The following is a 72,089-nucleotide window of genomic DNA, read 5'->3' on the forward strand; positions in this document are numbered from 1 at the left end:
TTATCAGAATAATAATTATTAACAGAAGCAAAGTTTAAACCAGTTAATATAACGAAATATTTCCTTTTTTCAACTATTAATAATATATCATCTTCAAAATAACTTTTATATATATTCATGCCTTAAATCGATGTAAAATATCACCTATCATTTTGAAACCGCATAATATTGCTTTATATTTACGGCAAGAAAATAGAATCCATAATCTTAATCTGGCAATTCATGTTGTTCATCTGTACAACCTTTAGGGATTTACTTAAATAAGTAGTTTAATAAAATGTCAAAGGCATATACAGCATATGTGTGACATTTTTCAATGAAAATAAATATTTTACTAAAAAAAAAAGATACACAGCAGAATAATAATATAAATACATATGTATGAAAAAGTAAAATATTCGTCGCACTGCTTTCTACTATTAAATTCCTTTAAGCCGTGTCTTAAGATCCTCAACCTTTATTAATTACTAATATAAAATTTTTGGATAAACGACATTTTTTTTATCTCAATGTTTGTTACATTTTAAAAAAAAGGTTGTTTGGAATTTCCATTCTAAAATGTGGCAATACGAATGGTGGTCGGAAAAAATAACTTTTTAAGTTCATAATGGTTTTTTTTAAAGAGTATAAATTTTAAGAAAAGGAAAACTAAGAGGCATTTTAGCCTCAGATATTTAGTAGATTCGTGATTTAATAAATAATGTAACATCTTAACATGAATTGCAACTATAAACAGAATTGCACTGATCACGAAATTCAGTTAAGGCTCAAGTAGATGATTTTCATGGAAAAAAAAATACAGCGAATTCCAAACGCGCATGCAAATAAACATGTATATATTTAGAAATATTTTTAGTTGTGTTTACTTTATAATATTTTTGGTTAAGTTAAATCTTAAGGTCTGTATTTATATTCATTACATTTTAAAATTTTAACAGTCATATTACAATTATTTATTCAAATATTCAAAACCTAATATTAGGATTCTGAACTTGGATAGTAATAGTTAAGAGAGGGGAAAATATCTGATTTTCAGGTATTTCGAAGTTTAAAAAAAATAAAAGAATTTGTGGTTAGCAAATGTAAAGCCGAAAGGAAATGTGTGATTAGTAAGAGGAAAGCTGAAAGGTCCGTTGACACATTTCAAAAAGTGTGACTTTGAAGTCAGAGTGATAAATTATGTATAATAATGCAATAAAACTCAATGTCATCAACTTAACTAATACGAATACAAGCTGATTAAGTTATATTATATGCAATGTAGCTATATAGCTCTTTTAAAAATATAAAAGCGCTAAAATACGAGACAAAATTAGGTAAGACAATTACAAAAAAATTTTTACCGTCCCATATAGCAAATTTAAAAGAGTGATTACTGTATATGCATATTAAAAGCAGTTTAGTCTACATAATAAAAGCAAAAGTGAAACTGTCTGAAAAGAGTAACATTTAACACTGGGCAGAATGTTGCGAGTAATAGATGTGATTTAATAGAGAAATACGTTTAACATTTTGATAAAATCAGCAATGATTGATCTTTTCGAAACTTTGCCTAGAAAAACTGCCTGGTGAAATTATCATCAGCCCTCGGTCAGGTATATTTGTGAACCTTGGCAAAGCCGTGGAGCACTCAGTTTGGTTTGGTTTGGTTATATTAACGTCCCGTTTGAAGCAACACTAGGACTATTTTTGGAGCACTCAGATTTTCATTTTCAAGCTTATATGTGAAGCTTGTTGTGCTTCATAAAATATTTATAAAAAACCCCAAATATTTTTTTTGTATGCAACTTTTTTTAAGATTTCTCACAAAGGGCAACAATTTTAGTAACAAAATATAGTAAGATTTTCATTTATTAAAATTGTTGTGGGTTTTTTTTAGTTATTGCGCCTAATTTCATGTAAATGCATAGGCTGTCAACTCTTTAACAGATTTAATTAAAAATTCGATATGTATCTATTCTTTAGATGCTAAAACTGTGAATAGAATTTCATTTATCAGGATCGTTACTGTACCGTTTATATGCAAACGAAAGCACATACCGACAGATCTGCCAATTCCTGGACGGATTTGATACCAAATTTGGTATGGATCAATATTTTAGATGCAAAAAAATGTATACAAAATTTTATCTATATAGCTCTTCAGATTTTATAACTTTCATGTTCACTAAGCACAGACAGTCGGACAGACAGACCTCTTGTGAATGGAATTGGATCGAAATTTGGCAGGAATCTATAAATTTGATCTAAAGACGCCTATTAAATTTTTTTGTCCAACTGAAAACCTTTTTGTGTCTTCATTATCACAAACAGACGGACAGAGCGACAGAAAAAGAGGCAGAATTCCAAAAATATGTTTTTCGAAATGAGAGAGGTATGAAATGTAAATGTCTTTCTAAATCTCAGATTCGAATTTTTTGGCGATTATAATACGCTTTTTCTTTACAGATTTCACATATGAAAAAGTAAAATAAATTATTATGGTTAAAATAAAATATAAATTATTATAATATAAATTATTATTGTTCAAAATTCGGAGAAATAATTTTATGGAAATGGATCTAATATTGGTACTGAAAAAACTAATATCTTGTTTGAGTTTTAATAGTGCATAAAAATAGATTTTTTGTGGTGATCGTTTGAATTATTATAGATTTGGAAATAAAAAGTAAACTTTTCAGCTTAATCATATTTTTTATTCATATTCCTAGCATTTATGCGGAAAATTTTATCTTATCTGCGATATATGATTATTAACCAAAATGACATGTTACTTTTGAAAAGGCCAAGAAAAAAGGTTTGTTAGATTTTACGCAGTTACATCCTAGTTTTTTCTAGAAACATTCGAAACCGGAGCTTTTTACCAGAAAACAACAGATTCACCGGCTGTTTTTTTTAGGTTTATAAAGCCAATGATATACGACAGAACATTGTGAAACAATTAAAGTTACGACAATTATACTTTGTGAGATGTGGGGAAAAACCTTAAGTCCGAATTAAAAAGTACTTTTATCTTTGATTTTAAATGTGAGAAAAATTATTTTAAAAGCGCGGATAAATTGAAGCCATAAAAAATATTTTAAAAATACTGCAGAACATATTCTTAAGAAATATTCATTAAGTAAAATTATATATAAAAAAATGTTTACACTTGTGTAACATTGTTAATGCTTCGTATTCATATCTAAGTCTGACTTGTCGATCTGAATGATGCATCATTTTCAAATATTTGCTAACCGACGACTGTTGCGATTATTATAAAATCATTATTATTTACAGCATTATTATATCTTATTAGCTAACTATTATATATAACATAAAAGCACACACTTTCAAATTAATTTCGTAAAATTAAAACAAATCAATGATTATGTATTTAAACACTTAAATGAATCATTTCACATGTATATAGTTTCGCATCTTATTTTTTCCAATGCTAATTGTTAACAAACCATTGTTAACCATCTGATTTATAAGAGTTTTTTTTTTTTTTTTTTTTGTATCTGTTTAATCGCGCTACTTTTCCGAAATCGCGCATTTTAAAGAAATGCAACAAAGATAAAACTTCCCATTTTATTACGTTGTTTTTGGAACAAAATAGTTCCAGCTGTTAAACCGCGAGAAAAATATTACATCTTTATTAAAAGATTTTCTTTTCTGATAAGCCTGGTGTTAACACTTGAAATTTTTATCTCCCAGTTGCCTTGGTGTTGATCTACATTTAGTAGGAAAAAATTCGTTCCTTTGCTGTAGACAAGGGAATTAAGTCGAATAGTAAGGCACGTGCCGTTCGGAGATTGTTTACATTTCGGTTACGTCACTCGGGAAACGCAGAAATGGCTCGTTATGCAAGATCCTTTGACGCAGACAGCGCTTTGTCCTTGCTGGCGAAAACAACATGCACCTTTTTTCCATGGCTTTGTGGTCATTAGGTTCTACGAATCCCATTTGCATAAAAGGTGGGCTTGATGATATTTTGTTTTCGGTGGGTCCATTAATTACTTTAATATCACCAGTTTCCTTTAACAGATAAAAAAAAAGTATATAACTTAATTTCCGAGTTCATAAAAGCATATTAATCGACAGTTAAGCTTTTGGGTTTGAAGTCTGCTGTTTTATAAAAACTACATTAGGTTACGTACTGAAACTTGCTGGTTATTTTTTGTAAAATTTAGGTGGAAAATGGGTTAGAAATATTTTATTCTAAAAATAGTAAATATAGCTTAAATTTTTCCAAACCAATTAATTCGAAATGTATTTTTTAACAATGGAAAAATAAGAAATTATATTTCTTATATTTGGACACTTTTTGCTACTTTACCGTAGTCAGTAAAATAGGAACCCACTACACTAACAATTACAGACTTTTCTGATATAAAAATGAATAGTTTTCTTCTGCTCAATATTCAATTTTATTAAGGGCTAAGGCTGTTTTTCATGAATTAAATTCATTCTCTCCGCTTGAGATTTCATTTTTAAGAAATTATATCCATGCAGTAATGAAAGGCAGAAGATGTTTCGAAGAAAATATTTCTCTCTAATAAAAGCCATGTAATTTAAACAATATCAATGCATCTACTGTTTTTTAAAATAATTCCCAAATCATAATTTTCAAAAACAGTTGTTATAAATATTAATGACAAATTCCTCTCCGCATGCTATAATGCAAAGGTAGATTTCTTATCTAAGTTAACATTTAAAAATATTTTCAATCCTTAGGCAAAAACAGTGGAATTGAAAGTGAGATATTGGAGAGACCATAGATAATGATTTTACTTATATTGAATAATTTATTATTCATTTCAAAATAAATATTTAACATGATTAATATTGCCATAATTAAATAAATAAATATAATTAAACATATTCAAAAGAACTAAAACACTTGCAAATTCTGAAAATTTTTTTAAGCTGGCGTTCTTACGTAAACTTGACAATTGATTTGTTTTCTTGAAATTATTAAATTTTATTTCAAATGTATACAACCAATTCCAAATTAAGGAAAGAAAGTAAATGTAAGTGCAGTGTTTTTTTACACACTTAAATGTGACAATATAAATCATGTTAAAAACATTCGAAGTTAGGGGTTAAAGGCTTTCAGTTATCAGAAAACATTTAATACAAAAGTTGTTAGACTTAATAAGACGTTAATTCGTCTTATCTGATTTTTTTTCAGTTTTAAAGAAGTTACGAGGAAACTTTTAAATGATAATAAAATAATGCTTTTATGTAAAACTACTGGTAGTCATCCCGTAACTTTCCCGGATATTCTCTGATAAAGATATTAACCACCTCTCTCGCTCATACATTTATGGGCTTTGGGCAGGATTGATCTACATGAAGCTTCTGATTTTTATTTTCACATAAAAGTTCTATGACTTTTAAGTAAAGGTTTCGAATTTGATATGGATCTACGTTTTATATGCAAAACCTATGTATTTTTTTTATCTATCTAGTTTAAAACGTTTTTTTTAATTGTCGTGTTCACTTATATTCCGACAGCAGCTGAAATTTCAGCTCGACCGATTTTATCTAAATGGATTTTGTTCAAAATTTGATATAAAGTTAATATATAAAATTCCATACTTCTAGTTCAAAATGATTTTGAATTCTCATGCTCACAGACAGACAGATATATATATATATATTTTAAATATACTTTTCGAATTCAGGAAGGCCCAAAACAAGGAGATTTGTCAGAATCTCGAGTTTTTTTCTTTTTGACGATTCCAATGCTTTCTTCTTTGTATACTTCATATACTAGAAAGTAAAAAAAAAACGTGAAGGTAAAAGAAGGAAAAAATTGAAATATTTTATTCAAAATCCGGATAAATAAAGAATAATAAATTAAAAACAGAGAATGACCGGATGAACACAAAATCTGCTCGCTTTAATCTTCCTGGAATACAAAGGAAACAGAAAATAAGAGATTCTAAATTGCGGCTGAAAAAATAACAACTGAGAATTAATTTGAAAAATACCAAAAATAAATTCTCTTAAAAAACACATGCTTTTTCCAATGTACTAAACAGTAGAAAATAATTATGTCAAACAAAAATAGCAAAATCATAAGGTGCAGATAAGAATGCTGTTAGAAAACTGAAACTGTAGTTCATGTTCGTTATAAATTTTAGTTTTTCAAATATGAATGCTAAAATGTTCCTTTCTTAGTACATTTATTGTAGTTTACTTTCCTACTTAAATTGTTTTTCAACGTCTCCAGAATTTTGATTAAAATTATTTTCTACTTTCTAGTGCACTGAGGAAAGTTTGTTTTGCTACATCTATTATTTTTTAGAATCTGGTCTTTATAGTAGAATTATCTTTAGTTATTATCTTATTTTTATAGTAGAATTATCTTAGAATTATCTTAGTGGTCTTTATAGTATAATTAAGTTAGAATTATCATGTGATCTTTTAAGGGATTTTTCTTTGAAGAATGAACATCTTAATTTATTCTTAAATAAATATAAAACATTCTATTTTGTAATCGAAATATTCTTAATCAGAACAAATATTTTATATCCTTCGTTCTTATCTTACATATAATAAATTATAATATTAATAAAAACACAAGCTGTTCTGCAGCAAATAAAAAGATGCTATTTCAGGAATGTTTTTTTTATTTATTTTTACATTGTTTTTCTTATAATATAATAGCTTGTAACAGCTTTTGAAACAACGGCGTTTGGACAGCTAATTTATTCTTATTTAATCTCAGCACATCAAGAAATGAAAGAAAAATCTATTACAAAATTCGTCTTTACAAATATGAACGATGATGAGTTGAGCGAAACCAAGCAATATTTTTTATTCACTTTTTTTAATACCTCAAGAATGACTAAAGCAAAGTTCAATAACGAAACGATTCAAAGAATTTTATACTTCTTTAATTCAGCGGAAATTAAAGGAGCAGAACCTTGAGCGCATGGCTTTTATGCTTAAACAAATAACAATTACACTATATTATTCTTGAGGTTCTTTTTTCCCGTGCAACTCCGTCAACCGTCTGTAAAATAGCATTTTAATGTATAATGATATTATTTTCTGTTAGTTTAAACAATGCCTCTCAATTTCCAGAAGAAAAAGGAAGTAGAATTCAATGGACTGAAATTTCATAGCTTTTTGCTGATTGATCTTTTCTGTGCGCGTAAACTGTCATTGACCGATCGTAAATTTCAGTAGTAACGTTTTTATGTCGAAAAGAAAAAGTATGTTGCCTTTTCGGAGAAATAAACATCAATAAAAGGCTGAAACCAACAAAATTTCATGAATTGAAAATTCTTTCTCTGAATTCGTCATGCTTTTTTAAAGGGAATTTTTACGTAATTTTTCCATTCATTCCAAAGGCAAAAAGAATTTCCTGGGGCAAATTTTGAATGAAATCACCGTGGAATTTGTAGATGGCATATCAAAATATGCTTATCATGTGAATGTGACGTCACACTGAGTCCATAAAAATGAATTGGATATACAAATCTTGATAATTTTTTTATGTATTAAATTCTTTTTAACGGTCATTTTTTTAAAAAAAATTAATCAGAAGACAAAACACGGAAAAAGCACATTGCTGTCAAGCGAATTAAGCATTTAGATCTTCTGTACTATTCTCTATACATCTTGTCTATTTCTTAACAGATATTTTCAATAAATTTTTAAACACAAAGCGAAAAAATTACTTATATTATTAACGGCTTACTCAAAATTTAGATGCTTTCAACATCATTTTTATAAATATTTTTCCTTGCACCCATTCATTTTTTACCAGATATTTTGAACAGAATTCTAATCAAAAGTTTTATTTACTGAAGTAAAGGCGGAATTAAATATATATATTTTTTTTGCATTCTTCTTTAGTATATGCGCCCATTACCATTCGTAAAACGTAAACTAAATTGATGAAAAAAAATTTACCAAATTCTTAAACACAATTTTTGAAATACGAAATAAAAAAAAAATATATAAAATTAAACACAAAACGCAATTTAAAATCATTCGATCAAAAAATAAATTCCTAATTCCAAATCATTCCAATGCATTGAACTCAAATCATTCCTATGGATTGAAAAATTGTGAAGCATTTAATTTATTCTTCTTAGAGATCAATTTCGTTTTCATTCTTGTGCTTTGCAGACGATTACACTCTCTGATTCCGATGATGTAATATCCGTTTTGGCAAGAGTCAAGTCTAATTTATTTTCAGTGGCTCGCATTTGTTTTTAGATAATTGTGCTTTTGAAACTTTCTTTTAAAAAAACATCAACTAAGTATTAAAGGATTTACATCAAAATTTTTTGGTATAAATTTTCTTTTTATCTACAATAAAACCTACGTATTATAATGAAAATAAATTCGTTGCATCTTTTTGAAATAATTCATTTATTCAAATTAAATTTTCAAAAGTATGCAAATCGAGAAAGTGTCAAAAACAACCTCACGTAATAACTTTGAATATTTAACAAATATAAACTCAAGTATGCAATATGTTAATACTTTGTTGAGCATCCTTTAGCTGAAATGGCACTTTAAATACGTTTCGGTATGCATTAAACGTGTGTGTGTGTGTGTGTGTGTGTGTGTGTGTGTGCGTGTGCGTGTGTGTGTGTGCGTGTGTGCGTGTGCGTGTGCGTGTGCGCGTGCGTGTGCGCGTGCGCGTGCGTGCGTGCGTGCGTGCGCGCGCGCGCGCGAAAGTTCAATTTTGTTCTATTCATAATGCTTTAATTTGTTTTTTCTAAGAAATATGCTTTCGTGTTCTTCTCCATAATTCATGCCATCAGAATGGATTTAAATCTGGAGAATGGGTTGAAGTCTTAGAACAGTTGTACAGAAGTCATAAACGAACATTTAGGGTTACGTATTTAAATCATCCATATGATCTCATAATTCATCTCACAGCTTAATTATTTAATTTTATTACAAACCTTTCTTTTAATTTTGTTTAAGTTCCATTGCAGTAAGTCTTAGAATTTTTTTTCTACATGAAAACTTTCGAGCCTTGCGAATTAGCTTGTCATGAACTGGTTTAATTTTCAATAGTTCCACATAGTTTCCACTGCTTTATGATGGCAAACACAGATGAATAATTTATTTCAACAAATTTTCCAATACTTCTGATGTTTTTACCGCCTTTATAAAGTTGTATGATTAAATTTCTAATAGAATTTGTTGTAATTTTGCAGCAGTCGATCATATTCATTTAAAATATAGAAATGTAAACATATTTGCTTGAACTAATTGTAATTTCAATGTGAAAATAATATTTGACAAACAGTGGTTTAATCAATTGAGAGTACACTTTACTTTTACTTGACAAATCCGACTTTCAATATAAATAACACATTACCGAGAAGTGCAAACATCTTTTTATTTTTACACATAACAAATAATTTAATTTAAAGTAAAAACAAAGAACAATCAACGAAAAATTTCTAAATTGAAAAGTTTCAGAAGCATTTTAAATAAACATATGCAAATATTTGTCTCAAAAAATTGAGAATACACCAATGAATTTTTTGTAATGTCTCGCATAGAAAAAAAGTGTCAGTATTTAATTGCATGCCTTCTATTTTTTTTTATAATGGCCTTTAAACATCGTGGTACCGATTCGATAAACTTTTGGTCGTATCCTAAGATATTTTACTCCGTTCTTGTTGCAACACTTGTTTTAAATGGGTTTTGTTCCTAATTTTGTTTTTTAGGACCTCTGTTTCAAGTGTGGCCCATAGATATTCATTGGCATTGATATCAGCGGACTGTGGTAGTGTGTGTGTAACTGCTGTTTACAATGAAAAGACATTACATCTTGACGTTACTTGCATTCTGTGTGGGGTCGCTGTCCTGCTCGAAAATGAAATTTCCATTTAATCCCAAATTTTAAGCATTTTTCTTTAGATTGTTGCGAAGTATATCCAAGTAAATCATATGGTTTATAATGTCATCTATAAGAATTAAATTTCCTACACCGGATGAAGCCACACAACCTCATATCATGACGGAGTCACTACTATGTTTAACTGTAAGACATAACTTTTTTGGATCCAAAGCAGTATTAGACTTTCTCCATATGGTGAGACGCCTGCCACTCCAAAAATGTTGAATGTTCTTTCATCACTATATATAACTTGCTTTCAAAAGATATTGGTCTTCAATTGATGAGCGCTTCAAACGCTTTTCCTGAATTTTCTAACTGATGAACGGTTTCTCTTTAACCATTCGACTTTTATACCCAGCTTGTCGAATTACATTTCGCGCAGTTTCAGTCCATGCACTTCTGCTTATGATTTGAGAAATTTCTGCAGCAACCCAAACGGTAGCAGCAATCTAAAGGAAAGTGACAAAAATTTGGTTTTAGATGGAAATTCCATTTTCCTGCTGGACAACAACCCCAAATACACTGCACATAACATCAAAATGTGGCGTTTTTTCATTGTAAACAGCAGTCACACCCACCAATACAGTACTCCAAGATCAATGCCATTGAATAACTGTGGGCCACACTCGAAATAGTGGTTCAAACACATAAGATTAGAAACAAAACCCATTTAAAACAAGCTTTACCAGAAGAATGGGTAAAATATCTTTAGATACCACAAAAAATTGGTCAAATAATTACCACGACGTTTAAAGGCTATTATAAAAGTCAAAAGACATGTAACTAAATTTTGGCACTTTTTTCCATGCGATATATTACAAAATTTCATTGGTGTATTCTCAATTTTTTGAGACGAATATCTGCGTATATTTATTTAAAATACTTCAGAAACATTCAAAAACATTTCAGTTTAAAATTTTTTAGTTGATTGTTCTTTATTTTTACTTTAAATTAAACCATTTGTTATGTCTAGAAATAAAAGCATGTTTGCAATTCTCGGTAATTTGTTATTTATATTGAAAGTTGGATTTATGAAGTAAAAGTAAGGTGTACTCTCAATTGTTTGAGCCACTGTATATTTCCGATTATAATAAAAATAATAAATATCGTTTGTCAGACAATTTAGTAAATTCTTTCGAGTATCCATTAACTTATGCGAGAGTGTTTATAACAGTTTCATGGTAAATAAATTTTTTTTTCTTTTCAAAAAAAGTTATTGAATTTATCCTCATTACAATATATAGGTTTTTGAACATTGTTTCCATTAACAAACTGGATTAAAAATTTAAAATAAATCTAAAATTCAAGATATGCTGCGGCAGCACGTGAATTTTTTTTCTAGCACATTGTGTATTTAAGATATCATCTACACTACACTACACATAGACACGTACACACAAAACAAATCCACAGTCTATCAGAAGATAGACCTAAAAGGTAATTGGAGCCATATCTTCTTGATTCTGTCCAAGAAGAGCTTAATTCAACATACTTACCGGTTTGGCGACCAGCATTTTTGGCAGGATTATTATATGCGAATAATTTCAATGAAATGTTTTACACTTAAGCTTTGCTTAATAGTTCTAACAGGAAAGTGATTTAAATGTCAATTTATGATAATAACTAGAACTATCCTAATGTCTTGCGCCTCTTCTGTTTCTTTTGTTAAACACCTGCCTATTTCTCTTTCTTATTTAAAATCTGACTTTTAATTTGAAAGAAGGAATAATAAAATGTCAGATACTCAGCTTACGGCTGAATCAAAAGATGTAAATGGCAATAATTTATAATCAGAATTTTTTTTCACATAATGCTGAAAATATTTCAGTCTCTATTTTTGTAAGATCTTAAAGAATATTAATTTATGATCCAATAAAACATTTTGTACTGCGCAATATGAAAAATAAAATTCCAAACTGAAATAATCGTAATACACCATCTGACCAAAAGTATCCGGGCACTCAGTGGTATGGACTTAGAGCTTATTGAGGTGCATATTAATATGATGTTGGTCCTCCTTTTACATCGATGACTGGAAAGACTGTACACCAGTTTTTGATAGGTGGCTATAGGAATCGACTTCCATGCTTCCATTAGAACTGAAGTGAGTGCTTGCAGTGAGAATGGTCGGATGGTGAGGATGACTACGTAATCTGTGCTCTAATTCGTCCCAAAGGTGTTCTATGGGATTTAGATCCGGGCTCTGAGAAGGCAAGTCCAGTTTTTAAATATTCATTTCGTCAAACAGCGTCTGTGCAAGCCTCGATGTGTGAAGGGAGCAGTTATTCTGCTGGAAGAGAAATGGGCCTGCCCCAAAATATTGCCATAGAGTTGGGAGTGCAGCATTGTCCAGAATGTCCACATACATCTCAGAGTTCATGTTTCCTACCACAGGAACTAACGGACCCAGGTCAAAACACGAGAAACACCCCCACACCAGTATGCTCCCACCACCAAACTTAACAGTTGGCAAAATGCAGTCACTAAAGAAACGTTCGCCAGGCATCCGCTAGACTCAGATGCGTCCATCGGACTGCCAGACTTGAAGCGAGAGTCACAACTCCAAAGAACAGTTTTCCACATGTCCACAGTCCAAAGACGGTGAGCACTGCAACTTTGCAATCGATGCTTCGCATTCTGTGAAGTGATGTTCGGCTTGTGCGCGGCTGCACGACCATGGAATCCCAAGTTTTTTAACTCTCGACAAACAGTCCTGCTGCTAACACTAACGCCTGATGAGCTTTGGAACTCCTGAGAAATTTTCACCAACGAGGACTTGCGATTTTGTTTCACTACCCTTTTTAGAGTTCTGCGGCTGTGTTCACCAAGTTTTATCGGCCTACCAGTTCGTTTTTCTGCAGTTTCACTGCACCGACGTTTCCACTTCACAATTACATCATTCACAGTAGATTTAGGCTTCTGTAGGATATCAAAAATCTCACGAACTAATTTCCCACAAAAGTGGCATCCCACTATACTGCCACGATCAAACTCACTAAGCTCCTTTAACTTACTTATTGCCTCACAAACGCATAAGTACAACCTGACAAACCACTACTAACGCTTTTATAGCTTTCGATTAATCATCAAATTGCGTCACCCGCCAGAACCATTTTTTTAAGGGGTGTCCGGATACTTTTGGCTAGATAGGGTATATTTTTATGCATTAAATACATGAAAAGAATATAGCATTTATAAATGCTGACACTATAAAAAATTTTCATCATTGCCTACTTTTAAAGTAAACTATAACTGTAATTACTACAAATCATTTTTTTTTAACTACGCCTTAAGATGAAACCTATCCAAGATGATAAAAGTATTTTTATCTTGCTTGGCAAAATGGAAAAAAAATCCAAAATAAAATATTCATAAAAAATATAAAGAAATAGAAGTAGTAAACGTACTTAAAATATTTTTTTAATTTATTAAAATTAGATGATGCAATTAAATCGACGTCATAGAAAAGATTTTTTAAATTTTTAGGAAGTGTAAAATCTTTTTTTTTTTTTTTCGTGCTAATATTTTCGAAAGGCATGAAGGGGAAAAAAATAACAAAATTTCATATTTAAAGTAGAAAATTAAATATATATTTTGATATAAAAGGGATAATAGTGCCTAGTTTCTTCCAGATATCTTAGAAATATGACCTTGAAATTAATGTTTATTTTATACAATATTTCAGGCCTAAATAGCACATGATAAGGCGTTCTTGCAGTTCATATTTGTTTTTGACATTCTATTCATTACCAAATTTTTGGAAATTCTGGATAAATAATTTGGTTCGAGTCGAGCCTGAAATTGTTCGATGTTTTGAATTCGCTACTACAATTCCAAATTTCAATTGTTTGTTTCGATTTAAATCAAATTAACAGCTCATGTTAAAATATTGAAAGTTAATTTTTAATTAATTTTAAAGTTAATAATTAAATAGTTAACTTTAAATTAAAGTAATAATGTAAGCTCTTGATCAAAATTTGTTTTATATACATTATGAGACCAGACAGCCTGCACTGGATTAGACGTTTATAAGAGAAACAGCTTCTTATTTAAAAATATGTTAGACAATTAAATTAAATTTCCTACACTGTGTAATTTTGCACTTATTTTTACATAACTCATATTCAGTTAAAAAAATTATCTAGATTTTCTTTATTAGTCTTTATTAACCTAAATTTCTTTATTTTCTTAGCCAGAGTCTTAAAAAAACGCGTTGGAGTTTTCAAAAATCTAAGGATTTCATTTGGAAAATCTGGAAGTCTATTTTGGAAAATCTAATTAAATCCTACTGAATCTATTTTCAGAATGTATCCAAACCACCTGCTGTTCTGAAGCCGCATGAGGTGATTCGCTGTGCAGATGAACCGGGAAACGTCGACTTCCGCCGTTCTGTGAATGGTTCGTATGTGTCCCTCATAATCATTTGGTAATCTGTTCAGAATGTCTTACCTCTCAAGGGTAAGCATGTGACGGAAGTTTTATCGCCGCCTCAAAACGTGTGCCACCGAAGACACCCGCGTGACTTGGCTTCGGACAAAGGCGCGTGTTGGCAATATGCCCAGACACGCATTCATGTCAACAATGCTTCCCTCATTCCTCAATTGAACTGCTGATTTATAAAATGTACAAAGTTCTGTAACATTGTTACAGTTTTCAATCAAAGCGTGAGGCTTCATGAGCTTGATTTGTTGGATCCATCGTCGATTAACATGTAAAATAACAATTATAAAAGATTTCGAAGAAAATTAATTGATATTTTTATAATTAGTTAATTATTCATAATCTATGCATTAATTTCCATTTCAGTTTTTGCTTGCTTTGTAAAAATTTAATAGCAAAGTTGTACCAGTTGTAAAGTTATCTTGCAGGGTCGTGAAACAAATTTTGAGTAGCAAAATAATAATTTATTACATTTTATTATTTATTACGCTGCACAAATCAACATCATAAAAATTTAACGAATATCTGAAAATGATAAATAATTGTTATGAAAGTAACTTTGATTCATGCAAATAATCGCAAATGAAATAAATGCAACATGCGCTTATAAAATGCTATTTGATATATGATCCAATAGAATTAGGTTACATTTTGTAATTTCTTCTGCATTTTCTTGTATGTTTTATTACAAACTCGTTATTAATTTTTCGCTAATTTGAACACGATAGATAAAATATTTAAGGAATTAAATCGGTCTTACCTAAACCTAGATTTCAAGCAACTTTTTTTTCCCACTCTTGGGAGATATTTTTTTGCAGCAGCGATGGTAATTGGTAAGGCCAAAATAATTTTCAGATCAACAACAACAGAAATAGATGCCTAATTTAAAATAATTTATTTGAATGATATCTTAATATTTGCAATTTTGTGATACAAGAATACAAAACTCAACAACAAATTTTGGTGACATTAAATACATCAAATAAATCTACTATATCTCGCAATATTATTCGAATTATATAAAAAAACAAGCATACGTTGAATCATATACTGATGATAAATTTCAAATCTTTTTTTCCAAAAGAAATAATTCTTTCAATTATGACCGCAAACATTAAGACACAAAATTCTCAAACTTATGTTGGATGAGTGAAAGTATACATCACGAAATAATTTTCAGATGCGTGTATATTTAGTAATTATACATTCTTCTGCAAAATATTTGCTTATGCACTTGCACCGTTTCTATCTGCCCTCCTGATGGCTCCTATTAACATATGACCATGTTCCCAAGGTCAGATCATTAAAAAAAAATCACAATTTCACATTGCATCAGTTGCAAAAAGGTTTGACTCTTTTTGATGAAATTATCACCAAGCTCGTATATTGAGCCAGTGGCTAATGTAGGCATTTTGCACCAATAGTAAGAAAAGGAATATTAAGAGATTTTCCATTTATTAAATGAATCAATTTAGTTTCACTAATTATTTAATTCTTGAATTCACATTCCATACATTTTAAACTTTATCAACATATTAATGAAATATTTTAATTTATTTTTAAATTTTAGTAACTTTATTAATTATGATTTAGTGGCTTTATTTTTTTAACCATGCCTCTGGACTGCGTGGCATCATTTGAACACAATGTTATCTAAGCAGATACTCGATATTTTTTAATGCAGTGATAAATAAGTGAATATAAGAAATATATAAAATGGTAATCACATTTCGAAATCGGAGATTAGTAATGATATCAGTTTATTTGAGAATGCAGACTTCTCAAAAAATGAAGAAATGCTATTTTGATCCAATTTATGTTATCATTTCTATGATATACATTAAAAAATGTTTAAAGATGTCAGAGCTGTTTGTCATTGACATTTTGTCTTCATTATACAAAAAAATAAATAAATAAAAATTATAAGATGTCATCTTAAAATATAAATAAAATATTTTTATTTGTTATTTTAAATTTTAAAGTATTTTATATAAATAATACAAAGCAAAAAAAAATCCCTCTAAAATATTCCGAAATGCAGCAAGTTTACAAATTATTAATCTACTAACCGCCTTTGGCGACTAACAAATTTGCTGGGAATACTGACTATGTTTAATTTTAATTAAATATACAGGGTGTTCATTAATTATTGTCGGGGTTTCCGTACCTCATAACTTTCGAATAAAAAATATTACGCAAAAACCGATTACGTATTCGTAAATTACAACTCAAAGAATTTTATTAATGATATTAAAGTGTAAAGCTTGCACAATTTGCACTTAGTAGGTATTCAGCTGAAGGCGATTCTTTGAGTTGTACTTTACGAATACATAATTCTTCCTGTAGTAATTTACGTATTCATAATTCTTTCTGTAGTAATTTACGTATTCATAATTCTTTGAGTTGTAATTTAAGTATTCATAATTCTTTGAGTTGCAATTTACGTATTCATAATTCTTTGAGTTGCAATTTACGTATTCATAATTCTTTGAGTTGCAATTTACGTATTCATAATTCTTTGAGTTGCAATTTACGTATTCATAATCGCTTTCAACTGAATGCCTACAAAGTGCAAATTGTGCAAGCTTTACACTTTAATATCATTAATAATGTTCTTTGAGTTGTAATTTACGAATACGTAATCGGTTTTTGCGTAATATTTTTTATTCGAAAGTTATGAGGTACGGAAACCTCGACAATAATTAATGAACACCCTGTATATACATACATACATAGCTTGCACACCAATGCATTGAGCTCATGCGTATTCATGGGTCTGTGCACAAAGTATTTTAAGCATCAAAATCATCCTGTTCTGCTAATTATATTCATATACTTTTTAAAGAGTTAAATCTCATAATGTCAGACCGTCATTAAAAGCCTAACAATCCTGATTATCTATGTATAATCTGACTTATTCAGTATTGTTGTTACTTTTCTAATCCTTGTGCATACTGAGAAGAAAATAGGAAGAATCTTTTTTTTTTTTAGTTGGTTTAAAAAAACTAAAGAAAATCTTAAGATTAAATATCAGATAGAACAATGAACACGTTTTAAATTTCACTGCAACAGTAAAAATTCAAATTTTAAATTATCCAAGAAAATATTCTTAAAATTTAAAGACAAACGACATGACAATTAAAATAGTATTATCAAAAATGATTATTTTCGAATTTTAAGATTATCTGAAAACTATTTTTTTGCAATAATAGGTTCAACGGAAAAAAACATCAAAATCTTGCTTAATTTCCAACTAAAAAATCTTTCTAAGGTGCACACTCCACATTCCAATGTATATGTTCTATATTTGGTGGCATTGTATCAAACAGTATGATCTGTAGAGCGCCAACACGCTCAAAATCTTTTCTATTATTAGTAGAGATTAGCTATTAGATCATTTGACTTTCATTAGACTACGAAGCCATATCGAGATAGTGAAAAAAAATTTTTTTGCAGTCTGTTGTCGCAACAAGAGCAGCTGTTTTAAAATATGTTTCTAGATTATTTCCATAAATCTATAGCAAACAAAGTTTAACTAAGTATCATGGAAAAAGTGGTTACGTTTTTAGCTTTTTCTGAAAATTATAAATAAGACCTTTTTCAGTGCAATTAAACTGCAAACGCAGTAAAAAGAAAATTTAAAATTAGCAACAACAAATTAGCTGCAATTTTGAAATTAATAACAACCAAGGTTTGAATATTCTATAAAAGTAGGTATAGAGTAACGATTTTAGAATGACTTTAAAGAAAAATTTTAGATAATAGTAAAAGTGCTTGCTAAAATAACTATTTAGCAAGCACATACGTTTAAGTAACATACAAAATCGCAATTTTTTAATTACAGCATTGAAGAAGATCTGAAATTTTGAATGAATTAGACGAAAAAGTTTAAAATGCAATAAATCGTTCTGAAAAAAAAAAACTGCTACTATAGAGAATTTATTGTGTAAAATATTTAAACACGATTTTAGTTAGCTTGATTTGATTCATAATTTTAACGATGTAATTTTGTAATAGATTTTACATTTAGATCTTGTTATACTAGAATTCTGAGATTTTATACAGTCATGAAATTTCCAATTTAGAATTTCATATTTTAATATTTTTAGAACTTATTAAAATAGTTAATTTTAATAAGTTCTGAAATAGTTAATAGTTATTAAAATAGTTAATTTTAATATTTCAGAATTTATTTTCAGAATTAATGTCTAATAAAAATTAAATTTAATTAAACTAAGATTCATAAAACTGTTGACATGTGATCGTCAGTATGAAAAAGAATTTATTTTAAGATTCCATAATATTTATAATAATGATTTATGAAATACAAGACTAAAAAGTAAAATAAATAAATAGAAATATGTCTTATTAGTAAAGTAAAAGAAATAATTTTTTTTTCTATAAAAATGTGGACAACAAAATAAAATCGTAATACGATGAGCCAACCAAAAGCTTTCAGAAATTAAACCGTGCTCAACATATTTATTACATGTTTATTTCTTACTTTTATTCTTACATAAAAAAGAATTGTTTTCTATTTTCTAGCGTAGTAATAAAAACATGTTTTTTAAAAACTTAATTTTTTTTCTTTCATTTTTAACAAGTATGTTTACATAAGATAATTTCTTATTATAAAATTATATAATTCAATGAACTTTTAAATTGTAGAAAAGTCCTAATCTCAAAAGGTTTTGCATAAAACTATATTCTATGAATTTCTTCAACATTAGCAAGCAAAAGCTGTTAAGAAAATCGTCTTGATTGAAAAGATTTTATTAAAATATGCTAATTAATATTCAAAATTTTCACTTAGCATTGATTATGCTTCAGTTTAATTTTTGGTCTACGATTAAAAAAAAAAATTGAAAAGTTGGCTGCGAGTGGAAAAAGTTGAAACCTTAAATTAAAAGACTAAAACAAATCTAGCTAGAATTGTTTAACTAAAAAGGTTTTTAAATCCTATAAATTAATACTAGAGATCTTTATTAAGTAATGATTTCAACTTATGAAAGTTGCATTTACTTATGAAAGTTAAAATTACTCTCGAAATAATGCTCGGAAATTTTGCGATTACAAAGGATCTACAGCTGTGTTAACACAACCAAATAATAGCGCTTATATGTTTTTTCTTCTTTTATAGCAATACATCGGATTAAAGACCATTTTTAATTTATTGTTTCAAATACGATAGAATCACGTCCAGTGCGAGAGTTCCTTAATTCTTAAAAGAAAAGTGCATTATGTATGACATGCATTATCGGAAGAATTTATGCGTCGTTCTGCGAATTATGCATTTATATCTTATTTATATCTTCACATATATAAGTAGATAGATGTTACTTTTGTAATATTAAGAGCTTTATCTTTCATATATAAACAACAGGTAAGTTCCTTTTTTTATCTTCCAAACAGCAACAAAATAAATCCAAAACCACGGAATTGCTCCTTGCACTTTATGAGTACTAGCAGCACTTTTTTGTTTTTTTGGATTTTGATTTTAAGAAGGCACTGTAAATTCAACAGATATATCTTATTAGGGAATTTATTAAATTCTGTCTTTTAGCAAAGGTTTCTGTTTAGTGAAATTTTCTGTGGAACCATAATTTTGCAAGACATTTGGGTGTTAGTTAATCAATAAAATATGAAATCTAATTTCAAGAAAATAAAGTTCTGTTGATTTTTTTTCAAATATTCCGCATTTTCTCGATTTTCGAATGTTTTCTAAATAAGTTAATCAAATCATCTTCCATGGAAAATAGTAGCAGCCGGACGACATTGAAACTGTTGAAGAAAAAAAAAGGAGCTGTCTAAATTTTTCCCCCAAATTGATTAAGACATTGTGATTGTCTAATATTCGATTAAACTATCAAATGCAATAAAGACACCATAATGTGGGCTGAAAATAATAATGAGGATTTTATTAAAGCAAATAAAATGTGATACAATAAGATTTGACTGAAAATATAAGCAATTTCGTAAAGTTCATAAGTTGAAATCTTTACAAAAGTGTATTCTTTATGATAAACCTGTACATAGCATTTATTTTTTACTATTTGGGCAAGTGTGCTTAAGTCAGTAAAATAGATAGGTATGATTCAAATGACATTTTGTAATTGATTTTTTTATTCAATTCGCGATATGTTAAAATTTTCAAAATTTTTTACACTTGCTTAATCTATAAACTAAGTCAGAAAGCCTCTACACTGTTTTAATATTTTCAAAATTAAATTATCAATTGAACGGTAATTATAGTTAAACTATTATTCCATACTCATAGAGCCAGCTAGAAATGAATCTGCGAAAACTTGATTTCAGAATACCACAATATTTTTCATAATGAATTATGAATTGAAGATCATAAAGTATAAAATAAATAAAATAAAAATTATACTTTTAGTACATTAAATAAAAGAGTGTTTTTAAAACTTATAAAGAGTGTTAATTATTTTTATAAAATTTATTCTTTTATGAAAGAACAGTATATAATTATTAAAATCTCTCAACAATTATTTCCTCTTTATTGATCACTTCTTAAGTTTTCTCTTTGTTTTCGCAACAACAAAAATTAAAACAAATCTTTCATGTGATGTTTTGTCTAGCTACAAAGTCATAAAGGCACATGCTGATTCTCCATCAACTATTAGAACTGTCATATGTTCTTTTTTCATTTTTTTCTTCATTATTAGAATTATTTCCTTTTATGTTACTGAAATAAATTCAATCTTTCCTTTACTAAGATATTTTCCAGCACGAGTGATAACAGCCTCGGAATCATCGCATGTGATGTACAACGAGCCAAGCAACTTTTTGATGCAAATCAGAGTATTTGTGTTTTTTAATCACCATGCACCTAGAGATGTCACCAGAAAGACTTATCTTCAACTGACATATAGATACAGTACCCTATCCATCCTCACGCCACTGTGTAAGGTTCCTTTTTTCTTTTTTTCCCCTTTCCCTCCCGACCTAGATATGCATTATCTTATTCATGATGGTTGCATCACTGGGGAAGATTGCATAATTTGAATACTATTTCCGTTGAGAAGTGGAAAAAATAATGGAAAGGGAAAGAGTTGGCTGTGTGGAAAGGGTGATTTATGACTCACTTGAAATTTAAGCACGGAGCGAGATAGATAGAGAAAGGGTTCTTTCGTGAGCGATGCTGTATGCAGAGGTTGGATATTTAGGGTGAATCGCCCAGAACAATATAAGTTTCTTGCATAACTTGAGGTAGAAGGTGAGAAATATGTGTTTAATAAGCAAAATTCAAAGCGAATTCATGAGACATAATTCTAATTTCTAACCTTTATACGACAGGGAGGTCATCTGCTAACACTAATTTTCAGGTTCTCGGTCTGTAGAGAATTTCTGTTCATAAAATTGAGAATATTAAATGAATTTAAATTTTATAGCAGAAGAATTTAAGTACAAATGAAGTATCAAAACCTATGCGGAGGATAACTAAAAATGGGGTTTAACTTCAATTTTCATATCAATATTTTAATACATAAAATATAAACTCCTATCTCTTATTTAAGTAAGGATTTTCATGAGCAATGTTGTATGCAGAGGTTAGATATTTTGAGTGAATATCCCAGAATAAAAAATAAGTTTATTGTATAAATTGAAATAGAGCATGAGAAAAATGTTTATTAATGAACATTTAAAATGGAATCATGAAACATTTTTAATTTCTAGCTTTTAAAAGATATGAAGGTCATCTGTGAATTATAATTTCGGGTTTTCGGTCTTTGGAAAAATTTAGTTTATACAATTGTAAAGAATGCTAAGTGAATCCAAAGAGAAATTTTGTAATAGAGAAATCAAAGTGTCAAAAACAGTGTCAAACAGACTCTGATTGTACTTCAATTTCCTTATCAGTATTTCAGCATATAAAGGAAAATATTAATTTCTCTTATTTAGAGAAAGGACTCTTTCGTGAGCAATGATGCATGCAGAGAATATATATTCGCTCAGAACAGTATAACTTCCGTTGATAATTTGAGAAGGAAGGTGAGATGTACGAGTATGAAATAATCTATCCTAAGCGAAATCCCGAGGCTTACTAACTATAATTTCTAACATTTAAAAGACAGGAAGACTCTAAATAACAAATTTTCAAGTTCTCTGTTTTTAAATAGCTTATACAATTGTTGAGAATGCGAAGAAGAAGAAAAATTGTCATAGAAAAATTAAAATACCTGAAGCTACAAACATGTGCGACATGGAAAAGTTGCGTTTAATATGGCACATAAATGTACTTAAACTTACTTAGAAAGAAAAGCTAAGAAAATTTCATTATTTAACCAAAATATATCATAAATTACATCGTTTTCATGTAAATCGAAAAATTATCAAAAATTATTTCGATGATGATGGTTCACGAAATCTAACTAACTATCTCGTCTGATAAATCAGATACTTTATTCTTTTTCCTCACCAAAAATTCATGCATAGTAGATTACTATTTTTATTTTCTTGTAAGTGGAAGTATATAATTTTATTTTGATCACGTTTACGAAATTATTTTCATCCAACATAAATTCAAACTTAAAAACGTTTTAACTTCCCATTTGTGCGGTTTTCCCACGTCTATCAAGATACGATAAGTGGTCTGACAAGTCAGTAATTCTTTAACTGCTGCTTTGGGTTTAATCTCTCCCGAAAACTGGAAACCCCTTACTGAGTTGTTAAAAGCCCCGAACTTGCTTCTTGCATATTCTTTTTACTTTCTCGTATACGTGTTATAGAGAAAATATGCTAATCGTTAAAAATTTCGTACTCAAGATTTTGACGAAACTCCATGTTTTAGAAAACTCCCGGAGTTCGACAAACACATTTTTGGAAACTTTCCGTCTGTCTGTCTGTGGCAAAGACAACTGACGGATGAAGTTTCATATACGATCTTTACACCAAATTTGTAGATTTCAATCTTATTTCGAACAAATTTTTAAGAAGTCCATCTGCCCGGCTGTTAGAGTGTAAATTAACACAATAATTACAAAACGGAGAGAGCTAGATAGATAAAATTCTGTACTCAGATTTAACACCTATAGTGTAGACATCTGTAAAATTTTGAGCCAAATATAACAATGGATGTCGGTCTATACATTCAGAAACTTGTAAATATAAGTTAAAAACTTTTAACTCAAATGACAATGAGTATGTAAATTTGATTTTATGACTACAAATGCTGTTTTGGGCCAAATCTTTGTTTTAAAGTGTGGAAAAACATGTCTAAAACACAAATTCGATTTTCAGATAGTATTGACCTCATACCAAGGATTAATTATAAATTAACTCGACAAAGATGACACGATAGTTTCAGTAAAAATGCTAAATTCAAACCAAAAGCTAACATTTCTTAACTATTGTACGCCAAAGCCATGTAAGGCTTTCTCTAGCATGACAAATTTATTAAAAAGAATGCGAGCAAGTTTTTGGGAGACCAGTCCTACGATTGCTTCATATTCTTAACGGCGGAGTAACGCCGCATTTCTCTCCAACGGTCATAACTCGAACTTGAAATATTAAGAAAAACCGCATTCATGTTTCCTCTTAATCAGATTATCAATACTGGCTAGTTTTAAAAGGGCTGAGAATTCTTTTAATAATCTATAGTACAAATTAATAAAAATTCGTTTATCTAAATTATTCTATATAAGTTCTGAAATCATTAAAATTTAAACCTTGAAAATTTGATGAATCTTCAAGTTTTAAAACATTCCCGGGTTTGAAAACCACATATTTGGAATTATGTGTCTATTTATGAACTCAGAAGTACTTTGAGCTAGGATGAAAATATAGTCTTAACCAGATTTATAGATTTCTATCTTGTACGAAATTCTGTGCCATGAAATTTGTTGTCTTTTTCGGGGGGGGGGGCAAATGAAAACGATAGATAATTAAATGTAAAGATACAAGTTAAATGTAAAGATTAAATGTTTGATACACAATTTTAGCATCTTAGGCGTAAATCTGTATACAACTTTTAATTAAATCCAACAAAGATTTTACATTCGTTTTGTATATTCGCATGCATGTAGGCACTATAACACAAAAACGCAACATTTTAATTAAATGATTTTTTGAATTTAATCTTAAATTAATGAAAATTATAGTTTTGTGTGAAAATTTGGTTTTAATGGGTAAAATTTGGTTTTAATGGGTAAAAAAAGCGCTTGCTTCTTTTTATCCCCGCTGAATTATGAAGCTCATGCAAAACGTAATATTGTGAGACTGGCCACTCGTATCGTCCACGACCTTGCCCAAAGTCTACATTTTTTTGTGCGGGGAGGGTAGGGGTAGGTGGAGGAATAACATCTTTATTAGGGAATATAAGAGAAAGTTTTCGGACCACTCCCGCCGTTTTTTTTTTTTTTATTATTATTTTTATCTTTTCATTCTTCTTCCTTTCTAGTTAAAACTGGTTCCTGTTTAGAATCTATTCTCTCCATAATTTGTAATCCTTTTTTTTAACCGGCCTTCAGTAAAGATTGCTTTTTTTTCCCTGGTGATCTAGATTTTAGTGTCGATTTCTACAATAGCAATCTGCTCACGCAATTTTGTAAATACATCGATTGATAACTGTTTGCTCTGGGAATCCATATTTACATCGTTAGTATCATCTGCCAATACACAAAATTGGCAATTTCTTTTGTTATAAAAGCAAAATGATCGATTTATGGTGTTGTTTTCCGCATTTCATTTTTTGAGAAAGAATTGAACGAATTTTCTCGTTATTTCTGAAATTTGCTTTTCTATCATATTCTAAGTCAGAAAATATTTGAAGACAAACAAAACTGTTGACCGATTTCGAGTTCGCTAAAATTGGTGTAGGGTATGTCAGGTTTTTAATGGTAACTGCAAAGTATCGAATAATCATATCAAATAGTCGACTTTTATTTTTAATCCTTGTTTCAATATATAAAATATAAAGGGTTAATTCTTCTCATTCACATGTCGGATAAAATACATATTCGTTTAGAAAAATACAAATTTATAAAATTATTCATACAGAATCAATATTAAATTCCCTTCTACAACAGAATAATTTTAGAATGTTTCTGAAATGAAAAAAGGACTTTGAAATGAAAGGAAAGGAAAAAAGTTTTTCTAATATGGAAAAAGTTGTTTTGATGCAATTAGCAATACGACGAGTTCTTTTTTATTTAGATTTGAAGTTTAATGAAGAGAAACCGAGTAGCCATTAAAAATTTTTTTGCTTTGGCGGATTGAATCTAAAATTTAATATCTATCTACAATTTGGCGCCAACACCACTTTACAAATTTCAATTGCTTTGTTTGACTCTTTGAGCTATCGTTTTCGCGGACAAACGAATTGACATTCTATTTATTCATCGGTATCTTTCATGATCTTTAAAATGACTAGAAAAGGGGAAAACCCTTTCCTGCTTTTGCATTAAAATCTTTATCTTAAATTAACATCTGAGATTTCTAAAGGCTAAGTGCATTTTTATCCGTTTTATAAAATATCATGGCTTTAAGACTAGACATTGCATGTTCGCAATGTCTATGGAATGTCTCTTCTATGGAATACCGAGCATGATCACGTGATGTGGTGTTCAATATATCTGTTGAGAAACTAATATCCTCTCGTTGGCGTGAAGTGAAATTTTGGACAGAAGCGGGCCATTTCAAGTTCGTCATCTTATCACAGTTAAATACTACGAGGTATGTACCAAAACATACCTCTTTAAGCTGGAAGAGAGGCGTTAGTTTAAACTAAACATAAAAATAGACTAAACTTTCAGCAAATTTCAAACCACATCAAAAATTGTGATATTTTTCGTCCTTGTGTTATGGAAATTTACTAAGAACTAGCCACCCGTACAGTTGGATTAAAAATTTTCATATGATTTTTTTAACAAAAGAAAATAATATCCAAATATTTGTTTTCAAGTTACGCTTCCATGATATATATTTTACTGAATACTGAATCGCAATTACATAATTTGACACGAAGGACAGTAGGAATTGCTAAAACCAATTATTTTTAAAAATTTTTTATTGAAATTAATTAAAAATTATTAATTGCCTGTTTACATTTCCATTTTAAAACTCGCTTGAATTAAGTTTAAATTCTGTCATTTTAGTAATTAAATTCAAATTAATTATGTGAAAAAATTCCAAAGCTATTACTGCACAAAGAAATATAAACTACAGATTCCTCAGAACTGCAACACACGATTTGCTATAAAAATAGAACTGATTGATAGTGCACATATTCTTTTATTTATTTGCTATTTCGATGAGTTAAAATAGGTTCAAATCTAATTAATTAATTCAATGATTTATTTTTGGTATTAAATTACTTTCTTAAAATGAATTCAAAAGTATAAACAAAGCATAGGTATAATGAATAATGGATTATTCTTTGTCTAGTTCGAGTAGCTTTAATTGCGGCTTGGAATTTTAATTAGAGTTTGTATAGAAGTGTAATTGGGCTGTGAAAATTTTCGTTCTTTTCTCTGACTTTCAATATGAGAAAACATAAAATCAATCATCCTAAAATTACAAATTTCATCAAATTCATTAATTAAAAATTAAAAATTTTAATTTCCTATCAATTTTTATCTTTGTTTTTTGATTTCTATATTTTTATTTTCTCGTATACACAGAGTAAGTATAGTAGTCATCGAAAAATTCGAATTTGAGATTGTGTTGAATCTCCACATTTTAGACCCTCCTGGATTCGAAAAACACTTTATAAAATGTCCGTCTGTCTATGACAAGGTTAACTATCAAAAAATGATTTCATCTAGACGGCTGAAATTTGATATGCAGTCTTTACGCCAAATCTGCAGATTTCTGTCAAGTTTTGAGTAAAATCTGTTCAGAAGAACTCCTTCTGCCCGACTGTTCGAATATAATTTAACACGATAATTATAAAACATGGAGAGCTAGACGAAAAGAATTCGGTATACAAATTTAACATCTATAGTGCAGACACATGTCAAATTTGGAGGCAATTACACCAATCAGTTAACTGTCTGTCGGTCTGTACTTTCAAAATATGTAAACCCTATAATTCAAAAACTCAAAAATGTGAATATATCAAATTTGGTATGGTATTTTACGACTACAAATGCAGTTTTGTATCAAATTTTTGTTTCAATCGGTTGTAAAAAGCGCCTAAAACACAAATTTGACTTTTGAATACCATTAATACATGCCAGGGACTAATCGCCAAGGATGACATGTTAGCTTCAGTAAAAATGTCACGCCAAAAAATATTTCGGAGCTATTGTACGTCAATGCCATGCAAGATGTTCTCTTGCATGACAAATTTATTAGAAAGTATGCGAAAAGTTTGGGCAGAAAGTGTTAAGTGTTTTTGTAACCACTATATATATGTAATGATATTTTAAACTTTTAATTTCAATTTAATTAATTTCCAAGATTTTATCTTAATTCAGCCCATAATAACTTCATTCTAAAAATATTCTCTTATTTCGTGATCCAATTCCACTTTCTCTACTTAATTAATTCAAGATAAGCTTTATAAAACTGCTGAATCGGCTAAACGACGTTACTTTCACACGCTCGGCGTGAAGGGGTAAAAAAATATCCAGTGCACATTCTTTCTTAAAAGATCCCTGTGTTTTCCTTACATGTGATTGACATGCGTCAGAAATCCCTATCAGAATCTTATTAATACATTAGCACTATGAAGAAATATTTTCCCTATCAAAATCTAAGGTTATATAAGACGAGAGAAAAATTATTTCGTCCCTTCTTCCCCATTTCCGCTTTGTACTGCGCTGTGGCGGACGCGCAATGTCCGCGTCTTTGCTTGTAAATAATTATGCTTTCCCGATGGATATTAAAAGAATTTAAAAGATAAAAAGTCTCTTCATTGTCTTCAAACTGCATTCTGCTTCACATAAAATAATGTTACATATATATATATATATATATAATTTTCCACTTAGGAAAAGAGCAATGGCAAGAATCCTTGGTCTTTTCTGGGCAAATATAAAAAAAATCATACTAATATTCATTTTTAAAGTTTAATGTTTGAACTTTTTTCTTCTTGTATAGGAAGATATAGCGTTCGTGAAAGTATAGTATAGAAACAAAGATATAGTGTTGTCAAAAAATTCTACCTCAAGATTTTAACGAAATTCCACATCTGCCTGTCCATGAATACAATAACTGAAATGAGTTGAATTAGGCAAATTAAATTTGGTTGGTTGTCTTTATACCAAATTTCAATATTTATGAAATTTTCAATGAAATCTACTCAAAGTTTATCTGCTTGTCCGAATACAAGTGTACACAATAATTAAAGCTTAAACACACTTAAAACTTTTCACCCATGGAAATATTATATGACGTAAAATTAAAGAAACAATTTATTCTAGCCACAAGAATAAGCACAAAAAATAAATCTCACGATTATGCACACCTTACGTCACAACAAATATCATCTTACTAATTATAAAGAAATAATTTGTTTATATTCATTAATTTTTTTTTCAAAATTCTAGTAACTATTTTGTCGAACGGCAACTAATAAAAGTCTTAATACTACGCCTTATTTTTTAGTTCATTTTCCATGTAGTAAATGAGAAATTCTATCTCATAGAAAGTAATAAAAGAAAAGCTTCCGGTTAAGTAAAATAAATATGACCTTTTAAGCTTATCCCTATCATGTCTGGCGCCTTGTTTTCTTTTATCTTTTGTCTCATACTCTAAATTATTTTTTTTCATTCATAGTATTAAATAATATTAATTATTTAATGCTATGAAAAGTATTATTATTTAATACTATGTAGTTAAAATTTCGTATTTAAAGATTTATTTATTTTATTTCCGGAAGCTGGTAATGTTAGTTTTTTTTTTTTTTTCCTAGTTATAGCGATGATCGGAAGTTAAAAATCATCGAGTTCTGTAACTCATTTCACACACCACGTGTTAGTCAAAATTTAAAAGAAAAAAAAAATCCGAAATCTAGTATTGTTATTTAAATTTGCTATAATTCATTTATTTTGTAAAGAAATATATACATAACCGATTTATAATTATTTTCCACTTTCAGTTCGATGTTTCAATATTTTATTTGCACCACTTTCTGTCTTTTTAAATTTAATTTCTGATAGGGCAGTTGATGAAAGTTTTCTTGAAATCCAAATTTGTTAGTTTTCGCGAATTTCCTAAAGATTATGAGTTTCGAAAAAGTTTGATTCCGATTTATACTGTTTAATATTTCAAAAATTAGAATATACTCTAAGCACTTAATTCCACGAGGGGAACACCTATTAATTGAGGATGAGAAGCTTCTGGCATGGTGGTTGGTTCTTCCACTTGTGGGGATCTGGCTCCTCCCATCTTTGACGGGACATACTTCCTTAAGGATGGGTTGTACCGTGGCCGGTGATGGCCCTTAGGGCTCAACCACAGTTCCCGCCAGTGTTGCTGTAGCAGCGGTCCGGTCATTCAAGTGTTTCCGTGTGCCTTCCGGAGGGTCGGAGTAGACAGTTTGTGATACTCTAAGTGCTTAATTCAGAATTTTTATTATCGGGATTTGAATGTGAAGTTTTTTTATTTTTTTTAGTAAAAATATTCCTTAAATTAAAAACTGTACTATTTTTATATTCGTCATAGAATGCAGAAATACCAAACGAAATTCCTCTAGGACATAATATCTCATAAAGCAGCAACGAAGTCAGCTGGAAAGAAACAAATAACTGAAATATGATGCATTTATCCTGCATTTAAATTTGTTTCCTAAAATCGAAACTTCCTTATTTGTTTTCAATTTTCTTAAAGTAGAATTTACATTCAGCCAGCTACAGTTCATTCAGTAAGACCACGCATGCACAGAAACTGTACAGTAGCAAGTACTTGTCCCATTGAGACAAGAACTTGCTGTTGTCCACATTTTCAGCGCATGCGCAGTTTTTCTTGAACGCATGCATGAATTTACTGGAACCTTATAACTGGTCGAGTAACCTAATTTTAGATTGGTGTGGAATTTGATTGACAAAACAATCAGTTCAAAAATTATAATAAAAATACGAGAATTCCGACATTTTTTCTTGCCTACAGAAATAAAATATTTTGAAAATGCTTACTATTATTTCATCCAATCGTATGTATTGGTTATACAAAGAAGAAGTAAAAACTGGAGAAAAGAATTTTTTAAAAAGATAAACGACTTAAAAAAAATTGAATCTCTTTAATACTTTATACCAATTATTCATTAGTAGGTGTTACAGAAAATCTAAGAACATTTCATTCATATTCAAGATTTAATCAAGTACAATTTTTCTTGGATATACAGAGAGTAAAATGTCTGATGACTTTAAAAGCATAAAAGAATACGAAACACGGATTTGCATTTGTATATTTTTTTTATTTATAATTAATTATTAAACTAAGTTTTTAAAAATCAAAAGTAAATGTTTAGTAAAATGAATTAATCTATTTGTAAAATCCAGGATAATCTACTTATTTCATCGAATTCGTATAAAAGTATCCACTTTTAATTAAAAGTTACTTCATAAACTTGGATAAAATAATTATCAACTACATAATTATAATCTACTACAAAACAAATTTTAAATCTAACTTAGCATTTCCCTTATTAATTTCCAGACTGCATTTTGCAAATAAATCAATGTTGACATTTGATTTGTCTATTTTTTACCCTAGAAAGTAATTTAGTTATAAACATTAATATCCTTTTAATTGATTAATTTTACAATGTTAAAAACGATTATTTATCCCGCAATTTCTAGTAATGTAGTTTTGTTTTGCTCTTACACTAACATTTGACCAATTAAATATAACCTTCGCGGCACTGAATTATCTAAAGTTATCTTAAGTTAAAAAACAAACTAAATCTCGATCATAGGGATAGTAACATTTAAAAACAGAGAATGAAATTTTAATCGCTTCATTTTATTTGTTTATTAACGGTCATTATCCTGATTATGTTGCCAATGACATAGTGAAAATGAAATCTAAATAACAACAACAACAACAAAAAAATATTGATTTTACAGGATTAGTTTTTCTTCATGACGATAATTATGTGCCCTGGACAGCATATAATAAAAATCAAAAGAATAACTAAACATTAAATATAAAACTAAACATTAAGACAATTTTATAAAGTTGGAGGTAAATGAAGTGAAAAAATTTGCTGCAAATGGTGCCCTTAGAATTTAAATTGTGCGAAAAGAGATTTTTTTTTTTTTTTTAGCCTTATTGGGAAAGTAATAAAAGTATTTCCCAATTCGCGAAATAGGGAAGACATTTAGGATTCTTAAGTCAATAATAGTCCAGTAAAGGAAAAATAATTCCCTTGTTTTTTTGTTACGTATTTATGAAAAAAAATGGAATTTATTCGAAAAAAATTCATTATCAATCTGAAAAAAGGTATTTCCATTTTTTCTTGTTTTTAATTAGGATGAAATTTAGAAAATATAGCAAAATTTGAATGTCAACTTGGTTTTAAGTGCTAGAATTTCTTTGAGAAAAAATGCTAGAATTCTTTCGGTTCGTATTTCTTATAAAAGTTATTAACATTCAATAGATTATAGTACATCCACAATTCAATTTTAACTAAAATAATTATTTTTTCTTATCCTATAATGCATATAATTTTTTTTTTCTAGGATCATTAGAAACGATATTTCTGGTAAATACTAGGAAAAAAATCATTTAAAACAACAACAGAAAGTATTAAAAATTTTTCATGTTGAATTTTGAAAATTCGGTTTTGAAATATGTTATTACATTCGAACTAATTGCAAACTTCATGGTTTACGTGTGATAGATTTAACTAGGAATCTCGATATCATTCAAAAAGAATTCCTTATAAAAATTTGTAATTTTAATTAATAATATAATGTAAGCGCCCCAAAATCCTCAATTTGCAAATAGTTGCTTATATATTCTTTAGCAAGGTTATAACTTAACTGTTTATAAATTAAAGAAAATATTTTTTGCTTAAAAAAGTTGTTGTTACTAATAGGTACCATTTGGCGAAATGTTTTTATTTTTTCAAAACAGTCTCAGCACTCGAAGTACTGAAACTTTATTTGTATGTTTATAAGTTGAGAATTGTTTAACAAAAGGTATCTGATAAAGTGTTCTCTTTTTTCCTTTTCTACTGAGAAGTTTTTAGTAAAACTTTTAACTTGGAAAAATGAAAATAAATTTTCTCCTTCGTGTTCAAATATTAGATATAGTAATAGTCTGACTCAACATCACCCCATCGGTTATTTAATAACCAAAACATTCTTTTTTCATTACGAACCAGCTTAAAATAAACAAGGGAGCAGCTGGCAATCAGTGGAGAATTCTAGATTACATCACACGAATATCCGATACAGGTGAAATCCCCAAACGCGTAATCAGATTACAGTAATGTTATATAACTCTCCCATCCCTTGCCAAAATTTGCATATGAATAATCGTTGCGTAATAGCAATACTAATAACCATACGAATCTCACCACAAACAAAAATAAGTAACAAAGCTTGCTATGTGTGACGTCAAAAGTGTCCTTTTATCTGATAGCTTGATCGCCAAGGAACCACGCCAAGCTTGTGCCGTCGCCAAACGGAAAAAGTCTCAGAGGAACTGTTGACGTCTGAGGAGCGGACTGACCTTCACATGACCTACTTTATGCAGGATGCGGGAACATCCCACGGCACGTGTCGGACTTGTTATGCAATAGATGAGCTGTTCTTCGCGGCGATTGCTTGAGATTAGCAGATCTATTTTCAGACGATAGTCGCATTCTTTTTTTCTTTTCTTTTTTAACTTCTCAACTCTTCTCATCGCTCTCGCTTTCGCACCTTGATTGTTTATGAAACTCGTTGTTACTCCGAGTGCATTTCGAGTACAAACGTTCGATATATCTTCCTGAATTTTAACTCTGCGAATCTACAATTGAGAATCCATCGAATAATTAATTATGTAGTATGTAAAATAAAGACAATTAAACTATTATAACCTTTCGGGGAGATAAGAAAAATTAAATTCGAGAGATAGAATACATTTTTTAGGTAGGTATGGGTTATCAGACAGATTTACAAGCTTTACTCAACAACAAATAGGAAACATATAATTAACGATTTCTACGATAAAGATTGGGACTTCCTGACGAATCAAAAACTTGTCTTTTTATTATTACGTTGATGATAATTTGAACTTCTCACGGATTTTAACGACATTCAAAAGAATAATGATAAGCAACCAAGATTATTTGCCAAAATGAAGTGATCTTAGTTCATATTAAAAACTGGATCAGAAATTAAAATTTTGTAATTAAATCAAATAATCCTTTTTTAAAAATAGTTGAGTACGATCTATTTAACTAACATTTAAAAAAATGGTGAAATGCGAGTTTTTAGTTTTTAATAAGAGACAGTCTATATAAATATGGGAACTCTCCTAGCTAATCCCAACCGTTTGACCATTTTAGTTTTTATCTAATAAACAGCCATACTGTGCGTCTCGCCTTGAATGAGATTGCCCTGGTTTAAAAGTTAGTTTTATGCTTTGCCCTCGTTTTTGGCGTCAGAGTAAATCATTCTAATAGACTGATGATCCAACTTTTAAAGTATTTCAAGTCTCAAAATATTTAATTTGAATGTATGAGGAAGGTAATTTGTTGGGGCATAGTAAAGGGGTCATCGGGGGGATTTAATATGTTCTTATTCGTCTCTAATTAATAACAATGATTTATAGCGAATGTAAACGATATTGGAGCAATGACATTTTTTTTCACTCTCTTTTTTCGTATATGGTTTCAAAAATTGGCAAAGATGACCTTTAAAATTTTTCCTGGAGGCATCCGTAACTCTTGCCTCCCCCCTTCATCGTTATGTCACTGGTAATGAGATATATAGATATATTTCACCAAGAAGGCAAGTTCATTATTAATCGAAGTAAATTTCCTAAAATGAATGATCTGTTAAAAATCTAATTTTGTGCGAAATGAATATAGAAATGATATTCAATTTCTTTTTTGAAAAATTTAGCAAGAGTAGAAAAAAACATTTTATAAAATAAGATTTGACTTCATTCACCAAAATTTTTTTTGTTAAGTTAAAGCATATTTATCAGCATATTTTAAAGAAACAGAGGAGTTTGAAATAAGCTAAAACAGACGAAACATGAAATTTTATTTTTATTGTTTCCTAACCACAAAATACATGTTTATATTCAATTAAAATAGTGTTATATGATATATTGTGAATATTTGAAAACGAATATTTGAAAAGCCGAGAGAAAACAAAGGACGTTTTAATGACTTTTCTAAAAATGATATAATAATAAGATATTAAATATCTTCGGAATGTTCCAGGTCTTACTTTTTGAAGAAATTAAATAGAATTGACAATAAAGATTTCAATTAAACATTAAAAGAAAATAGGGTATGCATTTTATATTTTGAGTTTTTTTTAAAGATAGTTAAAAGTCAATTTTAGTTCCAAGAAACATAAAATTCTTATGAAAATTCAATAAATGTGCTTAAAAATATTTATAAAAAATTAGTATTTAATTGTAATTCCAAAATCATACACAGTTTTGTTCCAAATAAATTTATATTCGGTAAAAAGGAAGAAAATATAGAAAAAAAAAATTAAGTCACCTGGAAAATGTTCAAATTTTAAAAATGTATATACCTTTTAATTTAAAAAAAATATTTCGTTTTAAATAGTTTTTTTAAAAGGAACTTAATGTATTTATATTTTAATACCTAAGCTTAAAACGTTTCATAATTCTAAATGAATAATTCCCAAAAATGCCTAAATGTGTCCACCTTAACCCTTTCTAGGGCCGTGGGAAGTATGCTTCCCACCAAATTTATCAATCTTTGTATGAATTTATGTAGGTTGGCATAAGTTCTGACAAAATTTTTTAGAAAGACAGAAATTTAGATGCTTCAGTTCTTTATCTCACAGAAAATGATGTGTCTTAATTTGTTACTTAATTATTAATTAACCAAATTAATTAATCAAATTAAATTTATCTAATAAGCTAAATGAATCCCTTTTCTTATTCTAATTTCAAGCCTAAAAATATTTTAACATAATATGACTAGAAAAAAATGGCCCTTTAAAGGGTTAAAATAATAGTTTAGAAATTTGAAAACAGTTCTGATCACTGATCTAACCATTCTTAAAGCTTCAGATGATATTTAACTAATATCAACTTAATCCGATTCCATTTAAAATTCATTTCAGGTTTTTACTAAATTAACATTCTATTAGTTACTATCCAATATATGTAGAATAGAAAATAATAAAATCCACTTTATAATTCTTTTTATTTCCAGTTGCCATTCCCAAACGTTTTACATCAGAAACTTCAATCCAAAATATTATCATGATATTTTTACCTTGATCACCTGATGTCTTATCTCAAACTTAGCTATTTCTGTTTGCAAATGTTGAAGAACCTGAAAGAGGAAGATTGATTGGATTCAAGTTTTTGGCGACTTAGCTATATCTCTACTCACCAAACTGGATGCACGATCTGTAGTTTAGAAAGACCTTGTTGTAACAGTTTCATTTTGGAACTCAAGGTTAAGAAACATCGCCATTAGTTTCGACCTCAAGTAATATTTAATACGTTTTTTTATTCGATTATGATGCACAGTTCATCGAATAAAAAACTGAAACGTGTTATTAGATCATTTTTCAAATTTTTCATAAAGGAAATAATGTTTAGGCAAAGGAGCCTCTTTGATTCTAAAAAACGCAATTCAAATGAATTTAAATAGAATTTATTTTTTTCTATGTTTTAAAGCAGGGCTGTTTAAAAAATCGTACATGTTTGGTACGGTAGATTATTTTTGTGGGACCAATTTTTACGCAAAATTTTTAAACGAACATTCAGTTACTCATTTTACTTTATAGTTTATAAGTACATGTATGTAAACATGTTTTAGTAGTTGCGTGGTCGAATCGAAGAAACTTTTGGAAATTTAAAACTTTGATTTATTTCACCACGAGAGACATAATTTACGTACAAACAATAAGTGGTTAGAAACGCGTCAGTCTGTATCGCGACACAAGAACAGAAGAGACCAAAATTTTTCCCTTCAGTGGTTTTACAATGAGATTTTGATTGGGATTTATTTGACACGTGTAGACTTAGGAAAGGGAAATCTAAGTATCTTTAAAATAATGTTTTAAGCATTGAGGATTGTTATTCCTTCGCTCAGAGTTTGCTGAATTCGGCAGTTTTACAGAGCGAGTGCAGAGACAATTAAAAAAATGGGAATTAAATCAGGAAATAAGAGAATGAAGTTAATATGGATTAAATTGAGATAAAAATTAGGGAATTAACATTTGAATTAGAGTAAGAGATATAATTACATATATAAGTACATGTAAATGTCTTTCGAATTAGAAAATTGAGGAATATTGAACACTTAAAGCTGTTTTGTAATAGTAAACTTAATAATGATTTTTCGCAGTTTTAAATATTTATTAAATACTAGCCGCCTTTGGCGACTAGCCGGTTCGCCAGTTTTAATGCTCACTAAAATGTTCAACTAATATATTAAGTAACTTGTTCTCATAATCAATTTTTCAACAAAATATTTTTAAGCTTCAAATTTTGATAGTCATTTCATTCACTTATACTATTACCTAGCCCTTAAGCCGTTCTGTTCATTGTACTATGTATCGCTCTCTAATTTTCAATTAGCACCCGTAACATTCAATTTTAAATTAAAGTGGAAAAAAAATGCAATTCATATAAAATAATAAACTGCAATTATTATTAATATTAAAAATAAACTATAATTAATATAAAAAATTAAATTGTAATTATTATTATTTTATTATTATAACATATTTTAATTTGAGTTTTGGTTAATAGGATGGCAACGCGTTGATAAAATTTCATTTTTTTCCCATTAACGTGCAACGTGCGCGTGCAGCTTGAATTTTATTTTTATTTTGTGCGAAATAAATTGTTGAAAAATATGATTAAATAATTTTTAAAAACTCATTAAAAATAAAAATTTAATTTGTTGACTAAAACATTAGTATCATTGGAAAGATTTTTTGGACTTCAATATGATGCAAAAATCAATTTTGTGCTGTTGTATTTTTGGAAGTTATAGCGGAAAAATGCCCAAATTTCGTTTAATTTTTAATTAATTCAAATTCTAATTAAAAATTCGAAAAAATCGAACCGAGGTGCACATTGCCGATCTCTAAGGTATACATGTGCACAATTTTGTACTTGTAGGTCTAATGGTCTGGCCTGTAGAGCGCCCCACACACACACATTGAGCTTTATTATAAGTATAGATAACCATAAAGTATGAAATGAGATCAGTGCTTTTTCATCCAACCGGTTTATTTTTTAAAAAAATAATCAATTTTTTATGAAGTTTATACGAGTATGAGCTGCGTTACCCATTACGGCGGATAATCCCAGGCGCAGAGTGGAGGGATATGAATTAAAAGTAAAAACACTTCTTAGAAACTTTATAAATACAAATATTAATTCAATTTGATCCCAATTTCGTATATTTTTCTAAAAGAACAAATGATTAAAATAACAATATATTATAAAGTGGATTTAGAATAGTAGAGATAAATTCACACAGTTTTCATAGTTCGAGCAATTGTTATGAGTGCCACCAAAGCAAACTGAATAATTAAATTCATTACTATCTTTGCAATTTTCAAAGCTTAGATTCTTGCTGCACTGAAAGCAGCCACTGTACCGTTTGGTCCTTCTTTACCCAAATATTTTCGGAGGCGTTTGCATCACTATTCAGTTTCTTCTATATTGCAGATTCACTTTCCGATTCATTTGTACTTTAGAAACATTTCACGTAAATTTTAAATGCATTTCTGACTCCCTCTTCATTAAAATATTCGATACGGTGTATGCTTGTTTATTTTTTTTAATGATATGGGCAGAATGTGTTTAAGAAATAACGACAATGAATTCAAATCGGCTGTATTTGTCAATTTACAGAAATATGTTTGAATTGGTTGGATTCAGCAAAACTGCACATCAACCTTCAAATGATTTCAAACAACCTGATTAGCTTCATAGCGTGTTCAACGAATTCTTGTTCCAAGGAAACTGTGAAAACAGGCTTCCTTCTAAAGAGATTTTCCTAAAGATTAGGTTTCTCGTTTAAGGGATTTCAGGGATTTCCAAATATCTCTTTTCTTTCTTAATTTTTCGACTTCCCTCAAAATCTTTGCAACACCTGCTTTCAATTGAATCCAAGATCCCTTTTAAAAACGTCGCATAGCATTTCGAGCACCTTTAAAAACTTACAAAATATCCACTGTGTGAAGAATTTTTTGTACGGTGTAAAATTTTTTACAAGGTACTGTATTCCACGGAATCATCCCTTACAAAGTTCATTCATCCAGCAGGTCTAATTTCGATCAAATATGGATAAATTGTCTTAAAAATGATATATTCTAACTGAAAATGTTATAGATCTTACAATATTTGCATGTGGATGTTATTTGTTTCCAAAAAGAGGTTTACCTTAAAAGTCGAAGAACCGAAATTTAAGGTATTCGATTCCTTTCAGTGTTCAAAAATTTTGGAAAGATATTGGAAAAACGGGAAAGTGAGGGGGGGGGTAACTTGATAATGTCCCTTCTATGATATAGTGAAGTGATCCAAAGCCATCTCCCGCATTTGAAATTAGAGAAAACAACTATGCGCGAAATTGTCCACTCAGCGGTTTTACCCTTATCTCTCTTATACATAATAACATATATTTTTGATCCTTATTAATGTGATACAGAATTTTAAAAAATTGAGAATCCCTGGCTTAGAAAATCTTATGATTTGAGAGAAATATTTCCTCATAAGAGAGTTTTAGATGTACTTTACTTAAACGCAGATATGAATCTGTAGAACACTGGTAGACGATTTTAGCCTTTGGAGAATTGTAGGTAAATTAGAAGAAAGCCATCCTATCATACCTGTTTCTAATAAACTCAAAATTGCCAACAATATTGCTGCACGATTGTTGAAAATATTTTATGAAACCAGAAAGGTTACTAAATATTGTAATTGGCATCGACAGCCAAAATTATTTCACATGCGGATCTTAGTAAAAAGATAACATCCAATAGATAAAAATAATAGTTTAGTTAAAATATTATAAATAAAGAATTGAAATGTTATAAATAAAGTTATAAGAGTTTAATTAGAAAAGAGCAAGTAGATTAGTTCAGAAAAAGAAAAAATACATGCCAGGATGTCAGTATGAAAGATTTCTTTATGGTAGAAGCAAAAAACTAAAACAGTTGTTCTAAAAGTGTTTACATAATTTCTATTAACGTGCGCAAATGCATTTTTCGAAAAAAAAAATTTCAAATTTAGCTATTACAGAAATGGAAATGTAGTGCCAAACGATTCTTATCACTATTTGTCAAAGGATTCATGGAATTACTTCATAGTATAAAAATTCGGCATGACAAAATATTCAGCAAAGCTTGATTATCATTGTTGTAACAGCTGCTGTTTTTCTTCTTTTTGCCATGTATTAAGGTATTTCTAGATCTGTGGCTTTTAAAATCTCTATAGTAAATGAACAAATATAAAATGTTGCGAAAGAAGACGAGTCAGTTTGATTTTATTTATTTCATTAATTAACCATAGTTCTTAAATTATAGCTTGCAATCCCAAAAGATATTAACGTTTTTGCAGTTTTAGGTATATTGTGCAGTAGAAGTGCCATTATTTGAAATCCAGTTTCCCGGATCGCTTTGTGGAAAGGAAAATAATGATAATAATGGATCCAGAAATCAAATCCTTCATAGTAAATGCAATCTTCCGAACAAAATCTTTAAGAGCAAATAACTGCCTTTGACAAATGTGTTCTGCCAGTGATATTTTAATATAGTTTCTAACGATACAAAATGTAAACGACATTTTTTTGTATTCATTAAATTATTATATTATAAGCATATTTCTTAATAACTGGCCCTCTTCCGTTATCAGAATATTTAATAATCTAGATCCCAGGCTATCTTTATTAATCCAGATGAGTGGCGTTCTATTATTCATTCATAAGTTATAATTCCTCAAAATAAAAAATGAGCAACTAATTAAAAAAGACATCTTAGAACTTCCATTAACTCTTTAAAGGGCCATTTTTTTTTCTAGTCATATAATGTTAAAATATTTTTAGGCTTGAAATTAGAATAAGAAAAGGGATTCATTTAGCTTGGTAGATAAATTTAATTTGATTAATTAATTAGGTTAATTATTAATTAAGTAACAAATCAAGACACATTTTGTGTAAGATAAAGAACTGAAGCCTCTAAGTTTCTGTCTTTCTAAAAAAATTTGTCAGAACTGATGCCAACCTACATAATTTCATACAAAGATTGATAAATTTGGTGGGAAACATACTTCCCACGGCCCTAGAAAGGGTTAAAATGATTTAAACAACTATTTGTCGATAAATAATGATGAATATTTATTTCTTGTATCTTATCCAATCTTGATAAAATTTGGTATAAGTGACATTCCTTTTGAAAAGCACGAAAAGTTCAAAATTATTTAAAAAATTAGCAAAACATAAATTAAGCAAATTCTTTACTGTTCTTAAGCCATTTCTTCCAAAAATATCTGTATTATAATTTTTTAAAAGTTCATTTAATTGATTCAGTATCGATGCCATTTTGTTGTAATGAAATAAAAAATAATTTCATTGTTCCATAAAAACAATTCAAATTCTTGCTTTCACCAGGCCTGCTATCAAAAATTTCTTTCTTAGAATATTACTTCCGAAGAAGGATGTTTTCTTCCTCTTTTACTTCTTTATCTATGAATTAAAAAAAAATGTGCAGCAATTTGTAGTTGACCGATTCTATTAAATTCATATATTTCAGTCTTAGCGAATAACAAAGCGAAAGTTTAGACAAATGCATTCAGCATTAATAGTTTAAGTGCCATTAGTTTAACACTGGACAAGCTGTTGCTAAAAGCTGGCAAATTTATATTTATTTTTTCATTTACACCATTATTAATTGAATCAAGAGCGTATTTTATCTTTACAGGAAAATAAGTACTCAAGATCGGAAAAAAAGGTAAAAAATCTGGAAAAGAGAGAAAGAAAGAGAAGCATAACCAGTGAAAAATTTAAGATTTGAATTAAAAGAGAAATATTTAAGAATCAAATCATTTCATTAAAATTGTATAAATATAACTTATATAAGATGTATAAATGTATTTAAAAAAGATAAAATAATGACATTTTTCTCGGTATTTAATTTTTCTTTTAGAATATTTCAACAGCCAAAAACTTACGAAAGCATTTTTAGTGTTTATTGAGGGACAGGCATGGCAATCACACGGCTTTACACGCTTTTCCATGGAGTCACGTTTATTTCTCATAAATTTAATGCATTTTGTAGAATATTTACCATCCTGTGCCGAATGTTCTAATAATTTAAAAAAAATAATGGATTTCGATGAGTTACTTGATATATATTAAGCCGTAGGATGTATTCATTTGAAGTGAATGTCTTTTTATTTATCTTAAAATTTTTAATCTTACAATTTTTATTTGAAATCACTGACCTTCATATCCTACATGTTAGAGTAATAATAATAAAAATCGACTCCAGTAAGTTAGAATCGTAGAGCCATTTAAGATACGTGACTACGTTTGAGATGAATTTTTTGAAAAATCTTATGAACTACTTATATTTTTGCATTTTTACTAGAAATCGATTGCAGAAATCATGTATGGAATAAAAATATTTTAATTAAAAGCCAAAAATGTTTAAAAAATGAAAAAAAAAATAAGATTTTGCATAAAAGTTCTGCAAAGCAACATTTCAGATTTCGTCTTCATTCCTCCATGTCATTATCCTCTCTTTCAATATCTTAAGAGCTTTCGGTTGAACTTTAAAAATGTCTGGTAACTTAAGATAGAGGTCCACTTTGAATAGTAAATAGGAATAAACAATGCTTCTCGAAGAAAAATGCGATTAGAAGGTTAACGAAAACTAAGGTATTCCAGAAGATTCCATTTGAAACTGCACTTTGAAAACGCACTTCACGTGACTTACGGCATTCTTAAAAATCTCTTGAGTTTATGGTGAAAATATTGAAAAGAATCGAATATCTCTTCAAGATTATCATCTACTCTCACGAATAGATTGAAATAAATAAGATAAAGATCCGCCCATTACGAGAAGTGTGACCTTTCACCTCAAACAAACTAGCACATTTGATGAGATGAAGAAAGTACGAAATGGAGAGCTGGCAAATGAAAAAAAGAATAACATGGATATAAGTAAGACGACTATATTTATCTCACCTATCTTATAAAAATGGACTTGTCTGATATGACATGATACTTCAATGCCACCACAACGATTAAAATTTAAGACATGCTAATACTCGCATACCACAGCTTTCAATAAGAATAGGACATTATGTTGTTCAACAAGACATTATGTTGTTTTCATTATATATTTCCTTTCCCACTCAATTATTATACCTTGAAGCTGTAATTATTAAGCAAGTTGATCGCAAACCTTGTAAGATCCATTTCCTTCAACTGGATTAATAATGGTTAAAAAATGATCGACTTATTTTAAAATCACGATTTTAACAGTAAAACTACCGACTATCTAGACTCAAAATCTAAGCCATTATAACCAAGTCTGACGAAAACATGTGACGAAATAGTTAATCGACAAATTATTCAGAGAAGAATCGGTCCTCCTCGTGATAATCGAATTCGTGCAAAATTTTAGGCACGTGAGAATAGACACAATGGAAGGACATGTTCATACATTTGGATATTATTAAATGACAATATTCAATTTATTCAAATCAATACTTAAAAAATCAGACAGTATTATTTAATTGAAATAGTGAAGATTATTTCTACGCATCAGTGATGCGTGTTAATAATCTGTTGATTTGTAACTGTATATTTGGTAACCACACAAAGAGAAGAGAAGGTTTTCAATTTTCAGAAGTTGTTAGTTTAGAATTAAATATGGTTCTTAAAATCAAGAATATTCTAGAAAATCCGTATTTGTCTATGGAATTCATACATTGTTACAAATACATTAAATAAAAATTATTATCCTTGCAATAAAAGTTTTACTCTGTTCAGAAATCAATAACAGTTTAATTTTTACTTTCTCGGATACGTAGAATAGAGAAAGTATAATAATCGTCAAAAAATTCGAATTCGAAATTTTCACGAATCTATATGTTTTAGACACTCCTGAGTTCTAAAAACACATTTTTGGAAAACGTCCGTTTGTCTGTCTGTGACAAAGATAACTCAAAAACGTTTTGAACTAGGCAGTTGAAATTCAGTATACGGTCAGTATATACCAAATTTGCAGATTTTTGTCGAATTTTGGGAAAATATGTCAGAGGAAATCCGTCTGTTCGAAAATAATTTAACAGAATAATCACAAAATGAAGGAACTTAGATAAAATTCAGTACACAGATTAAATTCGAACTCGAAATTTTGACGAATCTATATGTCCTGAGCTCTAAAAGCACATTTTTAGAAAATGTCCGTCTGTCTGTCTGTGACAAAGATAACTCCAAAACGTTTTGAACTAGGCATTTGAAATTCAGTATACGGTCAGTATATACCAAATTTGCAGATTTTTGTCGAATTTTGGGAAAATTTGTCAGAGGAAATCCGTCTGTCCGAAAATAAATTAACACAATAATCACAAAATGAAGAAACTTAGATAAAATTCTGTACACAGATTTAATATCTATAGTTTAGACACATGTCAAATTTTGGATCAAATCCAACAATATGTTGGCCTGTGTCGTCTCTACTTTTTGAAGTACGCAAAAGAGATAATTCAAAAACGTAGCGACTTAAATGTATCAAATTCGGTATGAGAATTTTTGAGTACAATTGTTATCTTGTGTCGAATTTTTGTTTCAATCGGTATAAAAAGGTTTTTTTTTCAAGCACAAATTCGATTTTTGGACACTTTTAACCTCAAACGTGGGATTAATAGGCAACTCATCAAGGGAAAAATACTGAATTCACGCCGTGAGTTAATATTCCATAACTATTGGACACCAATGCATAGCAAAATTATTACAGAATATACGAGAATGTTTTGGGAAGACCACCCCCACTGGTTTTATATTCTTAAATCATCTTTTAATAAAGAAAAATGAATACATTTATGAAACTTTACGTCAAAATTCTTATAATTGGAGGAAATGATTATGATTTAACTGGAAAAAAAGTAAACTAACTATTCACTTACGTCAATTGTTGCATAATGGAACGACGATAAAATTTTGAAGCACGTTGAAATTCAAATCAACAAGAATCAATATTTCTTTCCTGTATTTATATCTGCAAATTCTGATGACTGTACTTTTAGATTTAATCAACTAATTGTTTTTCACAAACGCAGTCAAGCCAACGTGACATATATATAATCTACAGATTACTCATCAATTTAAAATAAATCATTTTTACCTTCTCGCGTATTTAAATAAATGAGAAGTTTAGTTTAATTATAGTAAACGTCCCGATTAAAAGCAACACTAAATAAATGAGAAAGTGTTGTCGAAAAATCGAATTCGAGATTTTGACGAACCGTCACATTTGAAATCTTCTTGAGGTCGAAAACACATTTTTGGGATTATGTTCGTTTGTTTATCTATGAACACGATAGCTCAAAAGCACTTCTAGTTCGACAGATGAAATTTGGTGTGTGGGTTTTATAACAAATTCTCTTTAAAATTTGAATGAAATCTATTCACGAGAAACCTGTTTGTCTGACTATCCGAATTCTAATGATATCTATAAAACGTCAGGAAACTAGACACAAAATGCTTAGTACACAAATTAGACGTCAGGAAACTAGACACATAATGTTTAGTACACAAATTAGACGTCAGGAAACTAGACAAAAAATGTTTAGTACACAAATTAGACGTCAGGAAACTAGACAAAAAATGTTTAGTACACAAAATAGACGTCAGGAAACTAGACACATAATGTTTAGTACACAAATTAGACGTCAGGAAACTAGACAAAAAATGTTTAGTACACAAATTAGACGTCGGAAAACTAGACACATAATGTTTAGTACAGAAAATAGACGTCAGGAAACTAGACACATAATGTTTAGTACACAAATTAGACGTCAGGAAACTAGACACAAAATGTTTAGTACACAAATTAGACGTCAGGAAACTAGACACATAATGTTTAGTACAGAAAATAGACGTCAGGAAACTAGACACATAATGTTTAGTACACAAATTAGACGTCAGGAAACTAGACACATAATGTTTAGTACACAAAATAGACGTCAGGAAACTAGACACATAATGTTTAGTACACAAAATAGACGTCAGGAAACTCAAAAATTAGGTGCGTAATGCAAACATTTCTTTGGCGTCTAGTCTTTTTAAATATTCAATTTCGTATAAAAATTCATCTGCTTTGCTTTATCCCCCCCCCCCCCACACACACACACACCTTATGGAGAGCACCTTGTGGTTTTGGACTAAAAGTTTGTGAATAAGGATAAAAAATGTTATTTTTTCTTAAATTCTTCCCAAACATTATTGCAAATACTAATGCAAATTTTATCTAAACTTCGCTAATTTTATTAAAACACATATTTATCAAACGGAATTCAGCTAAATGAATTAAAATTCACTTAGCTTTTTTACTTCGGCAATCTTTGAGATCTACCAGAGCAAATGGAACAACTAAGTTCATCGCCATCGGTATAATCCTCAAAGCTTAGATTCCTGCTGTTTTGAAAGTGCTGTTAATGGCAGTTTTATCTGCTATATCTGCTATTTAATATATGAATCTATCTAATCTGAATTTCAATACCTTTACATAACCAATACCCTCATAAGCATTTATGTACAAATTATTCTTAGATGGATGAGAATTAAATATATAACGAAAGTTAAATAAATTATGGTTAATCTATCCTAGACGATGTTTTAAAAAGGTCTAAATTTCTAAAATTTAATAAAATAGCATTAAAAAACAAATCCTCTTGTTATACAATTCCGATTTTTCTGAAAAAATAACTTTTTTAGTTCTAAATGGCTTAAGAATTTAAAGCTCTATATTTTAAATTAGTCGCCGGTGCATAATCAAAGCAAATAACATTGTAATTACTACGTCTCTGCCTTCAGTATTTGCTCAGCACACTTAAATTCAAGGTGTTCCAAAAATATTCTTCACGTGTCACATCAAGCGACAGGGATCCTATCTTATTTAGAAACTGTGCCTTAAAACTAATTATACAGATTTCCTACTTTAAAAAGACCTTGCGGTGAAATCTGAAACTTTTCCTGGACGTTCTACGTGGCAGCGGCATTTTGAAACCAAATTATTTGTGTTACTTCACAGGCAAATGATAACAAATAGGAAATAACCTCCAGCTATAAAATAGATACATCTAAAAGATCTCTTGATAAGTCCAAAAGTTTTCAACAAGTATTTAAAACGTGTTAAAACTGATATATTACTCTCCTATTGGCTAAGTATTTAAACCAATAGTGAATACATAACCTTTTACGCTTATGTCTGAAATAATTTCAGAAGTATTATTAAAAAAAGCGAGATAATACTACTAGCTATTTCTTGTTCAAAACCGTTTTCAAGACATATTTAAAATATATTAAAACTGATTCAGAGCTCTGATTAGTTGAAAGTTTAACTCAATAGTTAACATTTAATTACTTTTTATGCTTATTTCAAAAAGAATTTCGAAGAATTCCTGTAGGAGTGAGATTATTTTTGAATCTCAAATAAGCTTATGTATCTTTGATATTCAACATATATTAGAACCAGAAAAAAAGAGAATTTCCAAAGTATCAATAAAACTGGAATGACTTCTTTTTCTTCTTGTGAACAGTCGACCACTCTGCCACTACTAAACGTATCGACATAAACTTGAATGGATATCCGTATCTTTTTCTTCTTGTGAACAGTCGACCACTCTGCCACTACTAAACGTATCGACATAAACTTGAATGGATATCCGTTGTTTAAATTGCATCTTATTAACTTTCATTTCCTTTGATGAACCGAAGACCCACATTTTGAAGGTAAATTTGATTATAATTGGCATATATCTTGGAACGAAAGAATATGATTTGCTTTCGATTTCATATAGTACAAGAATCCCTTCCTTTTCTAAGATATGATTTCTTGTTATGGTCTTTATTAGAACCCAAAAAGCAACGATTAGTATTTTTTTTTTGTATTTAATCGTCAATATTAGTTACAGTCAATATATTGCACAGTTATATGCTTTATAAATAAAAAACAAACAAGCAAACAAAACAAACAAAAAGTGAACCACAAAATGTTATTTTACCCGGAGTGCCAATTTTTCTTCCTTTCGGAATCCGATTCCGAATTCTTATCTGGATTCTTCGGAATCGGTAAAAGATTTAAATCAGAAATATTGCTTTAAATTTACTCAGTTGTTATGACACATTGTGCTTCGTTTGCTTAAAAAGTCAGATGTTTTAGAGATAATACATTCCGAAAGTTTTTCTTGTATAAATCGAGCAATTACCGGTGGAAAACTTTCTAATATTTTCGGCCATAAAACTCATATGTAATTCTAAACATTTTCACCAACAATGCATAAAGCTTGTATTCTTTTATTGTACTCAATATATAAATTATTTAATATTGAAAGTGCTGGAGTGCGAAATGCCATCAAATTTTACAAAATGTTTAGACGAAACTGGATTATTCTGTTCTTATTTTTGTATAAATCAACCAAAATATCTTTTGCAATTTCTTAGTATTTGCAATTACATTAATTCCATCAACTATTTTTTTAGTCAGTCTTTTAAATAATTTCGCAGCCCCCCATCCCCCAAAAAAACATTTTTTATCAATATCGAAAAGACTCGGTTTGTCATTAATGATGATTTAAATCACTCTCAAAAACACTGCCATTCTTCAATAAAGGGAAGAAATGACACAATTTTTTTACATGTAAATTATTGCATTTGCCTTTATTTCAGGCGTACCATTATAAAAATTCGGAATACTAAAATTTGACGAAACGTTTATTAGCACACCATGAAAGACGATCATTAAAAAATTTTCTCTATGTAAATAGCTAATTTTGTTTCATTTTTATATTTTTCACATTCAACAATATCAATATCATAATCCGAATCCGTATATACAACGTGAATACTATTGCCTAGAAGAATCCATTCATTAAAAGAACCAGTCAGGCGACTAACATTGCGTCTTATATTATCATTCAAATCTTCATTATTCAATTCTGACAGTAAATCAAAAAACAGAAACACTTACCATTTATCGTTTGCTTTTCAATAGCTTAATCTTCTCATCCGCCATTGTTTTGAATGTAGAATTGAACGTAATTGATATCTAAGGTCGGGTTTCAAACGTGCTTATGTCTATGGCTTTGAGTATCAAATATGTTTATATCTACTCGTTGCTCAAAACACACCATAAAACGAGCGATAGAAAGAGAAAAGGATTTACAAGAAGAAAATTAACAACAAATTCCGTCTACTAGAATGTTTTTACTGCGCGGTAACTGTGTTGTCATAAGCAACACAATTCGCAGATGTTGCCATTTCATTCTGTAGAAAAAGCTAATCGAATCTAATTTCACGACGACAATACTAAATTGAACTTTTAAATCTTATTCCATCTAATTTCACCAGTTTTTATTTAAAAAAATTGATGAAGCTAATAATGAGCTTTCATGCCTACTAATCTTGGTTTATTATTATTTATTAATAAGCTATTTTTATATGTTTTAGAATTGAGCACCATAGTAGGCCACAAAATAAATTATTATACAGCCGTAGCTTAAAAAAAAGTGACTATATAATTCATATATAAAATAACATTCGGTGCATACTCTCTCCTTATATAAAAGGGAGAGAGTATGAAAAAGAGAGAGTCAAAAATATAAAACACCAAATGATAAGTTATTTCAGAAAACTTATAATTCTCTGTTTTTCAGAATCGATTCTCTAGAGATAGATGCACTGTCTGAGGCAAAAAATATTTTACAACAATAAGACGTTTTTTTACAATTATGGCCATGAAGATATCCAGTGTTGCAGATCATTAAGACCAAGGTCAAAATAATCAATAAATTGAATAATTTTTTTTTAAAATTATTGATACCAAATAGCGTCATCTCATTCTTAAAAATCAAACAAAAATATTTTATGTTCTAAATAGATATCTTACTATAGTTTCATCTTCACAAATACATTTTTGTTGTTGTTGTTTCTGATAGCACTTGCCATGTACAAGCCAGCTGATTTTGAATTCAGCGATTTTAAGCCGAGAGAGAGCGTCTCTTGTTTTTTTAAGTAGCACCAACTAGGGCCAAGAATACGATTTTGCTACTCACGCATCACATTCGCTTGCACAACCCCTTTTTACAGGGGAGGGGGGCACATTCACACATGTCACAGATGGAACAGATGAAGAACAACCATGCCCCAACCAGGATTCGAACCCAGGACGCCCAGGTCACGGAGAAGACGCACTACCCCTATGCCAGGACGCCGGCAAAAATACATTTTTAGTCTTAAGGTGCATTAACACATAAGATGAACTTTAACAATTAATATTTAATTAATAACTAATTAATTATTGGATATGGAACGCCTTATTGGACAGCATTAATTTGTTATTCAAAGGGATTTAAATCTGAAGCGAACTTCATGATAGGGTGAGGTACAATTAGTGGAAAACAATTGCTTTGAGTCACCGATAACTTTGTCTTCAGGGTCGGCTTTTAACCGATTGGGCCAATTGCTCCCAAGTGGGCCCTGCGATTAAAGCACCAGAGAGCCGTTGACTCTCCGCTCAATTTTACTATTTTCTCATAGGCAAAATGCAGTTAAAAAGTTTAAGGGCTCCTTAATTTTTTTACTTTGCAGTGTATAAAGTATACAAAAGAAAAATGTTGCAATTCTCAATAAATTCAAACTGGAGAAATTGACGAATCATCACGTTTTAAATCTACATCAAACAGAATAAAAACAAGCACATTTTTTTTAAGTAGATTCCTATAGGAAGACAACCTATTGCAATGGTTCTTATGATACGACTTCAGGAAAATTTCTGTCGATCGTCACCGAATGCTGTTGTTAGAAATGCTGGAATATGCTGTTAGAAATGTAGAAACCTCGGAGTTCGTAAATGAGCTGTCTACCTCAAAAGTAGGTGGAAATAATGGGAGGTGGAAATTTTCATTTCGCTAAAACTTACTTAATATTAATGTGTAGAAAAAGAAATTAAATTTGCTAAATTGATGCCTCATTAAGACGAACGACTTTTGTAATATTTTAGAAGTTAGGCGCTAAAAAGTGATTTTCGAGCCCTAATTTTGCCAGAAATTGGATTCATGAAATATTAACTTAGATACAAAGGAATCTACCTTTATCTTTCAGCTTTCTTAGAGCTAAATCGGCGCAATACGTTAACTCAAACGCAACGAATGAAATTTAAATTGTTACCATAGCACCAAATTTGTACCAATATACCACCAAAATAGCACCAATTTTAAAGGAAATCCATACATATAGGAAAATTGTATCTGTGTCCATTTCCGTGTGGGGATAATAATACGAAAATTAAAAGAGCTAGACAGATTAAATTTATCATATGTTTATAATTGCTGTTTTGTATTATATTTCAAACCAAATCCGTGAAAAGGCTGTCTATCTATCAGTCTGTATGTTCATGAATATGAAAGTCAAAAATGAAAAACGCAACATCTTGGATAAATGAAATTTGTTATGCATTCTTGTAATCAAAATTCAATAATAAATAAAACTGTTGTATTCACTATATTACGAAGCATATAGCACATATCTAAGTATAGATTATGCCAGTATATCTGAAAGTCGAAAGGAAAATGCTTCTTCTGGCTTTTTTCTTAGTTTTAAAGAAAGTTTTCCCCCTTAAACTAAATATTCTTAAAACTCAAACATGAAGGGATAAAAATCCGTAACGCTTACAACATTCTTTTAAAGATACGTAAGAATCCGGTTCCTAAGTCTACACTTGTCAAAGAAATCCCTATCAAAATTTCATTGTAAAATCACTGTAGGGAGAATTTTCGATCTCTTCAGCTCTTGTATCGAGATGTAGATTAACGTATTTCTTACCGCTTATTTTAGGTGCTAAAACCTATGTAACACATTTTAGCTACCTAACATTTTGTTTTTTTGTTATCGTGTTCACGTGTACTGGAGTAGCTAGAGGGGAAAAAATCAAGAAGTATGCCTATCTAAAGCGTTCTGTGATATCGTTTTCACAAACAGACAGGCCAAAAATGCCAAGCAGATGTCAAAAATGCATTTTTTGAGCTCAGTCAAGTCTGTAACTGTAGCGGTTCAAGTTATTCCAACACACACACACACACACACACACACACACACACACACACACACACACACACACACACACACACACACACACACACACACACGCACACACACACACACACACACACACACACACATACACACATATATATATATATATCTCAAAAATGTATATGTAGTAAAAAATTAATTTATGTATATTAGAAAAAAAATTAGTCTCTCTCTCTCTCTCTCTTTATATATATTTTAAATATATATTTATATGCATTGACTAATTTTTTTTCTAATCGAGCCTTTCATCTTCTAAGTCCAGCGTTCTATCTGAATTCCTGAAATAGGTCATTCTTATGTCATTTTCAAGTATTTTAAAATAAATGTTATCTATTTATAATCAATGGTGTAACACAGGCAAACCATCTTGATTTCTAAGCCGCTATCTGTGGTATTAAGCTAGATTTTTTCTAGATCTTTTAGTGATATAATTCACGTGTCTGCTACAATAGACAGTGATCCCATTTTATTTATAAATGACGACTAAAATAATCATCTTTATTTTCTACATGAAAAAAGACTACTTACCTTGTGAAGGAAGAAAACAACAACAATAATAAGTTGGACAATGAATGCGGCTGCTGCGTTTTGAATTTTAATGATTTATGATATATCAGAGGGAAAGATTAACAAATGGGAAATGACTTTCGGTTACGAAATGGTTTTGTCTCAAAGATCAGATAACTTGACCGGTTTTCAACTAGTTTCTGCTTTCAACAATTAGTAAAGATGTTAGACTTTTTGACTATTTCAATGCTAACATTGAAAACAGCGAAAATCATAATGTTTACTTATGTAATCTTAAAGCTTCTTAACTGATCGGAAACAATAATTAATCCAATTTCTAAACTTTTATTTACCATTAAAATTCACGAAATATTACCAAATATCGGCAATGTAAAATAAAAATCAACATCATTTTCCTTGTATGAGCTAACAATGGTGATTTCTTAATCAGTTAAAAAATTTTTACATAAACGAAAAACAATTCTTAATTGAATTTTTAGACTTTTTTTATTTACCATCAACATTCACAAAATATTGTCAAATATCCGCAAATTAGAATCAAAATGTATGACCTAACAGATTGACTTAGTAGTATTATGAATCTGTGATGTTTCTTTTCAGCTCTTTTAGTCTTATAATGAAAAGAGATTTTTATATATATATATATATATATATATATATATATATATATATATATATATATATATATATATATATATATATATATATATATATATATATATATATATATATATATATATATATTTAATAGATGCCGTCAATGAAATTCGATCTTGGCGATCATTTGGCAAAAAATGGTGGTTTCCAAAAGTGCAATATATAGTGACAATTCTTTTAGAAACCAAGATCAGTAGATCCTTCCCGAAAATTCGATACCCTGTCATGTAGACTATATAAACAAGAGAGTGGTGAAGCGGGTGAGTCTAGTGGATTCTCTCTTTAAAGCGCTGATCGTAGGGAGAGCTCTCTTATTATTTGAGATGACCTGAGCTCTTTTCTGTTTAATCCCCTATTTGTAAGCTTGTTGTTGATTTTTGCCAGTGCTATTTTTAGTGTATGCCTCGGCTGTGTTTGCTGCCTTTATTTTCCTGTTTTCTTTGGTAGAAAGCGTCATTATTTGTTTTTGAACCTGATGGTCTTCTCACCGTACACCAACCTCACAATTTCCCTAATATTGTATGTATGAAATACATTTTCTAAGAAAGGACAGATGATGTGTTCTTTAAATAAAGATTTCATTATTCTTTATGATTGATTATCAGACTAAAGGTTCAATTTTTAGAGATGCCTTTAAAATTCTTTGACCAGCGAAGGACAACTCCAAAATGGAATGGCAGAGAGCAAACAAATAAGCAATTCAAAATTATTCAAAACTTATAGATTCAAAAGGGGGATTATCTGAAATTTAACTGAGCAAGCTTGTAGATTTTGAGAAGCCTGAGGATCGAAAACTCACGCAATTCATAAGATAATCACGATATGCTATTCTTCCCCGATCGATGGCATTCGGATAGATCTGAATTGGCGGGTACTACGGTTGAGTCCTAAAGCCCATCACGCGCACAATACAGCTTCCTCTCTCAAAGGAAGCATGTTCCATCATTGATAGAAAATAACCAATCCCGTACCATTTCTGTACCCACCAGGACGAAGAGATCCAATCACCATGCTTGAATCTTCTCATCTCCACTTTCGAGATGAAGCCCTCCCCCCCCCTCAAAGGTATTAAATTCAGAAGATAAAGTGCAGTTTCAATTCAAGTGATTAGAAAATATTTGGTTTTAAGAAATAATATCATAGATTAAGAAATAATATAATAAATATATATAGAGAAATAAGAACATAGATTGAAATTATGTAATATATTTTCAACTGCAAGAGATTTGAATCACAATTAAGAAACGAATCAACAGCCTTAACTTATGCTACTTTCTAAATTAGAATATAATTTTAAACTTAAAATTAAATAGCATTTAGGTTTAAATCCAGTCACATCCTTTTCTAAAGAGGAGAAAAATCAGAATTTTACAGAAAAAAATGTTTCATCTGTGTTATAAATTCAAACATTTCTAAACAATGGCGTAGTGTAGACAAATAAAGCGACTAGAGCGCCACTGCCTGTAAAATTTGTCCTACACGTTTCTTAGAGGACGTCCGAAGAAATAATTCACGTGTCCACTACAGCTGACAGTGATCCCATCTTATTTACAAACGGCCACTTAAAAAGTTAATCATCTCCGTTTTCTCCACCAGAAAAAAGAAGAATTACCTTGTGAAGAAGTCGAAAACTTTTCCTGGACATTCAATGTGACAGCAAAATTTTGAAACTTAATCACTTGTGTTACCTCAGAGGCAAATAATAACAAATGGGAAACAACCTCCGATTACGAAATGGATATTTTAGAATAATCAATCGACTTGCGGTACATTATCCTCTAGAGGAGGAAAAAGATGGAAATAAGAAATAAAATAAAGAAAGTTATTTTTCTTTGCGAAATGCGAGTCTTTCGGAAATAACATGCGGTGTGAGAGAAAGTGTTACAAGGGCAATTCGAGCGAACCGTTGTCCTGTGAAATCATTCGCCGTGCGTTTTTGTTCGGTTTACAAAATGTGAAGAAAAGCCTACAGAATGAGATATTGCACGAGAGTTCCTTAATTAAATTTATTTCAACAAAAGTCAATGGATGTTTAATGAAAAGAGTTTTGTTTCGATTGCATTTATAATCAGTGGCTCTTAAAATTAGAATGACATGTTAACATCATTGCCTGATGAAAATAAAGGCTAATTAATTTTACCATCATTAAAGACTTAATGAAAAATTTTTCTGGTGAGCGAATTTTTTTCGTAATAGTAAATGATGGATTGTTATTAAATTTGAGGTAAGAATGGAATGAATTAATTTTAGAGTTATGAAAGGCTATCTTTTTTGCCCAGTTTCGCCTAAAATAGATTGAAACGATTTCTTTATTCATTACTAGCCGCCTTAGGCGACCAGTTGCTTTGTCTAAATAAAATGGTTGCTAAAAATTTCAATTAATTTTTTTAACCACTTGGAACAAAATTTTCACGCAAATATTTTGTAACTTGTTTTTAATGGCTTTTTCAGCAAAATATTTTTTAACTTCAAATTTTGAACGATTTTAAAAGTCTGTTTTGTTCATTGTACTATAAATTTCTTGAATAATTCTGAATACTGTTTTATCCATCCACTTATAGTATAGGAAAGAGCAGAATTGTTCAAAAGTGAGCAGACTTCAGAAATGTTTCACCATATATCGATTATAAAATTAAATATTAATAGAACGTAAAAAAAAAAATCGAAACCTCTTCAATATGAAAAAATAAGTAGAATCTTTATATCCTGATTATCACTTATCGAAGAAAAGGTTTGGACGAAAAATTAGTAGCATAAATGCAAACAATTTGAGTTTCATTTCAGCAATTGTTGTAAAATACTTTTATAATATATATATTTTTTAAAATTATTATAAATAGAATACATGTTATATAAAATTAGTATCATTAAAAAATAATTTTTGAATTTTAAGATGATAAAAAATTTTTTTGCTGGGATTTATTTTTGGAAATTATAATGAAAAAACGCCAAAATTTCAATTAGTTTTTAATTAATTAAAATGCTAATTAGAATTTTAAAATAATCGATTGCTCCGAGATGCACATTTCTGCTATCAAAGTATTTAATTTCCAAGTTTGGTAGCTTAATTGCCTATACAGAGCCAACATTCACATATAATCCGTATTATTAGTAGAAATGATTAATTATGTTATTTCATTTCTTACCATTTTATTTCAAAACTTGGTTAAATTGTTTTGAAAACTTCGCATATTTCGTGCCCGTAACTTCACCGAAAAAGGAATACTTTTAATTCGCTCAGATGATGATTTTTATTTTAGAATTGGTCGCAGTTATTCTTCTTATTTAACTATTTTTCAATACCCATTACCTTTAAAAATAAAATACACCATAAAATAGACCTAAAATGGGTCACGGAATTACATATTCAAATTTATTTTCGTTACTGTACCTTGTTAGAGAGAGGGATTCTTGTAACAAACCTGCATGCGCATTTTCAGTTTTATAACATAAACAAATTATTTCTGAAAATTAACAGCTCCTTTAACAGTCACTGAAGCCTTTTCCAATTGTTTACTGCTTTAAAAATTTGGTCAAAACTTTTTAAACTTTGCAAATTAACCTACGAATTGCTTTGTGAAATCGTTCCATTATTCTGAGTTTATGTATCTCAGAATACAGGAGCGTCCGATAAAAAAAATTCTCTACCCCCTGAAAAACCTCAGTAACATTCCGTGTTTTCAAGGATCTGATATACAAAAGAGGACCTCCCTTAATTGAGGTATATTAAGTAAATGTATGCTCGGTTATCCTGTAAAAATGTACCAACCTAAGCTACTCGGGCCTCTGCCGTAATTTCGTGGAACGGATATTTGGGGCTTTCTAGTAATAATAGAGTTAATAAACTTTTCACAATTGTAATTATAAATTTTCTTAAGTTAGTTTTAGTCTCATTTTAAAACAATAGGGCGACTACTTAGTACCTAGATCGTGATTTTGAATTGACGTCAGGAGAATAACATTTCAGCACCATCTCCTTCTTAAAATTTCCTTTAGGAAAGCATTTAAAACTTTATATCATATTTATCACAAATCAAACCTCATTAGATATTTGAGTAAGGGGGCTTGAATTGATATTTTGAAATAATTATGCTTTTTAAGCAATAAAAATGATGGTTGACTGAAAATTTCGTTTTAACTTTCTCGTATGCGAGGTATATAAAGAGAAAGTATTGTAATCGTTGAAAAGATCGAACTTGAGATTTTGACAAATAACCACGTTTGTGAACTCCCTGAGTTCGGAAAGAATATTATTGGACAACATAACTGAAAAATATTTTGAGCTATAGAGATGAAATTTAGTATGTGGACTGCAGATCAAATTTATATAAATTTTATACCAAATTTTGAACGAAATCCGTTCAAAGGAAATTTGTCGGACTGTCTATATTTAAATGTGCTCGATAGCTACTAAACGTAAAGACCTAGATAAATGAAATTTTGTTCACAGTATTAGCATCGAAAGTGAAGACCAGTATCAAATTTTGGACCAAATGAACCAAAGTGTTGAACCGACTGGCAGTTTGTACATTGGAAGAATTTAAATGCAATAAATAAATAAATAACTGTGTAAAACAAATGACTCTGATAAGTGAAATTTGTTATGAAATTTTGCTGCGAAATTTGTACTTCCGGGAAAAATTTAAGTTTCAACTAGTCAAAAAAAAGTATGAAACTTTTCTTTATTTGACTTCGCAGAACAAAACGCTCATATGCGGGAGTCTGAAAATAAGAATATGAGCAGATGCTTAAGTTAGATGAACACGTTAAAAATCGATTTTCTTTTACGAAAATATGAATTTTTCAAAATTTAATATTTTTAATGTTTGAACATTTTTTTTTATTTTTTATGAAAGCGTTTGAATTTTGTTTCCGAATCTATTTTTTTAAAAGTTGCACTGAATGTTATATTTGGATTTATGGGAGTTTTAATGCTACTTAAATTAAATAATGTAATATTTCATCCAAATACTCATCGACAGTTTAATAAATTATTATTAAAACTTTATCAGGTATAAATGAACAGTTCCTTATCTTTTTATTTCGTTGTTCCATTACCTCTTTATTCTATTACTTTTGTATTTCATTACCTTTTTATTCCATTTATAAGATTATTGCATTTATAAACATTGAACATCCGCTTAAAAAAGTTAAAAAATCGATTTTTTTTGGGAAAATATGATTTTTTTAAAATTTAATATTCTTAATGTTTAAACAGTTTTTTTAATGAAAGCGTTTTAATTTTAATTGCTTGAAAATATCTCTAAAAAATAACTTTCATTACTTTTGACACTACCAAATTTTTCGTTCACAAGTACGAAATTAAATAAAGTAATTTTACATCAAAATACTCATCTACAAAACTAGTACTTAACTTGTACATTAAAAAAATAAATAAAGTAATAAATTCGGTTCACGAAGTCAAACGATGTGCAGAAAAGAATCAGCATTTTAATTAATGTGCGTAAGTGAAAGTCTTGAAAACGTTTTGCATTTCACATTTTAATGAACTGCATTAAGTACTTATTAGGCATTCATGCAATCATGAAATATTAATGCTTTTTATTTTGTTTTTCCATTTTAGTATGATCAGAATGAGCACACATTTTGGAAATTTTGATACAAAGTATTATTTTAGGAGGACAAATTGACTTTTTAATGGCTTTTTCAGCAAAATATTTTTTAACTTCAAATTTTGAACGATGTAAAACTCATTATTTTAAAAGTCTGTTTTGTTCATTGTACTATGAATTTCTTGAATATTTCTGAATACTGTTTTATCCATCCACTTATAGTATAGGAAAGAGCAGAATTGTTCAAAAGTGAGAAGACTTCAGAAATGTTTCACCATATATCGATTATAAAGTTAAATATTAATAGAACGTACAAAAAAAAAAATTATAATAGAATACATGTTAGAATTATAAATAGAATACATGTTATATAAAATTAGTATCATTAAAAAATAATTTTTGAATTTTAAGATGATTTTAAGATGATAAAAATAATTTTTGCTGGGATTTATTTTTGGAAATTATAATGGAAAAACGCCAAAATACATCCAAATACTCATCAACGTAACTAGTACTTAACTTGTACATTAAAAAAATAAATAAAGTAATAAATTCGGTTCACGAAGTCAAGCGATGTGCAGAAAAGAATCAGCATTTTAATTAATGCGCATAAGTGAAAGTCTTAAAAACGTTTTGCATTTCACATTTCAATGAACTGCATTAAGTACTTATTAGGCATTCATGCAATCATGAAATATTAATGCTTTTTATTTTGTTTTTCCATTTTAGCATGATCAGAATGAGCACACATTTTGGAAATTTTGACACAAAGTATTATTTTAGGAGGACGAATTTTGACTCTGAATTTAAATTATTGATTTTAAATATGAAAATTTTGATGCAAAGTCTCCTCTTATGAGGTTAAATTTTAACTCTGAATTTAAATGAATGACTTTAAATAAGAAAAGCTCCTTGTAAATGAGGTTTCATAAAACGACTTCTTTTAGACATGCTATGCACTGCAGGAAGTATGAAAAATGTTTGCAATCTGTGTCATTTCAATATTTTAACGCATTTCAATTTTATTTTAGTTGCAATATACAATATTTAGATTGATTTGAAATTGAAAGCAATATTATGCCCATGGGTTATATGATATCATTAAAATAAATAAATAATAAATTAATAAATAAAGGCCAGAAGTAAAATTCTAGAAAAATTATAATAAACTTACATTTCCTTCTGATATTTTATGAGTGCTATTTTTCACTATTGCATTTCTTTTAGTGAATAAGTCGCAAACTGTATATAGTCTGAAAAAAAATGATTTTCACAATTTTTTGCACACTGTTACGTTCACGGATTAATCAGAAAGTAAGACCTATTCACAAATGAATTCGCTTCTGCGCGACAATTGTAAGAGTATATTTACTTATCGATTTGTTCGAACTTTCACCACATTGCACGTGTAAACAAAATAACATGGGAAAAAACCATCGCAGATGTTTTGTTCATTTCGCTATAACCTTCTTAATATTGAAAAATAGAAAAATAAACTCAATTAGCCAAATTAGAGCCTTATTAAGACGAACAACTTTTCGATAATTTCGATAATATTAGTTTTCCGATAATTGGAATTTCTTAAAAGTTTGGGTCTGAGAAGTGATTTTCGCGCTCAAATTTTGATTGTTTCTAACATCATCAATTTATGTTGCCAGACAGGAACTCAGATGTAAAGGAATATACATTTACTTTCTAGCTTGCTGGAAATTTTTTTTTCAAACCAAGCAATATTCTTTTACAAGAGTTTCCAGGATGATTTCGTTGTGAAACACGCGATTGTCATTTGCTTATCATCACCAACATCATTTATGGATAAACTAAATGCAAACCCTGTTTGGAGAAGTGTCTTAACATGACAACAATTACGTTTAAGTATAACTCAATAGTAAGCATGATATTTATTTCAAGTTACAATAATGTATTTGTTTCATTACATTTTGTGTCATTTTAATTGATCAATGGAACCTACTTCCTGAATATCAAGATATTTAACAGTGACTTTGTGCTTCGCATTTATTTATTCATAATCATAAAAATTATTTTTTTAGGGATAATGACCTGGGCACAACTAAACTGAGTTGAGGGTTTATGTGAAGATAATTCTTATCACTGGATGAAAAAAGCTTTGATCGGATAGTGTTGTCAGACGCAACTTGGAGGAGTTTGAACCACTGTTCACTAACCAAGATTATGGGGCTAGAGGAGATAGCGATGGAAGTTAGATGATGGATTGAAGAGCTTATGGAATTGCACTCTAGTAAAATGTAGAGGAAATTTGACAGGAGAATAAGAACTAATAGACTCAACAGAACACTAACTTTCCAATGAAATGAGGAAGATGTTGAAAGCACTGGAAATTTTTATTCGTATATTGTAACGCATCATCACCCATGAGCTATGTGCTCTATAGATTTATAAAGTAGTAATGCTGTGTCCCATTTCCATCAAATTTTCAAGCATAGCCAAAGACAAATGTCTTTAGACAATTTCTCGTAAAGAAAGCATGCATTATAAATAATTTACAATGTTACAAATTTGTTTGAGTATTTTTTTAGAAAGGAACGCATTGTCGTATTTTACATGGATTTCTATGGAAAAATTGTTCTGCTTGTTTCTCATAACTAATGATTCAGGTACGAATTATGCTTGTTAAGCTAAGTTCCACCGCATTTTATTTCATTATAACACTCCAGTATGAATCCAATAATTAAACAGTGAACAATATTGTTGCAAAATATATTTACAAATATTTGTAAAAGTTTTATTAAAATTAGGGGAAAAATTGTAAGGAAATAAAATTAACGTTACTGAAAAAAAGCAACTAATGTGTTGAATTTTAAAGGTGGTGTAGAAGCAAATTATGTGTTATGATATTCTCCGAAGTTATTAAAGAAAGTCATCAATATATTGATACTGTTTTCTTTCTTTTCAATTTAAAGTCTAACTAAAAAAAAATCTATCGTAGTAAGCATCTTCAATTCAAGAATAACAATGTACCGAATATGGCAGTTCTAGATTCAGCGATCAGCCATTTTGACCGTTTTACATGATGATCGTCTCGTCATGCAAGTGGCGGTAATAGGATGGGAGATAATAGCCTTAATGTACTCTCCGGGGAAGAGATAAACAGCCATAAGCTGGAAACATATGAGGTATCCTTCCAGATGGGATATGCCAGCAGGATATATATCATGAGATAGGTAGGATATATATTATGTCAAAAACAGAATATATTTTAAGGATCAGATCGTTTTTCCGCAGACAAATTTAATTCAACATTTATTATAATTTCCATTTTTTTATGACTATCCCTTGCGAAATGCTACATTTCTTCCTCATCTAGTTGTTAAATTAACCCTTTACCCTGGAGGCCGTTTTCGCGCTGAAGAACCAGTAACTCGAGCCGTTTTGTAACGCTCCTAGTGAATTTAACTTAAAATGATTACACACATAATTTAGCGTATAAAACTTTTATATTCGTACACTTTATTAATCTTTAAACCTACACGCTGTCGTTCAAATGCATTTTGAGTTTTTATAAAGAAACAATAGTTATCACCGTGCTATCGATTTTCCGCACCAAACAAACTGATGAGTCACCTTTCGAGTTGTGGCAATAAATCGTGTGGTGAAGAGAGTCATTTTTCGAGGGAAAAGGGTTAACATATTCATAAATACACGAAAAAGCAGAGAAATATTCTATTACATATGATTTATTTCGGATTCAAGGAAAGTGAAGACACGTGAAGATTTATCAAAATTTCAAGGTCAAATATTTTAATGATTACAATGCTTCATGTTTTTTTCCATACATGAGACAATCAAAATTATTGAATAAATAATCAAATGCAATAAAAAGTTCAAATTTCAAATAGCTGCTTATCGTTATAAGACTGCTATTGAATTGTTCAGAAAGCAGGGAAATATCCTTATGAATACATTTTTTGCTGAATCAGGAAGTTAGCGAGAATCATTTGCTTATTAATTTACATAATCTAAATTGATTATTAGTTTTCGAAACAATTTTTACGCAATATGTAATGCGATGTTATTACGTGATTTGCAAGCACGTTTATGCTTAAAAAAACATTCACGTGTTTTCTTAATGATTTTTCATTTAAATAATAATAATTGAATCCTTAAAAAATGAAATTGTGTTCGGAAAATAAAACACATTGGTGGATGTTTTACATATACAATTAATTGTTTGAAAGATATTTTTCTAAAGCAAGTTTAAAAGCTTTTTCAGTGATGTTTTCATACAGGAAACAGACATATATAGACACACATATAGAAACATATAGAAAATATTACACATATAGAACATGTAGACACGTATAGATATATATAGACACGTATAGATATATATATAGACACATATAGACATATATAGAAAATATTAAAATAATTTTTATTCAGCAAATGAATAGCAAAATTATAATGGATAATTATTTATAATGGATAATAAAAGTAGTTTAAAAACACTTACATTAGTTTACTAAAACTGCATAAATTTTAAATATTCCTTGATTATAATTTATTATTATTACTTTTTTTCAAATTCACTACGAGATGGCGCTACGAGCATAGAATCAAAATTTAATCAAAACATTCGATTAACTGATAATTAAGTGGAAATAAACGATTGAGAATATTAAAGTAGTATACTCTTATCGAGAACATATAATAAAAAATATTAAATTTCAACGTATTAGGCGAATAATGAAAACTCGAAGTTCAGAATTTTATCGTTAGGAGCTTGAAAAATGTCAAGTTAAATGAAAGTGTTTAAAATGACTTTATTACAGAAAATGTATAAATAATTGTAAGTGATATATTATAATTATTAATCAAAGTTGCATTGATATTTTAGATAGATGAAAGTAATATAAAATGATAAAAAACAAAAATACTTATTGTCTGATATCGTTTCTTTATTTTTCGCTTGTAAATTCATTTAAACTTCTTTCTTTCCTTTGTTTCTCTTCATCATATTTTTAAAACTGTCAATCTTTGTTTCGGATTAGGTTAAGTGAATCGGCATTCTACTGTAGGTCAATAACCAAACTGAATCCAGAAATCTTGGATGAACTGTCTCCAAAATTTCGGTCTCAAAAACTATAGTTCTAAGTTTCTATTATTAACATTTCAACATATTAATTGTGGAAAATAAAATGAGTATAGACACAGGCGATTTTTTTACAATTTGGTTGTTGAATTTTTAAAAGTAAGGATGTGGATAATTATATTATACGAAGCGGAAAATTAGTATAAAATAATGTATTTGATTTGAAAATTTTATGAAATGTTATTATATTTGTTGGAATTTATTAATAATATCTTTAACCTTTCACTAAAATATTTTTGTGCGTTGCTTTTGGCTATCACTGTAGAATGCTGTTAGAAATTCAAGAATTTGTTCTGGCATTACGTCATTTCGACTTAGGACTGATTCCATTACTGCTCTGTACCCAAAAACAGAGAGAGGATATGGATAGTCTCCCCCCCTCCTGTATAAATGAAGCTTAACAGCTTTTGTTTCTTTTTGTGCATTGCTATAACTAATTAATTAATTAATAATTTTTCATCATTAACTGTTTTCTCTGATTTCAAAACATTATTGTTAAAAATAAACAATTAAAACTTGTCATATGGTTATTTAGATATATTGTGAAGACGTTTATAAAATTTTACATAAATTTAAGTGAGGATACACTTGGTAGCTCGAAGAATGTGAAGATAGTATTCCGATTCTCGTCATATATTATCCAACATTTCGACTTCACATTAAACATAATGTCTGTGATCCTAACTTTAAATGTACTAATATCATCAACTGAGATTGCAAACATTCAGCCTTTAATGTAACTGTAAAAGTAAAAAAAATATCTAGTGGAGTAATATTACATTAAACATAATACCTGTGATCCTAACTTTACATGTACCAATATCATCAACTGAGATTGCAAACATTCAGCCTTTAATGTAACTCTAAAAGAAAAAAAGTATCTAGTGGAGTAATATTACATTAAACATAATACCTGTGATCCTAACTTTACATGTACCAATATCATCAACTGAAATTGCAAATATTCAGCCTTTAATGTAACTCTAAAAGAAAAAAAATATCTAGTGGAGTAATATTACATTAAACATAATACCTGTGATTCTAACTTTACATGTACCAATATCATCAACTGAGATTGCAAACATTCAGCCTTTAATGTAACTCTAAAAGTAAAAAAAATATCTAGTGGAGTAATATTACATTAAACATAATACCTGTGATCCTAACTTTACATGTACCAATATCATCAACTGAGATTGCAAACATTCAGCCTTTAATGTAACTCTAAAAATAAAAAAAATATCTAGTGGAGTAATATTACATTAAACATAATACCTGTGATCCTAACTTTACATGTACCAATATCATCAACTGAGATTGCAAACATTCAGCCTTTAATGTAACTCTAAAAGAAAAAAAAATATCTAGTGGAGTAATATTACATTAAACATAATACCTGTGATCCTAACTTTACATGTACCAATATCATCAACTGAAATTGCAAACATTCAGCCTTTAATGTAACTCTAAAAGAAAAAAAAATATCTAGAGGAGTAATATTACATTAAACATAATACCTGTTATCCTAACTTTAAATGTACTAATATCATCAATTGAGATTGCAAACATTCAGCCTTTAATGTAACTCTAAAAGAAAAAAAATCTAGTTGAGTAATATCACATTAAACATAATACCTGTGATCCTAACTTTACATGTACCAATATCATCAACTGAGATTGCAAACATTCAGCTTTTAATGTAACTCTAAAAGAAAAAAATATCTAGTGGAGTAATATTACATTAAACATAATACCTGTGATCCTAACTTTCAATGTACCAATATCATCAACCGAGATTGCAAACACTCAGCCTTTAACGCAATTCTAAAAGAAAAAATATCTAGTGGAGTAATATCAAAGAGGCAATCCTTGCCACCATTTTAATAACAATCGAATGCAATATATTATTTTTAGTTTTATTATTACTCCATGAGTTCGACTGAACAAATTTAGTTCAACAACTCCACAATAAAAATTTTCTCGTATTAAAGAAGTGTAGTATTGTTTCTTTATGTGTATCATTATAAATAAATTCTTTCATTATTAAGCTAATTAGTAATTTATCAATACAAAATGGTCATAACGTTTTTCTCCGATTATAAAAAAATTACTCCACAAAACTTATAATTTGACGCATGGTTATTTCGATATATTGTAAAGACGGTTATATAGTATTATTGTCCAACACATATTATCCAACATTTCGGTTGTCACATTGAGCATAATATCTGTGATCCTATCTTTGAATGTATCAATATCTTCAACTGATTGTATTTTTTAATCACACTGATCAAATCACATATAAAATTAACATAAGTGTTTAGGTCTTAGAATAATTCTGGTTAAAGCAAAGTCAGAAGGTAGAACCATAACATTTGCATACCACATTAATTTTTGTCACGCCTTTGCACCTAGTTCAGACTAATAATGCAGCTAGTGGATGTTTTTCTATTAAAAAATAGAATTGCCATGGATTTCTAAATAGATTCAAAATACATCTTATTACTTACACTTTTAAATTGTCATACGAATAGAACATAATAGGTCTTCATTTATCTGGTATGAAAGAAATATTGATTTCTAATTGCTTTAAATTCTTTAAATATTCATAGAAAACGAAAAAGGGAGAAAACAATAAAAAATATTGAAAAAGTGGAGGGTGTTTAACCTATATAGAAGAATGGACTTCAAATGTTAGCTCTTTCAATATCGAAGCGTCCAAAACGTCCGTTTAAGCAAAATATGGTGATCGCCTCAATACTCCTGTTCAATTTCCATCCTTATAAAGCATGACAAATTGAATATCCGAGGCATATGCTATGTTTAAATAAAGGGTATAGTCTCAAGTAAGAAAGAACCGAGATCATTTTTTTTGTACAAATCCTAATTAATAGCAATCAGCTAACCCTCTTTTGTAAATTAACTCTTCTAAAATATAAGCTGTCTTTTTTTATAACGAATTTCTTATGTTTGAAAAAGGAACTAGTGTGCTTAATTAATAATATTCCGAAGTCTCAAAACTCAAAGTTATTAGAAATAAGATGCTTAAAGTAGTGAGAAAATTGAGATAAATATTTTTAAAATGTATCTTTCAAAAAATAAATAAATAAATAAACCCGCAATCCAATATTAGAGTGAACAGATACCATGAAAGAATGTATATGTGTTCAACTTAATAAAAAACAAAATGATTAAATTTTCCCCTTAAAAATGTAATAATTATGTAATTTTTCAATATTTTTCTATAATATTGCAAAATATTCTAACAAAAAAAAATTGAACTGGATAATTGTAGTGAGGCAGGCTGTATTCGCATTTGAAACTAACTTTTCCCCATTTCCAAGTTTAATTGAAAATTTTCAAATTTAGGGATACAGAAATTTCGAAATTTTAGTTCTCTTGATATGTTAAAAATTTTTAGAAACTAGCATGCGATTCATCTAATAAATACACTTAAAAAAAAAAACTACACCCAGTCATCCCGTTATCGCAGAACTAAGCAGTATAAACAGGGCTTACGTTCATAAATACACTGAAGGGAGTATGCCATTAGCTAAATTAGTTTGTTATGCAACGGTGATTCAGATAAGGAGTAACAAAATGTATTTAATTTTTGCCACACACCCTCCTGTTGATGGGGATCACATTTCTATCAGGATTATTAATAAACGAAAGAGTATTATAAGGAAAGAGTGATTATTCTTAAGGAAAAAACAATCGAATTTATATTAATAAGTAATAGAATTTAATGGGTAGATTAAAACTTGTCTATTTAAAGCTGCTGTTTACTTTTTCTGTGAATATTAACTATACATGGGTGCAGATATACTCTTTAAGGAAGTGATATCCAATCATATGGTTTTCAGAAAATTTTATTAAATAAATAATATCAAATATGTACCTTCTATCAAATAAGAAATATCAAATATGTACATTCTACTAAATAAGAAATATCAAATACGTAAATTCTATCAAATATCAAATATGTACATTCTATCAAATATCAAATATGTACATTCTATCAAATATCAAATATGTACATTCTATCAAATATCAAATATGTACATTCTATCAAATATCAAATATGTACATTCTATCCAATAAGAAATATCAAATATGTACATTCTATCCAATAAGAAATATCAAATATGTACATTCTATCAAATATCAAATATGTATATTCTTTCAAATAAGAAATATCAAATATGTGCATTCTTCCAAATAAGAAATATCAAATATGTACATTCTTTCAAATAAGATATATCAAATATGCACATTCTATCAAATAAGAAATATCAAATATATACATTTTATCAAAAACAAATATCAAACATGTACATTGTATCAAATAAGAAATATCAAATTTGTACATTCCATCAAATGAGAAATATCAAATATGCACATTCTATGAAATATCAAATATGTACTTTCCATGAAATAAGAAACATAAAACATGTACATTCCATCAAATAAGAAATATCAAATATATATACCATATCAAATAAGAAATATCAAATATATATACCATATCAAATAAGAAATATCAAATATGTACATTCTATCACATATGAAATATCAAATATGTACATTCTATCACATATGAAATATCAAATATATACATTCTGTCAAATAAGAAACATCAAATATATATATTCTATCAAATAAAAATATCAAATATATATATTCTATCAAATAAGAAACATCAAATATATATATTCTATCAAATAAGAAATATCAAATATTATATGAGAACGTATATGAGAAAAATTAAGACTGTATGAATAGTAAGACAAATAAATTTACCCAAAGGATTTGAAGGGCTTCAGTTTTAAAAACTGGCCTGGAATCGAAAACTTACTTTATTATTGGATAAATATTTAGCTGAGGCAAAAATGATTATTATTTTGTTTTCATTGTAGTCGAGCTTTTGATATCTAATTTGGATATTGTTGTTATATATTCGATTTATAAAAATTTCAATAAAAAGAAATGGACATTGAAAACTTTACATTACTTTCTTATTAAAAACAAATTGTTGTCTTATATTTTAAATATTAAATTACCAAATGAATTTATTTACAAAAATGTACAAAATAATAATGTTTTATCAAAATTATTTCGTATTTTTTATCATTTCATCATTTTTTGCGTAGGTTTTTAATTATTTTTAAATTTTTCTGCTTTTTTAATAAGTTGAAAGCATGTTTCGCATATCCAGTTTCATTGTAAGAAATCTATTGCTGAACTGAATTCAAATATAAATGTCTCTTTAAATCGGAAAAGTGATTCTTCGAATAGCAGTCAAAAATAACATATGATTCACCGAAAGGTTTTAATTTCCATTTTCCATGAATTTATTCCATTCTAAGAATCGTTAAAGCAGTCTTTTCTTGTTAAATTTATTAAATGATGTAGCCGGTATTGCTGGGATTGAAAATAATTTCATTTTTTTAAAATGTAAAAGCAACTTTTGTGTATCAGCAGGAATGGTCTCCTCGAAATTTTCTCGCATACTTTCCTCTAAACGTCTGATACAGTTCCGTATAAACGTTATCCAGTTCCGTATTCCAAACGTATAAAATTATGAACTTTGGTTAATGCCTCGAATATCTTGGCACCGACGAATAATGGTTAAGAAATATAAATCTCTGATGCGAGTAAAGCAAATTTATTGAATCTGTGATGCGGCTGCATATTTTGAAAATCTTGCTTCAAAATGTTCTCTAATCCTTTAGTTTTATCATGTTATCATGTTTGAAAAATTATGCTAATTAGATCATTAAATATTATTTAATTAATTAATAATTAGTGTAATAAGAGTTTAAACATATATTAATGACCTACTGTAAAAAAACTGGATTTTTAAAGTTAAAATTGAAAAAAAAAATCTTCTTGTCTGTACCGACACCTTAATGTAACCAAGCAGTTTTACCGACAATTTATTTTCTCTATAATTTATTAATTTTTGTTACATAGAATTTTGTCCACAAATATTGATATATAAAAGTATTTAATGAATTATTTGAGATAATTAATTAAATAATTAATCTTTAAATACATGAAAACAAACTGAATTAATAATTGTTTCTAATACTCGTTCTTCTCGTTGTTCTTACTCTTTCGCTTTTAAACTTTTCTCTTAGTATCGATCCAGAAATCTATAAAATATTTTAGAAATAATTCTTCATATGTATTCTTTTTCTTAAAAAAATCAAAAATATTATTTCTTTGAATATTATCAGACAAAATAATATGCACAGAATATTATTTTGTATATAATTAATTTCCAAATAATTAGTAACAAATTCTACGAAAATGAAATTTGTGTTGCTGAAAATATAATTTTTAAAACTTTAATAAGAATAAAAATAGTTTTCTTTTTTCTTTTGTAAAATAATACTCTCTGAAGATAGCGAGGAAAAAGCTAAAACCTTGCTCAATTTTCAATTAAATGAAATTTTGGTAATAAAAAAAATTGTACATGGTGAATATAAGTTGCAATAATTATTGTTAAATGCCTCCACATTTTTTTAATGTCTCGTTATTATTATTAACTTATCATAAATAAACTTATTGTTATTAAATGTTTCGTTATTATAAAAGTTTTGTTATTTATTATTAATAACATTATATAGTAATAAAGTATCTATACATCTCTTTGTTTCAATTTCCTTTGCATCTATTCAATTATTATTAAATTTTGAAAAATTAATAAGAATTGAAGAAAAATTGCACAAAAGTAGCTATCGTCATGGAAAGTTAGAATCTGATGCCAAGATGATATAAAAAATTATTGCGATATATATTATTCCAAAGTTACCTCTGAAAAACCTCAATGTTTCGGTTAGGTTCTAATTAATTTAATATTTAATTACCATTTAAGTTGTGAAAAGTTGACTGTATTCTTTATAATGTCTTTAAAAAGTATTTTACAAAGTTTCAGTGAATTCGGTCCGGTGTTTAAAGGAGAGATGTAGAGCAAACATATATAGCTACACATTTTTATTTATAATAATATTTTTCTTTTGTAAACGAATCTACAACAGAATAGCATATTTATTTCCACAATTTTTTTTGATATATAGAAATTTCAAATGATGTACAAACTATATATAAAAAAAAATCCAAGATTTATATAGATAATCCAAGCGTTCTGGCAAAAGATTTTCGTAGCTTTCTGAATACATATATTTGATATGTAAGGAAATTCAATGAATGAAGGTTCGATTGTAATTACTTTTTCTTATGAAAATTTATTTAAAACTGCATTAAAACTAACATGCTAAAATTTTATGTTATTATTTCGGCTAAAAAAGATGAATTAAAATCTAAAAATGCTTGAAATGTGAAACAAAATCCACTGAGTGGCGAAAAATCCGCTTCTATACTTGGAAATATCTGCTGTTACAACTCAAGAATGGAAAGGAATCAAATTTCATATGTAGAATGTGGAAGACGATTGGAGATGAATTCTGAGAATAAATTTCCAATACTGTATTTTATAGACAATGTTAATCGGCATAATGAAAATGAATTCATAATGTTGATTAAAAAAAAGAAAGAATATTTTCTGTATTATACACGATGAATAGCATTCATTTCTGTATAGGCATTTTTTATTACTTCAGCATGAATGAATTTTTTCAAATCCAATCATTGTAGTTAGTGTTGTCGTTACGATAGTTCCGAACTCTCCTCGGCTGGTAATTTTTGTCACTACAATGCACCCGCGAGTATCCGGTTTGCGATTATCCGTTTCCATAGTATTTGGCCCATTTTTCTTCTGTCATAATTAAATAAGGAAGGCAAGGCTTGCATTGGCAACATTACCAAGGCATTGGAAGCGGGCATCAGCTACGCTCCTCCTACGTGTCGTGTGCAAAATACAAGTTGTAATAGGAAAAGAACAGCGTTCTTCTCGTTGTTTATTATTTCGTCAGGTTGTAACGGACCTCAATTATTGTCGCTGTTCCTGATTATAGCTGCACAGTACGTACAGTATTTGTAAATTGTTCTTGGGGTATGATTAATATTTTTTATGTGTACCACAGTGAAGATTTCAAAATGGGTGATAACCCAAAAAAAAGTTACAGTAAAGCTATGGAAAAGAAATTAAGTGCTATACAGCGACTAGCCACCGGTGTAACAGCAAAAACTATCAACTGCTTCTATGATTCGCCGTGCCGCGTTCACAGTTTACTTGACTTGAGAAAAATGAAGAGCTTAGTACTCAATAAGAAGTGAGAAAATACGTAATATAACAGTGGGTTTTAGTACAAAAACTTTGTCTTCTGGCATTGATGAGCAAAGAAATGTATTCATAGAACTCCGGCCTATGCGGCGTTTTTGGTATTCGGCCTAACATTAGGCCGGATTCTCGGGTGTATACTGTATTTTTTTATTGAGATTCTTTTCTTTTTCAATTTT

General features: G+C 29.1%; 1 long non-coding RNA gene across 2 annotated transcripts; it reads right to left on the reverse strand.

The window, feature by feature from the left end:
* Positions 1-3,559: 3,559 nt before the first annotated feature.
* Positions 3,560-48,871, reverse strand: LOC129984614 (uncharacterized). Of its 2 annotated transcripts, none has more exons than XR_008785507.1 (3): positions 48,652-48,871; positions 5,660-5,760; positions 3,560-4,020 (listed from the first exon to the last, which is right to left on the reverse strand). It is a non-coding gene; the product is annotated as an uncharacterized LOC129984614 (long non-coding RNA). The 2 variants fall into 2 exon arrangements; XR_008785508.1 differs by having other exon boundaries at positions 5,587-5,760.
* Between the last annotated feature and the right edge of the window lie 23,218 nt (positions 48,872-72,089).

Source organism: Argiope bruennichi, chromosome 9 (genome assembly GCF_947563725.1).
Source record: "Argiope bruennichi chromosome 9, qqArgBrue1.1, whole genome shotgun sequence".
Lineage (NCBI taxonomy): Eukaryota > Metazoa > Arthropoda > Arachnida > Araneae > Araneidae > Argiope > Argiope bruennichi.